The sequence below is a fragment of the Gorilla gorilla genome, chromosome 11, assembly GCF_029281585.2.
Source record: "Gorilla gorilla gorilla isolate KB3781 chromosome 11, NHGRI_mGorGor1-v2.1_pri, whole genome shotgun sequence".
NCBI classification, from domain to species: Eukaryota; Metazoa; Chordata; class Mammalia; order Primates; family Hominidae; genus Gorilla; species Gorilla gorilla.
Genome location: NC_073235.2, coordinates 59,457,912 through 59,530,000, shown reverse-complemented (window position 1 = coordinate 59,530,000; position 72,089 = coordinate 59,457,912). Strand labels below are relative to the sequence as shown.

Below are 72,089 nucleotides of genomic sequence, written 5' to 3'. Positions count from 1 at the left end.
ACTTTCAACCAATTCAACTGTTACAATATTAGGGTAACTATTTTAAGAAAATATATTTGAACCTGTGTTTGAATGAACTTGATTGCTCCTTGTATGAAATGACATCAAAAGCGAAATCTATTCTCTTTTTACACACAAATTATGCTCAAATTTGGTAATTTTTTTTCAGTTTGCTTCCTGAGGATTAATGGCATGTAGACATAACTTTGTGATTAGAAAATTAACCACACTGTTGTGTTCTTTGCTTTCCTTTTTATGTGGAGTAATGCTGTTTTGCATTGGTTCTTATATTGTTTATCATTGTATGAAACAAAGCTTACAAATTAGATTTCATCTCCTATAAATTAGTGTATTTATATTTTCCAGGCCAGGGACTGTGTTAGGTGCCAAGCCACAAAGGAGAACAAGACAGCTCCTGTTCTTAAGGAGCAGAGTCTAACAAATATGTATCCACCTTGAAAAATATTGTTGTATTTATACTAATATTATTACTATTATTCATTTTTAATGATTATTATACCTAGTTCTAGCAAAAACACTTATAACATTTTTTACAACAGTACATATTACTCAAAAAAGAAATGATATTCTCTAATATAAACAAGTTTTCTTTATAAAGGTAGAGAAATGTGTCAATTTTCTCCTTGAACTTCTGCCACCTTGTAATCAGGAACTAATTAATTAATTAGCTAATATTTTTAAAGTGCATTGAAAATGAGCTGTATCATAGAAATGCTAAGTATTTTAAAGCCTTGCGTTGCCTCATATATACCAAATAGGCTTTCTTAAAGTTTGTAAAGGACAATTTGAACAAATTACATTTGGTTAAAGGAAAAAGCTAAGCGTATATTGAAGACAGGTGTAGTCAGGAGTAGGAGAAGTTGGGATGGGAAAGTGCAAATGTAATCAAGAGAAGGAAAATGATTCTTTACTTTTATCTCCATTTATCATTATCAGAAAACAAAAGAGATGTATGTCTTATAAAATGCTAAAAATAGAATACAAATTTATCAAAATGAAATAGTACGATAATTGTTCTTATACTTACGAAGTTGTTAATAGAGTTAAGTCAGGACTTCCTATACAGGTGATTATTTTATAATGCTCTTGGAACTTAACTCCAAGGCCAAAACATCCCATTTGGAATATTGAGCTATATCTGCACTGCCTAATCATGGATAACAATCAGCCTCTTCCTTCTCCATGATTTTCATGTCCAAAGACTGTGCCAATGCCTGGGGAGGACAAAGGAAAGAAGAATCATGGCCAGTGCCCCCACACTGATAAATGTGGAAAACCAAGCCACAGCAGTCATGCTCCAATATGAGATTTCAAACCTAGAGAGTTCTCAAATGGGGCAAATTGCTCAAATACTTTTTTAGACCAAGACTTACTTTTGTGATTTTTAAACATGATCATGTGGAAATTCAACTTTGCTAGAAATTATATTTGTTTCAGTTTAGTGGCGGTGGTGTTGTGCAATCTTTCCACACTTCTCTTTCTTTAAAGCCAATGAGAGAGATGGCCCAGAACATAGAAACAGAAGGCAACCGCAAAACATTATTATGGTACTATTTTCACTCCTCAGGTATTATTTGCAGCATTTGCAGATCACTGCTGGTGTTCTCTCTTGTGAATGTATGAGGAATAGACCTGACCCACAGAGTTAACTTGGCTAAGTGAGGTTCACTTGGCTAACTTGAGTTTGGCCTCAACTTGACATCATCACTGTGGGCTCAGCAAAGTGATTGCTCACAAGTAGACTGTGCAATATGCCCTTTTACCTCCTCCGAGGCCATAAATTATCACCCCAATAGTATACGATCATATCTTTTTCTATGTCACTTTAAGGCAGATTAAATGGCGTCATCCAGTCTTTCTTACCTTTACAATTCTCTTAAGCCATTTGGCCGATGTAGAAACTGAGATGTAGAGAGACTGAATAGTTTCTCCAACCTCCTATATGTAGCAAAAACTTGGAGTTGAACATAGATGTCTAATGCCAGAGCCAGAGTCCTTAACCAATATACCATACTCTCTACCCATAATAATGATAATTACTAACACTTATCTAGAACCAGTGCTTTTCCAGTTAATTAAATTACTTGACTAATTTTATCTTCACAACAACCATATAATGTAGCTATTATTACTGTACCACTTGTATGTATGAAAAAACTGAGATGTAGAGAGGTTGTATAATTAAAGTTTGATCAATAGTAAGTGGCAGAGCAGGGATCTGAATAGGACATACTGACTTTAGGATTTTATTTCCCATATAAATATCATGTAGAAATATAGTATGCTTCATGACAAATCTTAGTGAGATACTGGATTTTTTCTCCTTTATATGACCGTAAGAGCTTCATAAGTCCTCATTTGTATGAAAATTTGTTCCTAACCATTGTTTGGATTAAGACAGTAACATTAAAAAATTATTTATCCCTTAGAAGAGCAATACACTGTCATGTAAGCATTTATGAATGCATTAGTACAGATGTTTATCTGATTAGCTAGCTGTCATTGTGCAGAGTTAAACTCTAAGTAAAGGAATCTGTTGTAAGTCTTTGATAGAGATGAGTTTTAGAAAAGGTCCAAGTACTCCATGAAGAAATCATACCTGATAGGGAGAGAAACTACAGAAGGTCCTGAATAAACAGGATACCACACTGTATCCTGAGAAGAAAATACATCAAATAAGTAGAGAAATGCTCTTTGCCTCAGATTTGAACCTATAAACTAGCTTGACACATACAAACACCAAATATGAAATGACCAAGGAAATTTGACTTCTTCACAGAAATCTCAGAAACCTCTGCTTGAACTCCACACCAAGCATGCACTCAGCCTGTTATTTCTCTTTCCTCTGTGTTTCTACAATTTAGAGTAGAAATTTGAACTTCAGTTTTCTTGCCGTGGTGCTCCGTGTACTTGGTTTGGGCTCCTCACTTGTTCTAGTGCTCTATGCCCTAGTTGTAGTCTCCGTGATCTAAATCAGGCTGTAATTGTTGATTAACACCTTGAAAGGGACCAGCCAAGGCCCATGACGAAAGTTCAAAGGCCCTGAAGTTAGATGTGTATTTTGCTGGCTTGAAGTCTTGATTGGCTCCATTGACTGTGGCTATGGTGAAAGTTGTAAGAAAAGCAAAAAGCAATAGTGCTCCCCTCCCGCCACACCCCTTACCACCCATACCAATCTTAACTATTTAGGCTTGTCCTCTACACAACTGTCTTGAAAAATTCTTTGACAAATTTTGTGGATCCTCTGCCATTCATTCAGTTTGACAGCTATGTGCTTTTTTTTAATAGGAAAAAGATAAAATAGACATATGTAACTATTAGGCAAGTTGCATCAAAATTTGGGAGTGCTAATTAACAGAGAACTTACCTTTACACAAATCCTGTAAATTGCTGTCTATTTTTCCAGAAATTATGCTTATTTACTGTTTTCTGTTTCTGAGAAAGAATGTTTTAAAAACCCAACCCAACTCAATTCTATATTAATAATATAAAGAAAGACCATATAAAATGGATTATGAGAATTATGTTAGATTAGACATGTAAATGATATTATACATGGTTAATATTAAGGATCATTTTTCTAATTTCCTATTTTCCTTTCTTTCCTATATTTCTTTTCAGAGTTATGTCATGTTCTATTAATATCTGGATAAAAGATATTGCCATGTTCATGTTATAAATATCCAGATTGAGGACAGAGTTTTGAGTAATATGGTAACACCAAGTATTATTATGTGTAGAGCATTTTATAAACTCTCCATCTTAAGGGGTTTTCCACAATTAAAAAAAGATGATTAAAGAAGCTATTGCTAACTAATTGTAGATTAGTGTTGGTTGTAAAGTAAGGTTTCTCAGGTAGAGATTTATTCCCATTTGTAGAGCTTGCATATTTTTGGAAAGCTTAGGCATCAGAGCCCTGTAGCCTGTTTTTCAGCAGCTCACAGTAAATGTGATTACACTCAATCATCATCTTGAAGTTCTCTATGCAAATGCAGGAGGTTCTTGCCTTGAGAAAAATCTTTAAAAGTTGCACAGCTCCCCAGAAGCAGAGGTTGGGAGGGAGGCATGCTTTGTGTCATACACATTAATTCAGTTGGCACATTACAATGTTAAACTAAATGACATTATTACAAAGCTGTGCTAAGAAGTGTTGACAGGTCCATATGGTAATTTTACAATGTATAATGAACACACAGACTCCTTTCTTGCAGAAATTTATAGTTCAAATCTATACCCAGGATATCCAGTTTTATTTCCAGAAACTTAAATTGACTTATTACAATGTAGTGAATGTATAAATTAGTTCCAGTAGTTAAACTGAAACATTTCCCTACAGACTCAATTAGATTCATTAATCTGCTGTGTAGACCTGTAAACGGCCCATTGTTCTTTTCCCCCCAAAATGTCAAAAACTATTTCTCTAACTATAAAATATTTCCTACAAAAACTGTTTTAAATGGTCAGAATTATTGTATATTAGAAACCCAGAACTGCAAATTATCTTATTGCCCTGGCACCTTTTTTCCAAAGAAAAATAGGGTCCAGCCCTTGCCAAGTAATTTAATGGGGTTAGTGACTGAATTCAGTGCTCTATCACACTGAAAATGCACTGAAATTAAGAAAAGATCATCTTTTCTCCTTTCCTACTGCATAAATCAGCTGGCATGGGGCATATTGTGTATGTTCCTAGCCCCACAGCTTTTTCATTTTAAAACTTTTGTTTATGTGCCTCCCTCTGCCTGAAGTGTGGCAGCTTATCAGTCCATTGTGATGTTCCATGGAGGCAGAGTAAAATAATACAACCTGTTAATATCCATTTCAAACGATGCACACCTGTGTCTTACCTTTTTCAAAATACCACCCTCCTTGTGGGAACTAGGGAGGCCACTGCTCAGCAGAGCTTTAAACACAAATCTTTTTTTTTAAGCTACTGTTGTAGAATTTTTAAAAACCATCTTGTTTTATTGATTGATGAAGGTGGCTGTTTTTACTTACTGCACAATATTTTTTGCTTCTGTGATTTATTAAACATTATTTTTTGAAAAACCTTTGCAACTGTTACCTTTGACTTTTTTTTTAATGGTTCTGCTCTAATAATCTTTAGAGGGTTGCATTTGAGGCTAACTTTGATTAGGTTTTTAATCCTGGGTAGACCTGGAACTGTTCCATTTTAAAGATGAGAGGGGGCTGCTGTGGTCATTTTCAGACAGACTGAAACTGATGTGATCTGAAATGGAAATACTTAAGACTTGTTTAATTTTGTTTAACAGAAAACAATTTCACTTCTCTTTGGGGGGAAAGATACATATTTAAGAGTATGGGGGTGTCTCATAAGGCAAGTAATGGAAAACAAATAATCTTTAGAAATGATTTGCAACCAAGGATTCAAATATTCTCTCCCTCTCTCTCTCCATCTTTCTTCTCTCATTATAGCTACTTCATTCTTACTCATTATTACTTCAATTCTGGTTTAGCTTTCTCTGCTTCTCTGGTTCATAGTGTGAAAAGTTTGGCTAAACGGAATCTCCCAATTCTTACACGGCAGAGCAAATCTTCTCCCATCTCAATCCCAATTTTAGAAAATTATATTCTTATTGGTCTAATTGCTTCAGTTCCTGCTTCTTTCCTACTTTGAGGACAATCAAATGTGACTAGAGAGTGGACTGACACTGGTTAATGGTAGCAAAGAGGGGATGCTCCACTTTGGGCAGGAGTAAAAATCTGCTACTCTAGCTGAAATGGAGAGAAAGTTAAAAAGAGGGAGCTCCCAGGAAATGTTGGTGATGGTAAATGGGGGTTAGTGTTGGGCTGAATACACACATGGAACAAGTATCTATCTATCCTATTTTAAAAACCCTTCATCATTATCTTCAGTCCAATATTATGTAGAAAGTTAGAGCCGTAGGTGCTCCAAAAGTAGAGATGTTGGACTTTTCCTTCAGGATGATATTTCCAGTGAGAAATATAATGTGTTGGAATAATCAGCTTCCTGTTCACAGTCCCATGTTCATCTGCTCGCAGGACACGCACAATTTTCCTGCCAATGTAGAGCATAACATTTCCTTCCCCCACCCTTTCCATTTCATTAATATGGAGGTGGGGAAGGGGTGTGCCAGATTCTTCTTAACAACATATTTCTCCCTAATTTTTCAACTTATCACCTCCCTTCTTGGAATCCTAGCTTTTCATGACAAATTGAAGAGTTCTTGCTTGTGCAAATCTGCTCAATGCTAATATCTGCACCTGTACTCCGGGGTTGTGGCAAAGCAGCCACACATGCACAATGAGTATGAATCTCCCACATCTAGAAAAGACAGGAGGACTGATATCAGCAAAACCAGCTCAAGTACTTCCTTGTCCTATGGAATTGGTAACTGCTGTGTTTGGAAAGCCTTTCCTATGGCTCAGCACTTTGCATTTCAACACAGATATTTATTAAAGAACTCCTATGTGCCAGGCACTGTGTTGTGTACTTATAGAGAGGCAAAATAAGTAAGATACTGTTTCTGCCTTCAAGGAGAGTGCCATGTTGATGGGGTGACAAGATAGTGTCTCACCAATAATTATGGTATAAGGGACAATGTGGATATACTGAATAAAGCTGATGGGAGTAATCATAGAAAACTTCTTGGAAATGAGCTTAAAAGATGACTAGAAGTCTAATAAAAGGAGATATGGAACATATTAGGTTTACTGGCATTCTCCTATTTAAGAGTCCTTTCAAAAGAGAATAGTCTTAAATAGAATGAAAATACAGAAGACTTGCAGGGAAGTTTAGAATAGGATTGGAATGAGGGAAATTTGAGCTCACCTCTATTGTCAATGCAAAGAGAAATGAGGGAAGATATGAGGGAGGAGAAAGAAGGACAGGATAAGCAGGAATAGAGCCTCCTGGTGAACAGGAGCCCCAGTGTGGAATTCCTTGTTTTACATGCACTTTCAAGTAATGTTTCTAGTGGGCCTATCATTTGGCAGAAACTATCACATAATATCTGTGTTGTCCATTGTATTTATTGGTAAATTGTCTCAAACAGGATTAGCTTAAGGTAACAAAGTTAGTAGGTAATGCAGCTGGGAATTGAACCCAGTGTGCTGAATTCAAAAGATGGAAACATTCATCAGGAGAATTAAAGGAAGAGATGGGCAAGTACTCATGAACTTGCTTCTTTGTTAGCATCCTTGATCCTCCTCTCTCTTCTCTATTGTCCTTGCCCTTTTAAGCAACTCTAGTTACCAGATTGTAATTAAAGGCGCCTCAGCAACAGAAATTTGTTGATGTGTCCTGTAGGTTCATCATTATATAAGTGTGACTTAGTTACCTTCTCTTTCTGCTTCTCCCTAGTCACCTTTTAGGTTCTGCTCCCATAGCTAGGTATTCCTGTTCAGGCCACTACCAGACAATCTCTTTTTTCACATCTTCATTCAGACTTTCTTAAGAGAGACTATATGATTGGCCTAAGTCATTATTGTCATTGCTATGGAATAAGCCTTTGAGCCAGACCTCTTCTAGACTGTGACCAGCCTTTACGTAGGATGCCATGGGTCAGAGGCTCACTTCAGTCTAAAAAATTGTCTTCAAGATGGTTGGGTCATGCAACTTGGCTGCTGATTCCCCTATTTAAAAAAATCTCTTAAAATGGGCTCTATTTGGGCATATAAGGAGAGAAAGCTAAGAGACATTACAATTTCAGGCACTAAAATCAATGCAACATTGATCCTGACCTGCCTAAAGCAAACCAAAAAATGTGTTACCCTTTTCAAAATGAGAGTATATTTCTTAAGCTAAGTACCATTGCATATCATATTTATTTTTGTCTTCCATTAAAGTAACTGATCCATAGTTGTGCTTGATTATAGAACAAAGTGACTAAGAACGTAAACTTTGGAACCAGACATAGGTTCAGTTCCTACCTTGGCTGTCTGTTGTCTCAATGACTTTAGTAAGTTATCCAAATTTTCTATGCCTCTTTTTCTTTATTTGTTGAATAGCTGTCAGTATCTAATGAGGTGTATACAAAGATCAAATGAGGTAATATTTGTAAAATGCAAGCACGTAACAAATAATAGACTAATTTTTAAAATAAATGAATATTGCCTTAAAATTAGTAGATGCCCATGTAAAAATGTTACGAGAAGGAAATTAATAAACAGAAAAAATTATTTGCAGAGTGATCAACTTCAAAGACCTTGGATTCATTGTAGATTTTGGTTTATAAACATTTTGGTTTATAAACAAAAACACACACACAAAAACCTTTTTTGTTGTTGTTGTTGTTTGTTTTTTGTTTTTTTTGAGACGGAGTCTTACTCTGTCACCCAGGCTGGAGTGCAGTGGCACGAACTCAGCTCACTGCAACCTCTGCCTCCCAGGTTCATGCCATTCTCCTGCCTCAGCCTCCCGAGTAGCTGGGACTACAGGTGCACACCACCACACCCAGCTAATTCTTGTGTTTTTAGTAGAGACAGGGTTTCACCATGTTGGCCAGGATGGTCTTGATCTCTTGACCTCGTGATCCGTCCGCCTCAGCCCCCTAAAGTGCTGGGATTACAGGCATGAGCCACCGCGCCCGGCCAAACCTTTGTTTTTATACAACCATAGAACCATGGGCTAAGAAACATAATTCTATTTAGTATCCTATACATAGTTTGCAAAAGAATATTCTCAATCTATACTCTTTGAGTAAGTGTGCCTTTCCCATAAAAATATCTAAAGGAGATTCTATGATTCTTAAAACTTAATGTGCTAATGGCCACATGTAAAGATGAAACCAAATGTTAATGTCATAGTTGATTGAGCCAAGATTTTATGCATAAATACATGAGAGTGGCACATTTTTAAAATGTGAACAAACATTAAAGTATAAGGTTTATAAAACAAATTAGTCATAGTTTACTTTTTAGTGTATTTAAAATGTGTCATTGATGACCTTTTAGTAGTAAAGACAAGAAAAAGCAGTAACACTTGAATTTTAGGAGAAAAACACATTCAAAATTATCCTTTTTAATATATTAGTACATTTCCATATCTAAAGCCAGCTTCTCAACAGGGCTGTGTTTTTTTTGTGAATGATCAACTCTTTAATTAGCCAATTATCATTGCAAAGAGCAAAAGGGACAAAAATCACAAACTGTTAGTAACTTAAAATAGTTATCTACATCACTACATATGAGCGGAGAGTGTAAGTAGAATAAAAGGTTGGGGATCAGAATGAAACTGTTTCTAACCCTTTGCCGAGATAAAAATAACATTTTACAATATGGTGTCACTTTTCTCTGTTTGAATAATGAGAGTAATTTTTTACATCTGCATGACTATTAAGAAGCAGTGTGTGTCCCATTTGTAAAATAATACAAAGCAGCTTTGAAATGTTTCATAACCTTTATTAAGAATAACTCCAAAGTATCCAGACACTATTTATGGTTATAATTACTACTCTTAACTCTCTGTATTTACTACAGTCAATATATCTGTATCTCTAAATGACAAATGAGGCACAACTCCAAAATTTTGACACCTGCTGGAAATATCACCCTCTGAAACTGTAGCTAGTAAGAAACTACAGAAAATTAATACAATAAGCCATCTGCAGAGTTAACCCACAATAGGAGAAGTTTTATAAACAAAACTAGGGTGTTACCAAATATCACCAGGCAGATGCCAATCAAAAATAAAACTAATATGCAATAGACTGAAACCCTGGAAATTATTCTATGCTGATGGCAGTCACAAACACAAATATAGTGTTTTGTGTGAGCGTAGAAAGTATGTTTATGAATAAGAATTTGTCAGTATTCCATTGTACTACTCTAAAGCAAGGATTTAGGGTCCTTCTCTGTCTATTCAGTGTATGTATTGTCTACTAAGACAATTGTCACTTCAGCAAGTATACAACTGAGTCCAGGGAATGAGTAGTCTTAAAATGACTCCCTGGGTACTAGCTCTCCCTATTAAAAAGTTTTGCCCTGTTTATACAACCAGTTATCTGATTAGACAGACTTCCCAAGGTAAATGAAAACGTGACCTTCTGGTGTACACATTTGTTTGTTAAGTGTTGCTTAGTATAACTTAGACCTTGGGACATGTTAATTCCTCAGTGAACTGACAAAATTAAGTGCCTCAATGCGCATAACTCAGATCTGGACTCTGGAATAGGAGAGTTCTACTAAATTACAGTTAATCTACAAACTCAACATCCAGCAATAGTTCAGTTGTCTTAAGGGAAGCATGCAACTGGCAATAGATAAACAGAGATTTATTTACTTCATGGCAAATGCTTCTTGCAATGTAAATACTAAGAGTATTGCTAATTAAACATATTAGGCAACTAATTGAACAACATGAAATTTAGAGTTCCATAAATGCTTTTCTACTTTTGTTATCACTTTTTTACATTACAGATGTGGCACTAACCATATACTTCCTTCAACTGTAGTATTTAGATACAAGTCTTATTTTTGCCTCTAAGTTGCGATTTATTTTAGGACAGGTGTCAATGTCTCCCCTCACAGCCTAGGGTAGTCCCTTGCATATTGTAATTATGTACTAACAAATATTTATCAAATGAACAACATATCTTATTTCTATGTCTTATTGTGACAGATAGTCTCTTCTTTCCCATATTACAGCAGTTGGAAGCTTTGAAACTATATTTCCAAGAATCCCTATTACCAGCAGAGTGCTGGTCACACTTCATCCGTAAAAGGCACTTACTCAATAGTTGGGAAGAGAAACAGAAGTAGAAACCATCATTGCTCTTGTGGCAGCAATGGGCAGGTGTGAAAGTTTCTGAGCATCCTACTAAAAATTACCCAGTTTGGTTCTACTATGATCATTAACAGTGGATTCCTGCAGTTCCTTCAGTTCTTCCACTTCCCAGTGTTTTAGAAATTTTTTTTTTAGGAAATCCAGCAGGTGCTTTCCCTGAACACTATCACAGTCTTTCCAACAATTCCATAGGCTCTAATTCCCTGTATTGAATTCCTTTCTGTTTAAAATTTCTGACGTATTTTCTGTTTTCCTAAAATACTGACTGACAGACTTGAAATTATGCTTTCCATTTGCTTGTCATTCCTATTCTGTCTCTATTATGAAAAAAAAAACTAAAGTTTTGAACATTCTTCCAAGATTTTAATTGTATTAGCAGTGGAGGAAATGCCACAGCTTCAAATTCCAATTATGCATTAGATTTATGGCCATAATAGATGGAAATGGCATAACTGATCTATCTCTATAAGCATCATAGCATGCTCTGAGTCACAATCCAGATAGTATTGGAATTTTGATACTTGATAGCTGCAATTAAGAAGCTGCTAGAACCTATCTTTAGTTTTAAGGTTATTTGCATTTACGTGTGAAATTTAAGTATCACCATAACAATGTCTATAAAGGAACTATAGGAAAAGATATTGACTGTGACTTTTTTTGAAATCTACATATTAGTTTAAGAACAATTGAAATTCTAACAATGTATTTTTTAATTCATTGTTTGCCTCTTTATTTCTTTTTTATTTTCTCAGGTAGGTTTTGTAGTTTTCAGTGTATAGGTCTTGTACATCTCATTACTAAAAGTTATTTCTAAATATTTGATGTTTTGAGGTGAATATTTTTTAAATGTTAAATTATTATTGAAAATATTAAATAATATTTTAAAACTTTACATCCAGTTGTTTCATATTTCAATTATTTTTTGCTTAAAGATAGAATTATAATTTGATTTTGTAGTTTGACTTTGCATTTTGAAATTGTGATAAATTATTCATTCCAGTAGCTTTATGTATATTACTTAGAATATTCTATACACATATTCTATTGCTTGAAAATAAGGAGAATTTTATTTTGCCTCTTTCAATCTGTATACCTTATATTTTCTTGCCTTATTCTGCTGGAGCTAGGACCTCCAGAAAAATGTTGAAAAGAAGTGGAAAGCTGACATTCTTGTTTTTTCTTAATCCTAAACAACCTTCCACTGCTATGTTAGCTATGGATGTTTCATGTATGCACTTTATCATTTAGAGGAAGTTTCCTTCTATTTCTAGAAGGAATATTTAGTTATTTATTTAGATATATATAAATATTAGAAGAAATATATATATAAGATATATAAATAAATATTAGAAGGAATATTTATTTATTTTTGAGTTGAGCTCTTGCCTGTCACCCAGGCTGGAGTGCAGTGGTGCAATGTCCAGTCACTCCAACCTCTGCCTCCTGGGCTTTCCAGCTTTTGCCATTAAGTTCAACAACTTATATGAAAGGAACAAATTCTGTGCAATCAAAAATTATGAGAATCAATGAGATTAAATGTTTATACTATTATCTTATTATGCTTTTGCTGTCTGTAAAACTTGTAGTGGTATTCCCTCTTCCATTCCTGATATTGGTAATTCATGTATTTTCTCTCTTGTTTTTTCCTTGATCAGTCTATCTAGACTTTATCAACTTTATTGATCTTTTCAGAAATCCAGCATTTAGTTTTATTTACCTTTTATCTGAGACAGAGTTTCACTCTGCCACCCAGGCTGGAGTGCAGTGGTGCGATCTTGGCCCACTGCAACCTCCGCCTCCCCGATCAAGCAATTCTCCTGCCTCGGCCTCCTGAGTAGCTGGGATTACAGGCATGTACCACCATGCCCAGCTTTTTTTGTATTTTTAGTAGAGATGGGGTTTCACTATGTTGGTCAGGCTGGTCTTGAACTCCTGATCTCATGATCCGCTTGCCTCAGCCTCCCAAAGTGCTGAGATTACAGGCATTTCATTGACTTTTACATTGTTCATCTGTTTTTTATTTCATTGCCATTATTTCTATTTCTGGTCCAAGTCATTATTTTGCGTATATCCAACTTGTCCTCTGACATCATTTTCTTTCAGTCTAAAAAAGTTCATTTTTGTAATTTCATGTAATGAATGTCTTATGGCCAAAAATTCACTAGGCTTTTGTTCATCAGAAATTTGTCTTTGATTCTATTTTTTAACTTTTCATTTTTAAAATAATTTCAGACTTACAAAAAATTTCAAAAATAGTGTAAATAAAATTCTATACACCATTCAGAATCCCTAAACAATACAACTTTACCATATTTGTTTTATAATTCAATCCTTCTCTTCATATATATGGAGTATATGTGTATGTGTGCATGTGCACAAATATATGCATATGTTGTTATAGAAATATAAATACATTTGCATATATACACATATATGTATTTGTGTGTGTCTGTGTGTGTGTGTACCCACACACAGACACACACACAAATCTTAACCATCACTTTAAATATTGTCACTAGATGTAGAATTCTAGGTTGATAATTGTATTTCAGCAATTCAAAGATGTCATCGTATTGTCTTCTGGAATTCACTATTTCTAATGAGAAGTCAGTGGTCATTTTTATCTTTGTCATATCTTTGTCATTATCTTTGTTTGTATGTCATATTTGCTTCTACTCTGCTACCTTCAAGATTTCCTTTTTATTGTTGGTTATGGAAATACATTATAATGGGCCTTAGTATAGTTTTCTTTATGTTTATCCTGCTTGAGTTGTGTTGGGTTTCTCAGATATGAGAGTTTATAATTTTTATGAAGTTTGCAAAAATGTGGCATTTATTCTTTTAACTTTTTTTTGTTCTGCTCTTCTGATCCTCCAGTTATATACATAATAAATTGCCAAACATTTTCCTACAGGTTCCTGAAGATCTGTTTATTTTTGTTTCAATCTTTTGCTGCCCATGTTTTATTCTGGATTTTTTTTCCCTTTGCCACATCTATCTATTCTTTATTTCTCAGTGAATTTTTCTTTACAGATAATATATGTTTTATTTATCTATTTTTCCATTTCTGTCTTTATTAATCTTCTAGGTTCTCTTGACTATATTAATAGTTTCCTCTAAATCCTTTAAGATATTTATATTAGTTATTTTAAAATTAATATCTTCCAATTCCACTCTCTCTGTCATTTCTGGTTTTTTTCTACCAGTTGATTGTTCTCTTTGTTCTGAATCATATTTTCTGCTTTCTCACATGTCTAGTAATATTTTTATGAAATCCTAGGCATTGCAATATTATGATTTATGATTTTTCTTTAAAGAGTATTGAGTATTGTTTTTGGTAATTAAGTCACTTGTGAATCATCTCATTTTTCCTCCATTTTTCAAGTTATGTTAGGATATAACCTGAGTACCCTTTTTCTAGATCACTCCAGCTCTACTAAAAAAAGTTACCTTTTTGAAGCTTCCATTGAATACCCCAGGAGTTCAACAGAGTATCGCCATTCCTATTAGTCAAAACCCATATGTCTTCTAGCTCTCAGAAATCTAGAATGAATATCTCCTTATTAGTCATTCTTTCCATTGTGATTATTTTCTGCTTAGCCTCCTTATAGAGCCTTACCCTATAAATGTACAAAGACTCATAGGCACCCTGGTGCAGATTTATGGAGCTTTTTCTCTGCGTAGCTCTGTCCTTTTTTACTCTGCCCCAAAATTCTAGTAGTCTCAGCCTCTCCAAACTCAGAAACGATTTCCCTAATTCAGAGAGAGTACCATTCTCTGCTTGGGATTTCTTTTCCATATTGTGGTCTGGAAAATGTCTCCAGGTAGAAAGCCAAGGTTATTTTAGGGATCATATCATTTGCTTCCCTTACCTCAGAATCACACACCTGTACTGTCTGTTGTCCAATCTCTGAAAACAATTGTTTTATATATTTTGTTTGGTTTCCTACTTGTTTACTATGGGAGAGCAAGTCTAGTCAGATTCATTCTGTCATGGACAGGAGTGGGAGTCCATAGTTTACTTTTTGAAAAAAACTAAATTGTCTTTGGGAAAAATCTCAATCTCTCGCTCACTCTCTCTCGCTCTCTCTCTCTCTCTCTCTCTCTCTCTCTCCCGACCCCTTGCTCCATCTTTAATGAGCAAATGTGTTCTGTTATGTGAAAATCAAAATCCTAGTTTATTGTGGGTTGGAGGGGTTTGTGATAAGAAACTAATGTGTTCAATGTGTTAATATAGAAACTTGTTACCACAGGAATAGAATGGTTACTGTATAGTGAAGAAGTACCATCAAAAATCAGCTGAGATAATGATTGAGGGGTGTACTATTGATTTTACTCTTCCTGGGCCCTAGAGAAAGTTGATTGGTCTCAGAAAGCCATTGTGCAACAATATGGCAACAATAGCCTTTCAGAGGAAAAGTAAATCATAAATATTTTTGGCATGGACAAATCCTATAGACTCCAGAAGCTGTGATGTCCAGTATCTAGTTGAAATACAGCAGAAGGGCTTTCTTCGAGGAGTTAGATAATGAAATTTTCTAAACATTTATTTCACAAATTTTAAGCTCCTGGTGCCATAAAGATCTATTTTTTAATCTGTTGACTGTAGTGAGCAGAGTAAGATATCTGTTGATATTTATATAAGGCTGCCCTATTCCCTGAGTTTTCATTTACACTCAGCAGATTGTATTTATTCTAATACAATGCAACTTGACCCAAGGACAAGTCAAGCCTCCAGGTAATTTGCAATAGGTTTATTAGCCTGATTTGATTTTCTCTAATTTTCATGGTACTTATTCTGCTTAATTTGAATTATTGGTATAAACTTTCTTAAAGTACATGCATAAAAAGAAATAATTTTTTCCTTTAATTAAAACATGGATAAAAGGACCTTGAAAAGCTGGAATATTTCTGAAAGAATAAAAGTCCTGAAGAGTGTACCGTTTATGTAGGGATGTCAGGAAGGACACATAGCACATCATTATTTCTTCTGCTTGTACTCAGAGTGATTTTTCAAAAGAGAAAAAATCTTGAATACACTCATAGAAACTTTGAGTCATCAGACATTTTTTACTGTGACTGCCTACTTAATCCAGGAAGAAAGTGAACATTCATGAGTCAGAGCCCTTAGCTTTGACGAGTTCACTTAAAAATGACAATGGAATATTGTAGAAAAGGAATTTGCACCAAATAATCTGGAAAATATTTGCAATAAATGAGCACTTGGTCAGTTCTATTCACCCTCCCTGTGGATGTGCAAGAAACAGGGTTGTCTCAGGAAATGTGATGAAATGAGCCCACTATTGCGGGAAACTGCAAAGCCTCTCAAAGTCCCTGAAGAGAGGGCTTGACATGATCAATGGTAGGACAATTTAGACTCAATATAATAGTGGTTCCTCAGTGAGATGATGCGCTTCTACATAAAGGGAATGGGTAGATTTTTTATGAAAGTTGTTTGTATTTATTTAACCTTTGATTGTAAGGTAGAATTAGTTACAGAATTTACATATTAATTTAATGCTACAAATATTTATTTATAATAAAAAAAGTCCTACCGTCATCAAATTATAGTCTAAAAGAAGAAACAGACATTAATTAAGTATTCACACAAAATAACTGAGCGACGTGCTCTTAGGAAAAAGAATACGATACTACAAAAATGACTACAAAAAGGAATCGTATCTAGACTTGAGGTTGGGTGGGCTTCTGTGAGGAAGTGGCTAAAGTATTAGTGAGAGATACTAAGTGAATATGTGTGCATAGGCCTCTTTCCATAAACTGAGAGATGGTTCAAATAGAAACAATAAGATGGTAAACATAAACTCCAACAGATTAATAATTATACTAAACATAACTAGGCTAAGTAATAAAAAGATAGACTATATAGTATAATTATATACTCCTTGTATATATATATAGTATATATAATCTATATAGTATAATTATATACTCCTATATAGTATAAGTATATGCTTGCAATTGACACACCTTTAATATAAGGACACAAGGAGGTTAAAAATAACGGTAGACTTAAAGATAGCATTATTAGAAATAAATAGGAAATTTTAAAGTGATAAAAGGCCAATGATCTAGTAAGGTCAAACAAGTTTAAATTTCTATATTCCTAATAAACTTGAAAATGGGCAAAAGTAATCGAATTAATAGGAGAAATAGACAAACCCAAATTCATAGAGAAAAATTTTACCACATTTCTCCTAATAACAGATAGAACAAGAAAAAATATTTAGTAGAGATTTAGGAAATCCAAACATCTTTAACACATATAACCTAATTGTATAAATATAACTCTACACCCAATAATAACAGAATATACATTTTTTTCCCTTTTTGAGATGGAGTCTCGCTCTGTCGCCCAGGCTGGAGGGCGATGGTGTGATCTCAGCTCACTGCAACTTCTGCCTCCAGGGTTCAGCAATTCTTCTATCTCAGCCTCCTGAGTAGCTGGGAATACTGCCACAATGCCTGGCTGATTTTTGTATTTTTAGTAGAGAAGAGGTTTCACCATGCTGGCTAGGCTGATCTTGAACTCCTGACCTCAAATGATCCTCCCGCCTTGGCCTCCCAAAATGCTGGGATTACAGACGTGAGTCACTGCACCTGCCCAACAGAATATACGTTTATTTCAAAAGCACAGAAAATATTTACTACAATTGACCATATACTGAAACATGAGGCAAGATTTCAATAAATTGCTAGAAAACGAGAGGCTGATTTTTATGCGAAGCAGAATTCCATATAATTCTTCACTGATGGAATTTACTATCTAGAGTATAAATGAAGATTGTAAAAGAGATTTTCTATGCGTGATTAATAATCTGAGAACTCTTTACAACATGAAATACCCAGTATATAAACGAGCTTACCGTTTTTGGGTTTGTGAGCCACTGTTGTCCTGAAAAATGAAAGTTAGTCATATATGCCTTCTGACTATGTGAATAGTGAGATATAAAAGCTGAGTGATCCGAAAACTAAACAGGCCCAATTAACTCATTGATCACATTAAGTTAGTGCTTGTCATTTAGAATCTAAACAATATCCTGATTTGGAAAAGTTGTTTCAGGGAGCTGTATTTAATGGATTGGGGTCTCCTAGCTATCGATGTGGCATTTGCTGTGACTCTATCTTGTATTCTTTGCTAATTACTTGTAAAGCTTCGTGCTGGGTGAGACGCAAGTTTTGAGTAAGTCTGATAATTTGGGCATTTGTGAGAAAGCAAAAATTAAACTGAATTCAACACAATAAGAAGTCAATACAGCTTTAAATAACGCTTGGATAAAATCAGAAATTTTAATAGAATTTATATATGTTAAATTCAGTGATAAAAATATGACATATTAAAACTTGTGGAATACTGTTTAGAGAAACAGTAATAACATTAAATCATACATTAGAAAAGAGGGGAGGAAGTCAAAGTTCAATGCTCTAAATGTGCATCTCAAGAAGAGAAAAAAAATCAGCAAATAAAGCCTTGTAAAAGTAGACAAGAGGCAAATAAAGCCTTTAAAAAGTAGATAAGTGTAGAAGTTAAAAAATTAGAAATCAGGCTGGGCGTGGTGGCTCACACCTGTAATCCCAGCACGTTGGGAGGCCAAGGTGGGTGGATCACGAGGTCAGGAGTTGGAGACCAGCCTGGCCAACATAGTGAAACCCCCTCTCTATTAAAAATAAAAAAATTAGCTGGACATGGTGGCAGGAACCTGTAATCTCAGCTACTTGGGAGGTTGAGGCAGGAGAATCGCTTGAACCCAGAGGTGGAGGTTGCAGTGAGCCGAGATCGCACCATTGCACTCCAGCCTGGGCGACAGTGTGAGACTCCATCTCAAAATAAATAAATAAGAAATCAAAGACATAATAGAGAAAAACAACAAAGCCAAAACTTGGCATTATGGATTGAATTGTGCCATGCAAAATTATATGTTTAAATCTGAAATTCTGACATCTCAGAATGTGTTTATTTGAAAACAGGGTTGTTGCAGCTGCAGTTAGTAGTTATCTTAGTCCAGTTGTGCTGTTATAACAATACCACAGACTGGGTAATTTACAAAGAAGAGGAATTTGTTTCATACAGTTCTGGAGGCTAGGTAAGTGCCGGCAGGTTCGGTGGTCTGGTAAGGACTGCTCTGCTGTGCTCACATGGTAGAAGAATGGAAAAGCAGGCTAGTCAGCTAGCCTAAAGCTGTGTGAAACTCTCTTTTGAGGACCTTAATCCCACGGATGAGGAAAGAGATCTTACGACTTACCCATGTCTTAAAGGCCTCACTTCCTAATACTACAGGTTGAATATCCGTTATCCAAAATGCTTAGGACCAAAAGTGTTTTCGATATCAGATTTTTTTTCAGATTTTGGAATACTTGCATATTCATGATGAGATATCTTGGGAATGGTACCCGAGTCTAAACATGAAATTCATTTTTGCTTCATATACACCTTGTACACATAACCAGAAGGTAATTTTATACAATATATTTAATAATTTTGTGCACGGAACAAAATTTGACTGAATTTTTGACTGTGAACCATTGCATGGGTTCAGATGTCGAACTTTTTACCTGGAAGTTTTAGAATTTGGAGCATTTTTTTATTATTATTATACTTTAAGTTCTGGGATACATGTGCAGAATGTGCAGGTTTGTTACATAGGTATACATGTGCCATTGTGGTTCGCTGCACCCATCGACCCATCATCTACATTAGATATTTCTCCCAATGCTATCCCTCCCCCACCCACCCCCTGACAGGCCCTGATGTGTGATGTTCCCCTCCCTGTGTCCACGTGTTCTCATTGTTCAACTCCCACTTATGAGAGAGAACATGTGGTGTTTGGATTTCTGTTCCTGTGTTAGTTTGCTGAGAATGATGGCTTCCAGCCTCATCCATGTCCTGGCAAAGGACATGAACTCATTCTTTTTATGGCTGCATAGTATTCTATGGTGTATATGTGCCACATTTTCTTTATTCAGACTATCATTTATGGGCATTTGGGTTGTTTCAAAGTCTTTGATATTGTAAATAGTGCTGCAATAAACATACATGTGCATGCATCTTTATAGTAGCATGATTTATAATCCTTTGGGTATATACCCAGTAATGGGATTGCTGGGTCAAATGGTATTTTTGGAGCATTTTAAATTTTGTATTTTTGAACTTTGGATGCTCAACCTGTGTCACATTGGCAGTACTTGAATTTGGGAAGGAATTGACTTTCCTTTTTTCTCTTTCAACTTTTATTTTAAATTCAGGGGATACATATGCAGGTTTGTTACCTGGTATATTCCATGATACTGAGGTTTGGAGTACAGATGATCCTGTCACCCATGTACTGAGCATAGTACCCAACAGTTGTTTTGTTGTTGTTGTTGTTGTTTGTTTGTTTATTTTTTCATTTTTTTTATTTTTTTGAGACAGAGTTTCACTCTTGTCACCCAGGCTGGAGTGCAATGGCACGATCTTGGCTCACTGCAACCTCTCCTGCCTCAGGCTCATGAGTAGCTGGGATTACAGGTGCCTGCCACCACACCCAGCTAATTTTTGTATTTTTTTTTTTTAGTTGATATCGGGGTTTCACCATGTTGGCCAGGTTGGTCTTGAACTCCAAACCTCAGGTGATCCACCCGCCTCGGCCTCCCAAAGTGCTGAGATTACAGACATCAGCCACCACGCCTGGCCAGTACCCAACAGTTTTTTAAACTTTGTCCCCCTCCCTACTTCCTCCCTCTACTAGTCCCTAGTGTCTACTGTTGTCATCTTTATGTACATGAGTATCCAGTGTTTAGCTCCCACTTATAAGTGAGAACATGCAGTATTTGGTTTTCAGTTTATGCATTAATTTGCTTAGGATAATGGCCTGTACCTGCATCTGGGTTGGGGCAAAGAATACGATTTCATTCTTTTTTATTGCTGCATAGTATCCCATGGTGCATATTTATCACACTTTCTTTATCCAGTCCACTACTGATGGGCATCTAAGTTAATTCCATTTCTTTGCTATTGTGAATAGTGCTGCAATGAACATATGCTTATAATAGAATGATTTATATTCCTTTGGGTATATATCCAGTAATGGGATTGCTGGGTTGAGTGGTAATTCTGTTTTGAGTTATTTGAGAAGTTTCCACACTGCTTTCCACAGTGATTGAATCCATTTATATTCCGACCCACAGTGTATTGACGTTCCCTTTTCTCCACCGCCTCATCAACATCTGTTCTTTTTTGACTGTTGTAATAGGCATTCTGACCAGTGTGAGATGGCCTCTTATTGTGGTTTTAATTTGCATTTCTCTGATGATTAGTGAAGATTCTCAATTTTTTTATTTTTAATTTTTGTGGGTACATAATAGTTGTATATACTTATCAGCTACATGAGAAATTGTGATACAGGTATACAACGTGTAATAATCCCATCAGGGTAAATGAGGCACTCATTACCTCAAGCATTTATCTTTTGTGTCACAAACAATCCAATTACACTCTTTTGGTTATTTTTAAATGTGCTGATATTACAGACATGTAATCGTTTAACGATTAAATTATTACTGACTGTAGTCATCCCATTGTGCTATCATATACTATATCTTATTCATTCTTTCTATTTTTTTGTACCCATTAACCATCTACACTTCCCACCCACCCCCCTACTACCCTTCCCAGACTCTGGTAACTATCATTCTTCTGTCTCCATGAGTTCAATTGTTTTAATTTTTAGCTCCTACAAATAAGTGAGAACAGGCAAAGTTTGTCTTTCTGTGCCTGGCTTATTTCACTTAATGGCCTCCAGTTCTATCCATGCTGTTGCAAATGATAGGATCTCCTTCATTTTTATGGCTGAATAGTACTCCATTGCGCATATGTATCATGTTTTCTTTATCCATTCATCTGTTGATGACACTTAAGTTGCTTCCAAATCTTGGCTATTGCGAATAGTACTACAATAAACATGGAAGTGAAGCTATCTCTTAAATACACTAATTTCTTTCTTTTGGGTATATACCTAGGAGTGGGATTGCTGGATCATATGGTAGCTCTATTTTTAGTTTTTTGAGGAACATCCAAACTGTTCTCCATAGTGGTTGTACTAATTTACATTCCCATCACCAGTGTGCATGTATTCCTTTTTCTCCACATCCTCGCCAACATTTGTTATGGCCCGTCTTTTGGATAAGATTCATTTTAATTGGGGTGAGATGATATCTCATTGTAGTTTTGATTTGCCCTTCTCTGATGATCAGTGATGTTGAGCACCTCTTCATATATCTGTTTGTCGTGGTCTTCTTTTGAGAAATATCTACTCAGGTATTTTGCCCATTTTAAAATCACATTATTAGATTATTTTCCCATAGAGTTGTTCAAGCTCCTTATATATTCTAGTTATTAATCTCTTGTCATATGGGTACTTTGCATTATGGGTAGTTTCTGTATATTAAAACAAATCCTCCAGATATTAAAAACAACACCACATAATATAATACACAATTTCATGCAAATAAATGAAATGGAAAAACTAAAGAATGATGATTAAACATAGGATAGTTGTTCTGATAGTTCTGGGTGACCGTGACAGGTCAGTGGCATGCTTTAGGGGTACTAATAATACTCAATTGTTTTTTAATCTGAGTGCTATCTATATAGGTGTGGTTATCTGTTGAAAATCTCTTAAGCTGAACATTCATATTTTTGTACAAATTTATATTTTAATAAGATTTACTTGAAAATGAAAAATATAAGCCATTCAAACACATTAGTTTTCTTCATTGTTTAATTACTGGACTCTCATTGTTGATATTGATTATTTAAATTCAGGAATATGTAATACTTCAGGAGTTAGCAATCTGAACTGAACTGTCAAAATAAACACAGGTAGCTGAGCCTTTGTGTGTATAAAAGATGTCCGTATAACGGAATTCTGTGAATTAACTTCCATGCAAAATACAATTTATATCAAAGGATTAGTGATTACAACATGCTAAAAAGTCTGGGGGGCTGACAGCAGCCAAGTCATGGTCTAGGAGTAATCATTCTTTTCAGATACCTGAAAGCCAGATACATGTATCCTGATTTCTTAGATTATGAGATTTTCCTAATTTAAAACTCAGCATTGGAGAAGAGAATATGAATGTTATTTCTATTCTGTCCCTTTCTTCAACATCAACCAAATAAATGTTAAGGCCTATTTTTTTATTTTAAAAATATTTGTCATTGAATATCCAATTTAATTGAAACATGTTGGCCAGAAAGAATTGGGATAAAATTTTTGAAAATTGCTCAAGCTAGTTCAGAATCCTTATGTAAATGGACAAAACGTCAAGAAGTGAATAGTTATCCATGCCCTTGCTGTTCATAGAGCATATATACAGAGATGAGTGGGCATGGAGTGATGGTGATAGAACAATACAATGGGGAATAAAAGGGGCTCTGATCCCTTGATCCTTCTCTAGTAAATTTGCAGAAGGAGAGAACAGGCTGGTAGATATCATTTAGGGAGGTATATTAGTCCATTTTTACACCACTGATACAGACCTACTTGCGACTGGAAAGAAAAAGAGGTTTAATGCACTCACAGTTCCACATGGCTGGCAAGGTCTCACAATCATGGCAGAAGGCAAGGAGAAGCAAGTCACGTCTTACATGGATGGTGGCAGGCAAAGAGAGAAAACTTGTGGAGGGAAACTCCTCTTTATAAAACCATCAGATCTCATGGGACTTACTTACTATCACAAGAACAGCATGGGAAAGTCTTGCCCCCATGATTCAATTACCTCCCACCTGATCCCTCCTACAATGTGGGAATTCAACATGTGATTTGGGTGAGGACAGAGACAAACCACATCATTCCATCCCGGCCCCTCCTAAATCTCATGTTCTCACATTTCAAAACAAATCGTGCCTTCCCAACAGTCCTCCAGAGTCTTAACTCATTTCACCATTAACTCAAAAGTCCACAGTCCAAAGTCTCATCCGAGACAAGCCAAGTCCCTTCTGCCTATGAGCCTGTAAAATCAAGAGCAAGTTAGATAGTTACTTCCTAGATACAATGTGGGTACAGGCATTAGGTAAATACAGCCATTCCAAATGGGAGGAGTTGGCCAAAACAAAGGGGCTACAGGCCCCATGAGAGTCCAAAATCCAGTGAGGCAGTCAAATCTGAAAGCTCCAAAATGATCTCCTTTGACTCTATGTCTTGCATCGGATCATGCTGATTCAAGAGGTGGGTTCCCATGGTCTTGGGCAGCTCTACCCCTGTGGCTTTGAAGGGTATGGTCTCCCTCCCAGTTGCCTTCACAGGCTGGTGTTGAGCGTCTGTGGCTTTTTCAGGTGCACGGTGCAAGCTGTCAGTGGATCTACCATTCTGGTGTCTGGAGGATGGTGGCCCTCTTCTCACAGCTCCATTAGGTGGTGCCCCAGCAGAGACTCTATGTGAGGGCTCCAACCCCACATTTCCCTCTGTACTGCCCTTGCAGAGTTTCTCCATGAGAGCCCCACCACTGCAGCAAACTTCTGCCTGGGCATCCAGGCATTTCCTACATCTTCTGGAATCTAGGTGGAGGTTCCCAAACCCTAATTCTTGACTTCTGTGCACTCACAGGCTCAACACCGTGTGGAAGCTGCCAAGGCTTGGGGCTTGTGTCCTCTGAAAACACAGCCCAAGCTCTATGTTGGCCCCTTTCAGCCACAGCTGGAATGGCTGGGATGCAGGGCACCAAGTCCCTAGGCTGCACACAGCACAGGGACCCTGGGCCTGCCCACAAAACCACTTTTTCCTCCTAGACTTCTGGGCCTGTGATGGGAGGGGCTTCTAGGAAGACCTCTGACATTTCCCCTGGAGACATTTTCTGCATTGTCTCATTGTCTTGGAGATTAACATTCAGCTCCTTGTTACTTATGCAAATTTCTGCAGCTGGCTTGAATTTCTCATCAGAAAGTAGGGTTTTCTTTTCTATTTCATTGTCAGGCTGCAAATTTTCCAAACTTTTATGATCTGCTTCCCTTTTAAAACCGAATGCCTTTAACCCAAATCACCTCTTGAATGCTTTGCTGCTTAGAAATTTCTTCCGCCAGATACCCTAAATCATCTCTCTTAAGTTCAAAGTTCTACAAATCTCTAGGGCACAGGTAAAATGCTGCCAGTCTCTTTGCTAAAACATAACAAGAGTCACTTTTGCTCTAGTTCCCAAAAAGTTCCTCATTTCCATATGCATCACCTCAGCCTGGACTTTATTGTCCATATCACTATCAGCATTATGAGCAAAGCCATTCAACAGTCTCTAGAAAATTCCAAACTTTCTCACATTTTCCTGTCTTCTCCTGAGACCTCCAAACTGTTCCAACCTCTGCCTGTTACCCAGTTCCAAAGTCACTTCCATATTTTGGGGTATCTTTTCAGCAGCACTCCACTCTACTGGTACCAATTTACTGTATTAGTCAGTTTTCCCACTGCTAATAAAGACATACCCGAGACTGGGCAATTTACAAAAGAAAGAGGTTTAATGGCCTCACAGTTCCACATGGCTGGGGAGGCCTCACAATCATGGCAGAAGGCAGGAAGGAGCAAGTCATGTCTTACGTGGATGGCAGCAGGCAAAGAGAGAAAACTTAATGCAGGGGAACTCCTTTTTATAAAATGATCAGATCTCGTGAGACTTATTCACTATCATGAGAACAGCATGGGAAAGACTTGCCCCCATGATTCAATTACCTCCCACTGGGTCCCTCCCACAACACGTGGGAATTCAAGATGACCTCTGGGTGGGGACACAGCCAAACTATATCAGGAGGGATTTGAGAAAAACCTGAATTTCTCTTAAGCTGAGGCATAGAAGGATAGATCAAAGAAAAGGTAGAGCATGTGAAAGATTTTATTAAAAAAAAATGTACTGGGGGTGGGTGAGTCCCATTAAACAAGGGACTGTGTCCATATTGGCCTTTCAGAGATCAAAAGAACTACACAGCAGGAAGATATGGGCAAGGTGGTAAAAATCAGAAGAGGGGAAAGTAAAGCTTTAACCACCTTGTGCCTAGTTCAATAAAAGTTGTTACTGGAGGTAAGAAAAGCAACAAGTCAAAGTAATCTGGAAGCATATACTGGCAGTGAGAGGAGAACAATAAGTGAATAGAATTTTATTATAGGAGTAGAACATAGCATAGTAAAAAGGTAATTGGTTGTGTGAATCACAAAATATTAATTGCAAAACTGGAATCATTTGCTTGTAGGCCTTTGGCCTTTATACTGCATTTGGCTCCTGGTTTCTAAATTTTATGAGAACAGAAACCTAATCCTCCATCTTAACCTCTTTCAGTACCTACCATGTTGCTTTGCGTATATTGGAGAGGCAGTAAATTGTAACAGAGCATAGGTTTTACCCTAAATTATAACAGAACATAGATTAAATCCTAAATATCTGTGTCTGAATCCAAAATTTGTTACTAGCAATGATGGTTAATTTTATGTGTCAACTTGACTGGGCTATGGGGTGCCCAGATAACTGCTAAAACATTATTTCTGGGTGTGTCTGTGAGGATGTTTCTGGAAAAGATGAGCCTTTGAGTTGGTAGTCTGGGGGAAAAAAATCTTCCTCATCAATTTAGGTGGGCATCATCCAATCACTGAGGGCCTGAGAAGAGCAAGAAGGCAAAGGGGAGCAAATTCACTTTCTTTGCTTGAGCTTGGATATCCATCTTTTTCTTGCCCTTGGGCACTGGACATTGGTGCTCCTAGTTCTTGGGCCTATGGACTCAGATGAGGACTTATACAATTGGCTTTCCTTGTTCTCAGGGATTTAGACTCAGACTGAATTATAGCACTTACTTTTCTGGTTCACCAGGTCACAGATGGCAGATTGTGGAACTCCTTGGCCTCTACAATCATGTAAGCCAATTTGCCAATTTTAATAACTCTCTCTCATCTTTGATTGAATTGCAATTGTAATGCATTGGATTACAATTTAAGGATTCTTTGTACTTTAAATCTTTTGTTTGTTTGTTTGTTTGTTTGTTTGTTTTTGAGATGGAGTCTCACTCTTTAACCCAGGCTGGAGTGCAGTGGCACAACTTTGTCTCCCAGGTTCAAGAAATTCTCCTGCCTCAGCCTCCTGAGTAGTTGGGATTACAGGTACCACCATGCCCGGCTAATGTTTGTATTTTTGGTCGAGACGGGGTTTCACCACATTGGCCAGGCTGGTGTCGAACTCCTGACCTCAACTGATCTGCCCACCTCAGCCCCAAAGTGTTGTAATCCCAAAGTACTGGGATTATAGGCATGAGCCCCTGCGCCCAGCTTAATCATTTTCATTTTTAACCAATTATTTCTCTTTTCATAATAATATATACCTTTTTAAGACTTTTAACAGGGAAGCTCATCTTACATTTAAAAAATTTTCCTAAGTTGAACTTACTACTCTGTCTTGAAATTCATTATATTTAAAATATCATCCTTATCATCACATGCTCAAATTTCTAAAATTACCTCTCAATTTCTTTGAAATGCCTACATTCTTAAACTAAGCCCAGAAAAGAAGTTAAAGATTAATTCTGACTACATAAAAATGCAATGTCTCATTGTTTCTAGTTTCTAATGTATCAGGCATCATTGGCTTGTTTGGAACATTACAACACTAACTCAATTATGAGAGCATCCTATATCCAAATGTGTTTCTCTTTCTGTCACTACGCGCTATGTGGGGTGGACATAAGACAGGCCGGAGATAAGGAGGTCGCAAAACAATCCTTCGTTGTGACACACACACACACACACACACACAAAACCACTGGGCAAATTCCAGCTAAAATTAATTCAGTCCATGACTAGAAGAGACTAGAAGGAATAAAACACTCACAATAAACAATAACATCACTTGGCATTCATTGAAAAAAACTGCCCCTATTAATTTACATAATCATATTATGACATTTTTGCAAATATGTTTCTGAGTTACATTATGAGATGGAAAATTAAGGTGAGTAAAAACAAGCAGTTTCAGAAAACAAAGAATTACTGATTCCTTAACTCTCTCAGTCTAGTTAGTCCTCAGAAAAGACAGCTAAAAACAGAAAACTAGAGGACATGTTCTCAAAGTTATGCTTACTTTTCTAAGAGAAATGCCTTTATGTGCAGTTGATCTCTGTGTTGATTAAACTGCCCTCTGCACTATGACCTCAATTAGAGCAGAACAGCAATAACCCATGTTGGTCTAGCGTCATACATCAGAGATTTTTTCTCGTTAGTAGAACAAAATAAAAAGAATAAGGTAAAATAATTGGGATGGGTAAAGAAGTATCAAGAATCTTCCTATGTTATCTTAAAGGTGTTTCATGTATTTAGATAGAAACAATTGAGGGAAGTCTTGAGAGACCACAATGTTAGAAATAGAAACACCACGAAACTAAACACTGTTGTGGAACATGAGGTATTACAGTTGAGCAGAAGAAAATGTGGTAAGTTTTTGTTCAGTATGCTCCAATACTACTTATCAGGTTTTTCTTAGTAGTTGGCATTGTATTAATTTTATATATCTGGCATATACCAAATTACTATAAACTTAGAGGCTTAGAAAATGCCACAAATCTATTATTTTCCACCTCTGGAGGGCAGAAGTCCAACACTGGTCTCATCGAGCTAAAACCTATGTATTGGCAAACCTGCGTTTTCTTTCTGGAGGCTCTGGGGGAGAACTTTATTTCCTGCCTCTCCAGCTTCTAGAGGCTCCCCACATTCCACAGTTTGTGATCCCCTTCCTGAATCTTCACTGCCAGTGGTGCCACCTGTTTCTGACTCTTCTGTCATCACAACTCTCTCTAATTCGGCTGGGAAGATTCTCCACCTTTAAGGAACTGTGTTATTAGATTGGACTCACTCATGTAATCCAGAATAATCTCCCCTTTTTAAGGCCTTTACCCTACTCACATCTGAGAAGTTGATTTGCCCTATGTAGTCACTAACGTCTTAGAGTTTGGTAGAAAGTTGAAGAGAGGTCTCACATGGAACAGGATGACAAAAATAGATGGTGCTGCTATCCAGAGCTCTTTATTTGCTTCTCCCAAGATAATGTATTAAACCATTCATGAGGGGAAAGCCCTCATTACCTAATCACCTCTTAAGGCCCCACCTCTCAATATTGTTACATTGGCAATTAAATTGCAACATGAATTTTGGAGAGGACATTTCAACTATAGCAATTTACATATCTAACGCAAATTTTTGAAACCTGTATTAAAGAAACCTTCATAAATGAAGTCAGAAAAGAAAAAGTACCACATACAGACACAAAGGTAAGAATGACAGCAAACTCTTATTGGAAACAATGTAAGCAAAGACTGTGGAGCAACTCCTTAAAGTGAACCAAAAAATTGTCAATCTAGAATTCTATATATAGCATATGTATTTTTCAAATAAAAATAAAATAAAGGTATATGAAAGCTGAAAACATTTATCATTAGTGGACCTGCATTAAAAACGATGTTAAAGAAATTCCTTTAGATATGGAGAAAAATAATATCAGATTTATATGTGGATCTACAAAGGAATGAAGAACACATGAAAATAATTGTGTGGATAAATATATAAGATATTTCTCTTATTAACATCTTTTAAAAGATTATTGACTAAACAAAAATTAAAACCACATGTGCTGGAGATTCTAACACAAACTGGGTAGGGGTAAAATGTTTGATAACATTACCGCAAAAGCTATGAGTGGAGAAATATATACTATAGTAAGGTTTTTATAAGTGTAAGTGAAGTGATATAAAGTTACTTAAAGGTAGACTTTCATAAAGTTAATGATGTGTGCTAGAAATCTTAAAAGACAACCACTAAAATAACAGCCATGATAAGAGTGATACTGTTAGATAATATAGATGGTAACAGAGCTATAGATAATGAGACAAAAAAGGATATAATATAATTTTAAAAAGCAAATCCAAAAGAAGGCAGAAAAAGAAGAAAGTATGAACATAGCATATGGATTATCAGACATTATATAGGTAGTTGATTTCTTATTTAATCTTCTTTGAGTTAAACTTACAAACAAATGGAAAACAAACAGCAAGATGGTAGATTTAACCCAATCATATCAATAATCTATATATTCCAGTTAAAAGTCAGAAATTTTTGTATTGGATGAAAAAGCAAGACTCCATTATATGCTGTCTAGATGAAATCCACTTCAAAAATGATCACACAAATGAATTAAAAGTAAAAAGATGAAAAAAAGATATAACATGACAATGCTAATCAAAAGAAAATTGGAGTGGATATATTAATGATAGATAAAGTAGATTTCAGAGCAAAGGATATTACCAAGGATAAAGAGGGATATTCAGTAATAATGAAGAGATTAAATTCACCAAAAGGATATAATAATGTACATTTCCAGACATGTCTTGTTCATGGTCACAAATAAAGCTAGTCTCCCCAACTAAACTACACACCCCTTAGCAGCTTCAGGGGGAGAACATTGAAAGAAAGAAACAAACAAACAGATGCCCCCCACCCCCCACACCCATCATCAGGAAGAAGGTTAATTATTATAGGAGTTTGGCCCTCTTTTTCTCTCTGGCCCACACGCTCACTTCTGCCTTCCACCCTAATCCAATGGGATTGCCCTTGCCAGAGGCCAGCACCATGCTCTTGGACTTCCCAGTCTCCAGAACTATGAGAAATAAATTTCTTTTTAAAATTAGTTACCCAGTCCATGGTATTCTGTTATAGCAACATAAAGTAGACTAAGACAGAAAAATAGTACCAAGAAGTGAGGCTGTTACTATAACAAATACCTAAAAATGTGGAAGCAGATTTGGAACTGGGCAATGGGTAGAGGTAGAAAGAATTTGGAGAAATAAGCTAGGAACAGGCTAGATTGCCATAAGTGAAGTATTAAGGGAGGTTCCAGTGAGTGCTCAGAAGAAGAAAAGGGGTGTAGAGGAAGTCTGGTTTCAAGTGATAGACCCATTTTGCCATTTTACTTTTTTTACTTTGCTTGCTTCAAGACTGACTTGAAGTTAAAATATTAGTATAAAACTTCTGTAAAACAATGTGACCAACATCCAAATCCCAAAGTCGCCCTAATAAGCAGTTTCCTCAGGTCCCAGGTTAGGTACTACTTTTATTTTTTTTTTTGGTAGCCAGTTGTGAGATTACAGTATACTGCCAGGTCTACATCAGATTCCTAACTGACAAGATAAAGCAGATCTACCAATAACTGAATAATGGGTCAATTATTTCAGATTTTAAAAAATTCTAGGAAAGAGACAGGAGGCAAATGCAGTATGTGAAGTTGATTCAGTAAGAATCAACTGGCTGACTGAAAACAGAGATTTCCTGCCTGAATATGAGTCCCTGAAAATTTTGATCTATTAGGTCTGGAGTGGTGAGTAGGAACTTGCATTTATAACAAGTGATTTGTATGGCCAGGAGAGTTTGAGGAAAGATTGATACTGTGAAACTGAACAGCATAAAACTGTTGATTACTTACTATCCCCTTCCTTCGTATTTCATCCATGAACATACTTAACTTGTTCACTTATTCATTCACTGACACCTTTTGAACATTTGCCGTGTTCCAGTCATATATGTGGATACTAGTAAATAATAATGGACAAGTCACAGGGCCTACCCTTTAGTGCTTACAATTTATGTTAAGGGTATGGTAGACATGGGCTGCTGACGTGCAGTCATAGAAATACAGTACTGACTATGCTGGTATATATTGATTGTGAAGGCATCATTGGTCTTGCTTTTAAATTTCTTACTCTACCATTTTTAAAATAATTTGGCCATAAAAGAAGCTGAAAGTTGCCTATTTTTCTTTTCTTCACATCACAGCAATCAATAGTTTAATTACACAGGTTTTTTTCTAAGTCTCCAATCCAGATAGCAAATCTCTAGCCTAGACTGATTTTTTTCTATACCTTCAATTAGAACCTAGTATCATTTTTCTAAATAAGTTAGTTTCCAAGTAAGCACTCAGCTTCTTTTGAAAGGGAAAATCATTTCACAATCTTTTAAGCTGGTTTATAAACCTCATCTTGATACTTTATGCTTATAATTTTTCTTTCATAAAATAAATTTTAGGTTTCACTACTTTAAATAAAATGACTCAAATGGAATACTTCCCTTAAATTAAAAATTGAAAGAAAAATTTAGAGGGAAATATTTTAGTGGTTATTTTTATGTATGCAGAATACCTGATATTCACAGCTGATATTGAAGAAAGACACACAACCTGAGAAGATAAGTAGCTTAAACATTCAGATTCACTCAAGTCCTTCTGCTAAAACACATAACTTTGTTTTTCCCCCTAAAGTATTAGGGTAAAATTTTGCAAGACAAGGGATATCTCTTTGTGTTATGCTGCGAAGTATTCTGCACATATTTAAACAACACTGTGTTTTCCATCTTTTTGTTCTCCACTAACTAAAAAAGGTAGGAACTTCAGAGGGACTCTCTTGTGCGTAGGATGTTCTATGCTTTAGAAATTATTAAAGCTGAGAACATCAATGACAAAGATAAACAAGGTTAGATGCTAATATTTCAGAGCAAGAGCATGGCAAGGGGAAATGAGACAGCCTCAGCATGACTTTTGAAAATTCAAAGTTCCTGACTAGTTTTGAGACAGATTTATAAAGAAATGTGCTTTTTGACATTAAGAAGCAAACCAGAGGTAATCCTAGCTTTGGGTTTCATATTATTATTCCAATTTACTTAAGGTTAGCTTTAACTGTCTTAATAGAACAGTCCTGTTTAACTGGGTTATAGCTTGTTGGCACTGGACATGACCAGGGGTTTGGTACAAGTGTAATCGTGTGACGAGCAGAAATGCTACTGCAACATTATCTTCCCTTTTTATCTGCACTCCTGTTCTGCAAAAGCATGTGAGTGATACAAAAAGTGACTAGTGCCACATGTGCAATGCTGGGCAAACAGTCAACTGTGATCGTCTGATGTTGGACTTTTGATTCTAGGAGGGCAAAAATTTTCAAAACTGTGGGTGATAATTAAGCAAGGTTACAGAAGAGTATTAGCTTGGTGCAAAAGTGATTGCAGTTTTTGCCATAACTTTCAGCAGCAAAACCGCAATTACTTTTGCACCAGCCCAATAGTTGTTGAAACTGAGGTTGTAATAAAAAGCAACAAAAAAAGAAATAAGATATCAGAAATTTTATTTTATTTCGGCGATGTTCATTATTTGCATCTACTTCTCTGGGCTAAAGAGATAAATAAATTAAAAAATATGAAAAGTTTGGTTTAGTTGAAATGTATTCACTAATTAGAAAACAATAATAAAGTAGTATTTAAGTTCTATAATATGGGCTATGAACACACATATTGAAGGGATATGTGCAAAATACAATTATAACAGGGTGGTGTGAAGATGGAAATGTTCATATGGGAAGTGGATTTTGAACTTTTCAATGTCACTTTGAAGTAAACGGTGTGAATTTCTGGAAAGCAGTAACAAAGATATTATAGATTTGTTTGTTTGGTTGTTGTTTGTTTGTTTGGCTGTGTCACCCAAGCAGGAGTGCAGTGGCGCAATCTCGGCTCACTGCAACCTCCACCTCCCGGGCTCAAGTGATTCTCCTGCCTCAGCCTCCCAAGTAGCTGGGACTATAGGTGCCTGCAACCACACCTGGCTAATTTTTGTATTTTTAGTAGAGACGGGGTTTCACCATGTTAGCCAGGCTGGTCTCAAACTCCCAACCTCGGGTGATTCGCCTGCCTCAGCTTCCCAAAGTGCTGGGATTACAGGTGTGAGCCACTGCACCTGGCTTGGTTGTCTTTTAGTAAGGCTTCTGGTTGGCCTCGTTCTGTGAGAAAGTCTGATATTTATTTGAAGGTCTTCTTAGGTTTCTTAGTGTTTTCCTTTAATAAATTACATATATATTTATAAAATTACGCATTTCTCAAAGGTAAGAATACTATTCTTGTAACACACTATGCATAGTGCCTAGACCAACTTCACTCTAGGATAGAAAATACATGCTCTATAGCTTAAAAGAGTCAGCTAGATGAGAGGCATGTAAGAAAGCTAGAGGTCTCTCTATTGCTTGGGACTGACCCAGCAGATGGGCATCAAAGGAAATGTTAACATCTTAATAGGACATTGCTCCTCAAACCATGACCATTTGAGTTATAATTTTGTGTTTTGCCATTCTTCATACCATCTATATAAGTACTTACTTAATATTTTTCTTTGATCAATTTAATCATGTTACTTATATACCTTCAAAGCAGTATAACCAGTGTCACTTGCCATGAATCAAAGTAACCATGAAAACAAACACAATACAAAACAATGTGATTAATTTGAAAATAAAATATAAAATAGAATTAATAATGATATAATCATCTTCTCAACTAAAGATAAGTTTGTCACTAAAAATAACGAAGTTATCAATTATATAATAGCATAAAGTGTCACTTGACTAGATGACACTTAATTTAAGAAGAACCTGGGCTCTATACTAGGAAAATGATTGCATAATTTTGAGGCTAATCAGTAATGAAAATTCCATCTCTGGGAATTTTCCCAGGTCATTAAAGTATTTTAATAATTTACACAGTAATTCATCCTATGCACATACCGTCATTATTTCATTCCACCTCTACAATTGGACATTTTGTTTGTATATAATTTTTCATCATAATAAACAATTATTTGAAGGTCAAGAAAAGAAAAAGAAAATCCCATATCACACATGTATCTCCTGAGAAAGAGCAATATATTTTATTTATGTTCTCTGGCAGGTTTGGGAACTAAGAACCAATTTTCTAACCATATTGATACGTGATTATTTTTCAGTACAATTGTATTCCAAGAAACCTTATGAAGAAATTCCCTAAACCTGAATTCTGTCTGAATTCTTCTGAATCTGTCCTATTCACGAATTTCTGCAAACAAGCATGTGTTATCCATTTATTTTTATCATTTGGTTTGGGAAAATATGCATGACATCTTTTTCTATTATTTAAAAAAATCCTCATTAAATACATCATATTTCCAACTTTGAAGTCAACACTGAACTAACTGTCTGTCTCTCTCTCTGGCTGTCTGTCTGTCAGCCCTATTTCACTTACAGTATACACCAAAATCCTTATAATGGTCTACAAAGCCCCATAGAATCTTATTTAAATATTTTTCTCTCTTCCTTCTCTCCCATTCTCAATACAAAGTTCCTGAAGACCAGATAATTTTGTGTTCATTGCTTTATCGCCTCAGCCTAAACCTGTTTTAGTATGTGTACAATAAATATTGATTGAATGTTTGAATGTATGAGTACATTTTCAGTGAGCTCTTATATGAATTCCTACCAAGGTTCCACAGTCAACAGAGTCCAACACCTTATAGCTTCAGTGTTACCATCATTTCATTCACGTGATTCATATGCTTTTTAACAGAATACTACTGCAAACATCATGCCTTGTAAGAATAAATTTTTATCATTCAAATAAACATGTCGATGTGCAAGATATATTCTCATTTTAGTCCTAAATAGATGTGTGATTTTTCAGGTTAGAAGTTTTATTTGGAAAACCCTGAAGTCGTCTCACACTACATGTAATTGAAAGATGAAACATCAACATAAAAGCTTATATTCACTTTCTACTCTTCACGAAACTGAGAAAAAAAGATGAGAACCCAGTGACTTGAACCTAAAGACACTGACAAATAGAACCCTTTTACCAGCTACTTCTAAATCTTGAAGCACATCTAAAATAATTTAAGATTTTCCTGTAATTAAACAAGTAGGTTTTATTTTCTAAATTTAGAGATATGCATTGAAAGAGTACAGAAATAAGAGAACTTCAAGATACCAGCAATTGGAATCATTTGCGTAATTAGTACTATTTCTGAACAGTTCATAAAGGAGGGTTTGTGGCATTGATAACTCCTGGGTTTGTGTAAACAGCATTATCATGATGCTACATACTTCATCATCTCAAAGCAATACTATGTATGAAAAAATGTCAGTTCTATTTTTTTGTAATACATTAAAATATATGCATAGGCAGGGCGCGGAGGCTCACACCTGTAATCCCAGCACTTCGGTAGGCTGAGGCGGGTGGATCACCTGAGGTTAGGAGTTCAAGACCAGCCTGGCCAACACGTTGAAACCCCATCTCTACTAAAAAATACAGAAGTTAGCTGGGCATGGTGGCACGCACCTGTAGTCTCAGCTACTCGAGAGGCTGAGGCAGGGAGAATCGCTTGAACCCAGGAGACGGAGGTTGCAGTGAGCCAAGACTGCACCACTACACTCCACCCTGGGCAACAGAGCGAGACTCCATCTAAGAAAAGTTAATAAAATAAAATATATGTATAACGATTAAAAATTTAAAAAAAATCCCTTTATCAGCTAAACTTGCCCCAGTGGCCACCAGTTCCAACTGTGTCATTTCTAGGGCACTAGACACTAGATACGAGACATTAGACACTAGGCACTAGACACTAGGCACTGTCTAGGGCAGTACTATTCAACAGACATATATTATAAGCCACGAATGTGAGTCAGATATATAATATTAAAGTATTAGTATCCACATGCAGAAAAACAAAAAATAAAATGGGCAATATTAATTTCAATAATATATTTTATGTAATCTAATATCAAAAATACCATTTCAACATACAATTAATATAAATATTATAAATGAGATTTTACATTTCTTGGTACTAAATCTTTGAAATCTGGTGTGTATTTTCTACTTATAGCACATCTTTATTTCCTATCATGAAATACTTAACAAATCTTGGAGATTCTTTGATTAAAATTTAATATCAGTGTCCTAAATGTAATCAGATTATGGTTACAAATAACAAAATTGGACACTCATATCTGTATTTTTAATAATAAAGTTATTTTATTAATTATTTGTGGGGAAATACCGTCCTAGGGTGTTTTCTTTTCCTTTGTTTTCTTATTTATTTCTGATTGTAGTGAGACATTTAACATGAGATATACCCTTTTAACAAACTTTTATGTGTGCAATATATTATTGTTGGCTGTAGGTGCAAGGTTGCACAGTAGATCTCTAAAGTTTATTCATCTTGCTTGACTGACACTTTATGTCTATTTTTTAGTAACTCCTCATTTTCCCCTCCCTCAGCCACTAGCAATCACCATTTCACTCTGGTTCTATGAGTTTGGCTATTTTAGAGTACCTCATGTAAGAGGAATCATGCAATATGTCTTTATGCAACTAGTTTATTTCACTTAGCATAATGTCCTCAATGTTCATCCATCCATGTTGTAGAATATCCCAGAATTTTCTTTTTCGTGCTAAATTGTACTCCATTTTATCTATATACCACATTTTTCTGTCCATGGATGTTAAGGTTGTTTCTACTTCTTGGCTATTGTAAATAGTGCTGCAATAAACATAGGAATGCTAGTATCTCTTTAAGATCCTGAATTCAAATCTTTTAGATAAACACTCAAAAGTGGAATTGCTGGATCATAAGGCAATTCTAGTTTTAATTTTTTGAGAAATCTCCCTACTGTTTTTCATAACATCTGTACCATTTTGTCCATTCTCACTAACAGTGTTCAAGAGTTCCAGTTTTTCCACATTCTTGCCAACATTTGTCTTTTGTTTCTTTGCTAATAGCCATCCTCACGGGGGTGAGATGATATTGCATTGTGGTTTTGATTTGCATTTTTCTGGTGAATATTGACACTGAGCATTTTTTATATAGCTGTTGGCCATTTGCTTGTCTTCTTTGGAGAAATGTCTATTCACGATCTTAGCTTATTTTTTAATTGGATTTTTTAAAATATTGAGTTATAAGAGTTTCTTATATGTTTTGCACATTACCCCCTTATCAGGTTTATTGTTTTCAAGTATTTTCTGCCATTCCATAGATTGTATTTTCACTCTGTTTATTGTTTCCTCTGCCATGCAAAAGCTTTTTAGTTTGATGTAGTTACACTTTTATATTTTTGTTACCTGTGATTCTTTTGTCATATTCATGAAATTATTGCAAAGATCAATGCCATGAAGCTTTCCCTTGTGTTTTCTTCTAGTAGTTTTATATATGAAAAGTCCACAGCTAACATAATATGTAATGGTCAAAAACTGAAATTTTTTCCTCTAAGATCAGAAACAAAGCAAGGATGCCCATACTTGCCACTTCTATTCAACATAGTCCTAGAAGTACTAACCAAAGCAATTAGGCAAAATAAATAAATATAATATAAATATAAATAAACAACTAAAAATAGAAGGCATCCAAATCAGAAAGGAAGAAGTAAAACTGTCCCTGTTTGCAGATGCCATGATCTTTTATTGAGTCCTAAAGTCTCCATAAAAAAACTATTAGAGTAAATAAATTAAGTAAAGTTGCAGGATACAAAATTAACATGCAAAAATCCCTTGAATTTTGAAACATTAACAATGACCACTTTGAAAAGGGAATTAATAAAACAATCCCATTTATAATAGTACCAAAAAAGAATAAAATACCTAGGAATAAATTTACCTAACGTGAAAAACCTGTCTATGGAAAACTATGAAATATTAAGGAAAAATTTAAATAAGGCACAAATAAACAGAAAAACATCCCATGTTTATGAATTGGAATACTTCATAATGTTAACATGTTTATGTATTAGTCTGTTTTATAAAGAATTACTTGAGACTGGATAATTTATAAAGAAAAGAGCTTTAATTGGCTCCCAGTTCTGCATGGCTGGGGAGGCCTCAGGAAACTTACAATCATGGCGGAAGGCACAGGGGAAGCAAGCACCTTCTTCACAAGTTGGCAGGAAAGAGAGAAAGTGCAGGGGAAACTGCCACTTTTAAACCATCAGATATCATGAGAACATCATGGGGGAAACCACCCCCATGAAACAATCACCTCCCACCAGGTCTCTCCCTTGGCACATGAGGATTACAATTCAAGATGAGATTTGAGTGGGTACACAGAGCCAAACCATATCAGATTATAATACTTAAAGTGACCTACAGATTTAGTGCAATCTCTATCAAAATCCAAATGGCATTTTTTGTATAAAGAAAAAAAAATTCCTAAATTCATATGGAATCACAAAAGAACAATCTTGAGAAAGAGAACAAAGCTGGAAGCATCACACTTCCCGATTCCAAAAACATTATAGACCTACAGTAATTGAAACAGTATGGTACTGGCATAAAGATAGACATATAAACCAATGGAACAGAATAGAGATGTGAGAAATAAATCCACACATACGTGGTTGACTAATCTCTGACAAGGGTGCCAAAATTACACAATGGGAAAAGGATAGTATGTTCAACAACTGATGTCAGGGAAACTGGATATCCACACGCCAAAAAAAAAAAAAAAAGAAAGAAAGAAATTGTAATTTTATCTTACACCACACATGAAAATCAACTCAAAATGTAATAACGATGTACATGTGAGACTCAAAGTTTTTTGTTGGCTTATTAGCCATGCACTGGCATCAAGTCTCCTGGGAATATTCAGAACATGTATCACATGTATTTAGAAACAAATCTTATATTTGCTTCAACTCTCTGGCTTCCTCAGCAATGCCTGTTGCCAAGTCACTTGGGGACAACATATATTGGGACTATTTTACTTCTCTCCTGGGTGCCATCATCTCACTGCTCAAATAAGTTGGGCAGTTCTTGGCATGTCAAGCATATTGCTGTGGCCAGGGACACAGTATAGTGTGCAGGATGGCCCTCTCTCCTAACCCAGACCCGAAACACACTGGGTGTTCCAAGAGCCTCACTAAGACTCCCAAGAAAACAACTCTTCAATTTTTTATTCTAACCTTTATCCTAAGGGAAACTTGGAGCCAGCTTCTGGGGTCTGTGGATGCAACATAACCTCATTCCCCATCATACTCTAACTTCTTTTATTTTTCATTCAAAAGACAAACTTCTAAAAATAATTTCCGTAGATGAGTGGTCATTTGCAAGCTTGACCACGTTTCTGCCAGGGATTAACTCAGATCACACAGTTTGGAAATCTCTCTCACTTTGGTACCATCTTTTTAATTCACAAATCTAGCAATTCATCACCTCATATTGAGCTAGTTGCAAATAGTTAATTGCAAATAACAACCTAGTTAGTCTCTGCACTGCTAGAGTACTTAATATAATTTTGTATATGAAATTTAACATCTATCAATAAAATCTGCAGATTTGTATCTATTGATAAAAATAGAAGTCAAAGAGGATTTTTATAAATAGGTCAATTGGTAGGAAAAAAGGCATTGTGGTTTTATCTAAACAGAGAGACTTTTTGCTTCCAACAAGTTTGAAAATCTAAAATAATGCTTTGAATTGTTGCTATTCTGTCCTGATCTCAAATGATATTTGGTTATTCTATATCCCAGAGGAAGTAAATTATCCTACTTTCTTTCATTGCATTAATTAAATATTGGAAATACAAGTTCAACATTTCCTTTTAGGTTGGCTGTCCATTGGCACCACCAGAAATAGGCATTGCTAATGGTAACATAGGATTGAGAAAGTATTTTTTCCTTCTTTGTCATTATTTTAAGAGACATTTTAGTTGATAATACTACACTGATCTGGCTTTATTATCATTTAAATACTCACGTATCAGATGTTGTATGTTAGTGATTACGTATTGCAAGAAAGTTCATTTCTCAAGGAAATTATTAGCCAAAAGTACAACATATTTTTATGTACACAACTAGTTTAGTTACACCTTGATTGTGAATTTATGCTAATACAAAATGCCTCTCATGAGTGAGTCTCTGGAATTATAGCTTAGAGCATGAACTCTGGAGTCAAACTGGCTGAGTTTAAACCTAACTACGCTGATTACTAACTGCTAGACCTTGTACTGTTTCCACATCTGTAAAATGGAATAATAAAAGAAGCATCTCAAAATCACTTTCAAAAATGAAAATTAAATGAGGAGATTTTAAATTGATATTGGTATGATGAGAAAGAGGAAATCTACCTCAGCACTGAGAATTTTAAGTTAAAACACATAGATGTTAGGTAAAGTAGAATAGTGTGAAGAGATCACTTAAAATTAGTATATCTGGAGAATGTATGTAGTGCCCAGCACTTTAGTGCTCTATAAAGTGACTAAAACACTTGGCATTTTGTTGGGACCTAATACATTTGTTTTGTAATTTGTTACAGGAAAAATACTGGAGAAGACATTTCAAACAATTCCTTGTCAATGTTTTGAGGCATCGCAAATCTAGTTTTTAGAGCTTGAATCTGGAAAAATTATTTACAATAGCTGGATGATAGACTTTGGCTACAATACATTCGTTATCAGGAAAGAAAAAATTAGGAATTTATGAAACCCTTGTGGAAATGTTTGCAAGCCAAAGTACTATGAATCTAGCTACTAATATCCATCATATTCTCTAACCAAGACATTTTCTGTTTTATCTCTTTGCCTCAACCACCTCATCCACTTTCATTATAACAGTGCTTCATGAAAGAATGTTTTGTCATAATAATTTTAAATGTTTTATATCTCTATCAGTGATTTTAATGAACTTTTTGCAATTTTACAATAGTTGTATGAGTTTCAGAGCCTCAAATTAGATCACATTTACCTTCTTTGCAAGATCAAGTTATCTGTCTATTTGTCCATCATCTATCACAAAGCATAAAGTTGGTCACAATTTACTTGAATGTACCCCTTTGTGCCAGGGAGATGTGGGACAATTTCTTGGTAGAACAGTTCTCTTGTTAACATATATCCTTTAGGAAAAAAGACCACAGATTCTGCCATTTATAAGAAGTACATTAGAAGAAGAGAGGAATCACTCACAGCCAGAAGCTGAACTCCACAGTTCAGTTCTTTAATATAGCAAATGCAAGCCTTCTTTTGTACATGAGTACCATGAAAACATCTTCCAGGAATCACCTTGTGTGCAACAGAGAGTGTAGTGGGCTGGAGGCTCTCAGGAATAAAAGAGAAGACCCCTAGAACCCTGATAAGAAGTGGAACTCTCATGACATTCAGTAAGGGTAAGGAAGGTTAGACCTCTTTGAAGTTTACTAATTTACTTAATTGGTAAACTTATTTTAAACTAATAAACTTAATTTAATTTTAAACTAATAAACTTAATTATTAACTGTAATCAAAAGAGATAGAATAATTTATTCAATAAAACAACTGGGATCCTCACAAGACTCACAGAATTTGTTCAGGGAACAAGAACTTTGAAGATGTCCAAAGATCTATAAAGTCTCAATTTTTGTCAAGGGGAACAAAACATTAAGAATCTTTTTGTATTTGGATTTTAAGCTTTGGAATATGTGGCATGAATTTCTCTTGATGATAAAAACTGCTCTGATGTGAAATGCACATTCAATAATATATTGATGAGGAAAAATCTTCAGTAACACATAATTTTAATGAACATGTCCAATACCAGCTGATCCCACTATAAGGATTCCAGTCTACTTGTAATTTCCTAAAAGTAAATTTACTCTGGTACTGACGTCAAAAATACAGCTCTATCATCAATGTCACCTTTATGTCAGCAAACAGATTAAATGCTTCTAATATCCAGCATAATGACATTCTGTAGGGTCTAGATCACATTTGTGATAGTATATTTGATACAGTTGTAAACCTTGGAAGAATATGCCTGCCTAAGAGAATAGCTTTTTTTCTAGTCTTAAACACATTACAGTTGCCAGTGTAAATCACTTGTCAGTCTATGGCAAATGTAACAGTGTTTTAATCTGAAAAAAAGGGAGAAATAAAGTACAGATAATCTTTTTTGGCCATTTTCTTGGCACCATCGTACATCGGAGACTGACAGGTCCTTCACTTGAGTGACAGGTGTCCTTTGAAATGCCTGTGAATCAGTATCTGTACAGACTGTTGAAATGCATATTTCCATCCTTATCATAAAGGAATGGATGGGCAAGATAGGTGCTGTTAACATTGCAAATAGCTCCAGAATTATTCATTGTCAGCTCCAGGCAAAGAATAGGGGGAAAGTTTTATTATTCACCATGCACAATAGCAGGATGCTTAATGATTCTCGGTTACCTTGGCAGAATTGTCTGTCGACTTCAGGCACTAGCAGTGGGTGACACAGGTCTGGCCAAGTGTTAGAGCAAGATCATATATTCTGGTCCCATTTTAATTTCTAATACATTAATCTTTCCCTCCCAGATGCACAATGAATATTCCATAGACTCTTGTTTGTCAGAAGCTGTCTGGCTTTCATCTATTCAGGTGGTTTCATTGACTGTGAAACCATGCTTCAAAGGCCTGATCAGTCAATGACAACTGTCTCACAATAGCATTGAGTAATGCTTTCCTTTTTTCTTTTCAGGCATCTGATAGACAACTTTGACACCTGATCTCTGGGGACCTTATGGAGTCACTCAGAGTTCTTAAGAGACTTCCCTTACTTTATCATTCCAGAAAGAATTGTCACAGGTGAATGTATCGCACTTTCTCAGGAGCTGAACCTGACCCTTGAATCCATCTCATTTGCACTGCAGGTTTCACAATGAATTAAAATGGATTAAGTTGGCTTAATGCTGTTTTACAAGCAAGTGGAAAGCACTGCACCATTCATTTTTAATTTTAATCCTTTGTCTTAGCCTGCTAATTACTATTGTTTTAAGTTCATTATCCTGGCATGCACATTGTTACTAGTTGGATGCTAATGCTTGTAAGCAGTGTTCTTACTTTTGCAGGTACTGACCCTTCAATTATCAAATTAGTCCATGTCACTGCTGAACAGCTGCCTCTGTAATCTACAATTCTCTCTTTAAAATTTTATTCTTCTCTTGTCTCTAATTAATTAAGCAATAACCCTATTGAAACATCTTATGCACAGACTCAAGTTCAAAAGCATTAACAAGGAGAAAAGAAACTAAAATTGGATATGTGATTCCTCAAGTTTCTCTGACAACCTTGGGTCAGAGGAATTCTATGATGCCACATGTTTTGTCTGTAAAGCTTGCAAAATATGACCATAGAAAGTAATGTGAGTTACATTTTCTGTCTCATCACCACTTGTTTAAAAGCCTCCATTAATTACAACTCAGATGCTACAACACTACAATCAAGAGGAAAGCATAAGGAAGAAAAGATGGCATTGCTGAGAAATGATATGGAAAGATGAACCAGTCACAGAATTCAACAAACTCACTTCTTGTACAGATTGAAGTGTCAAATACGATGTCCTTTTTGATGCAAGGATTATCTCCACAATGTCTTCACAAAGCTCAGTCAGCTCTCTGGACATTTTCTGTGAAGGGAACTTCACAACTTCAAATTACAAAGTTTTGATCATTATGAAGTTTATTTTTATGAATTGCAATCTATCTTCCTTTAACTTCCACCTACTCATCATAGTTCTTTGTTTTGGAGCTGCACACACACACACACACACTCTCTCTCTCTCACAGAAAAGACTACTGCCTTTGCCACATGACTATATTTCAATTATTTGAAGCCTACTAATTCCCTAAGTAGCAAAATTTTAGACCCTTTCACACTCCAGTCAGTCTCTCCTGCATATGGATTCTCTTTAGTCCTCTTCAATGTAAACTTTCTTATCAGACATTTAAAATAATTTGGAAGATAAACCTATCTTTCATGAAGACCAACAAATCCAACCAAAACATAAATTCTCATCACCAGTTGTTTCAGCCTCCATGAATCTCAACTCACTGGCTTTGCTTTCCTTCCTTATCACAGTGGAAGAAGTCTCCCTGATCCCATAGACTCTAGATTGTCTCCCATCTTGTCTGTCCAAAGACTTTACACTTGCAGTTATCCTGACTCTCTCCTACATCAGCAATTTATCCCTTTCTATAAGATTAGTGTAGGCCAGGCATGGTGGCTCACGCCTGTAATCCCAGCACTTTGGGAGGCCAGGGGGGGCAGATCACCTGAGGTCAGGAGTTCGAGACCAGACTGGCCAACATGGTGAAACCCTGTTGCTACTAAAAATACAAAAATTAGCTGAGCTTGGTGGCTAACACTTGCAATCCCAGCTACTCAGGAGCCTGAGGCAGGAGAATCGCTTGAACCCAGGAGGTGGAGGTTGCAGTGAGCTGAAATCGCACCATTGCCCTCCAGCCTGGGTGACAAGAGTGAAACTTCTTCTCAAAAACAAAAAAAAAAGATAAAAGATGAGTGTAATAAGAAATCAACTATGTCACTTTCCATTTAAAAGTACTCCCCACTATGATCATAAATTCTCCTTTACCTACTGCTCCATCGTTATCTTCTTTTTCATGGAAAATAAGTAAGTCATTGTCATCACTCAGTGTTACCACCTCTATTACTCCTCAGGCTACTTCATTAAGGCTTTTGTCACAAAGCTCCCTGAAAATGGTCTTGTCATTGGGTTCCATATTGTCAATGATTTCTTCTTTGTTCTTTTTCTCATTTACTCAGTTTCTGAGGAGCATTTGGATGTCTTCCCCTCTTGAAACATTTATTCTCTTAACTTTAGTTGTGCCATGACATGTTGGTTTACTTCGAACATCACTGGCTTCCGTGTCCCTTCATGTTCAATTTCCTATGCTGGCTTCCTCTTCTCATTCTGACCTCTGTATTCTGGAGTTGCTGATCCTTGGCCTTTGGCCCTCTTCTCTATCTACATTCACATCTTAAGTGGTCAATGTCTCCCTAAATTATACCTCCAATACTGGACTCCCCTGAGAGCTTTCCCACTTAACCTCTCTCTTAAATTGTATAACAGACATTTAATCCCTTCATGTTCACAATGAAACATTTCACTTTGTTTCCTGTAATGATTGATTATGTAATTAAATCAATCTCTCCCCTTCCTCAATCCGAGATTTAGTTAAAAGAAGTAGATAAGATATATTAATATTTCATGTCCTCTGAAAAGTGACAGAAATCTGATGAGACAATATGAGATTATTGGGTCAAAAGTGGAGATAAATTTGAAATTGAGAGAGGCAAAGGGGCATGCTAGTTGGTGCAAAACAAGAATAGCAATCAAAACTCAAGACCCATAAAAATTTGGGAGTGTAATGAGAGATTTTCTCAACAATGGTCTAGGGTACCAAAGAATTTCATTCCTTGGGGAGAGGATAAAATAGAAGGAAACAAGCCCTCACATGACTGAGTTATCTGGAGGGAACTTCTGGCCATACATTTAGTTTAAGTTGATCTTTGATTTCTATTACTTCCAGGATCCTGGCAGAATAAATCATAAATTCTCTCTAGAGGCATTAGCATCCACTCTAAGCCTCAAATTATAGTTACCAATATATTTTTGTCACACAGCTTAAGATAACCAGGAGCACAAGGAAATAAAATACCATGAAGGAAAAACACCAAAACAAACAAACAAGCAAATAAAACTATACATACTTTATGTAATGAACGTGCCATAGACAGATTATAAAACAATTTAAAAAGAGGAGCTTGAGCTTGAGCTTATCTACAGGTAAAACTTTAAAAATTGCAAAGCAAATTAAAAAAAAATACGTAGGATTACTAGAAATGAAAGAAGCAAAATTTACATTAAACTTACAGAATTAAATCTCAATTATCTCCTTCCTCTTAAATCCCCCTCTCCACCCAAATCTGTTCCATTTTAGATAATAATAATATCCTTCATTCACTCAGATGACATTTCCCTCATCCCTAACATTCAGTTCATCGACAGTGCTATTGATGATACCTCCAGAATTTGTAATAATCTGATAATTTTTCAGCATTTTTATTGCTATATCTCAGTCCAAGCTACTATAGTCTGACACCTGAACTTTTGAAATACCCTATTAAATGATCTCCTTGATTCTATCTTTGTTCTCTTCTAATTTTTCTCCATATAGCGTCCAGAGAGATCTTTGAAAAATATAGATCCTATAGATCCTCCTTTGCAAAACCCAGTGGCTTCTTCCTGCTGCAGAGGCTTACAAAGTCCTATATGATCTGATTCCTAAAATGTTTTCCTTCAGGATCTTGCTCCTAAAATATATTCCTTATACCATACGCTCAGCTGGCTTTCTTGAGCATACATGGTTAACTTTGCCCCCGACCTTTTCCACTTACTGATGTACCCTTCTGTCATACAGGGTTTAGCTCAAATGTCATCTCCACATCTAAGACTATCTTAACCACTCTATCCAACCTTCCCACTTCTTTAATCATAAGTTTGTCCACTTGTTTTATTTTTGTTATGGCATTCACCACTATCTGAAAATATCTTATTAATCATTCATTTACTTATACGAATATATCTGTCTGGTTCACTGTTACATTTCCAGAGCCTAGAACAGTGTCTGGTAAATAGTAGGGGCACAAAAATATTTGCAGAATAATGAAATGTATTTACTTTTATCTTATTATTGACATAACTGACAAATTTCTTTTAAACAAACATTTGTGTAAAAGTCTATAATTGGAAAACCACAAACTTTCACTAAAACTCTAATAAGCTGGAGGGAAGGAGCATTTACAGTATATTCAAAAGGCCTTGAGTTTGTTTGCATCATAATAAGGCCAAAATTATGAAAATGTCTACAGCTTAAGTATTGAATATACAACTGCTTGTAGGTATACATTCAAAAATAAACTGGTTTATTGACCAATAAAGTATCTTTCTGATGAAATTTGCACATGTTATAGAAATTTTAAAATGGCTAAATAAATGACCAACATAGGAGTTCAATAAAGAAAGCACTTGGATTTTAGGAAAAGATTGAAATGGGTCATCAAAGAAGACAACTGATGAATGACCAGAGAGAAGGGGAGAGGGTACTTGGAAGAAAAGAGGGAAAAATTTAGGACAGGAAAAAGGCTTTCTTACTTGGGAATAGAGAAATCTGAATTATATGGAGACTTGTGCCGTGGGGAAGGATAAACTAGAACGGTATTTGAAAGACAAGACAAACTCACCTGAGAGTTAAAGATATTCCTTTAAAGGAAAAGTGGAACGCATTTGGAAATGGGTACCAAGGAAACAAAGGAATCATATTAATTGACAATTGCTAGCACATGGAAAGTGCTTCCTCCATGTCCAGCTCAGTTGGAAGTCCTTCCTGCGTGCCCATGTTCAAATTTCATAAGAGCCCTAGACATAGAAACTGTGCTTAATCCCCATTTTAAAACTGAGGAAGTATAAGCTTAGAAAGTTAAAGAACTTGTGCACGTAACCAATCATTTCATGATGGAAACAAGACTTTGACTCTCATCTCTCTGATTCTAAAATCCATTTTCTAGCTCGTTATATCTTACTGAACATTGTAATACTTTCTCTTCAGTCTAATTCTAGGGTGTGGAAGTTCCCCAGCAAAACCATAAAGGTTTTCTTTTACAAATCCTTTTTAGAGACTTGCCATTGCTTCCTCATGTGTGTGCGTACATGTGTGTGTGCACACACATGTGCACCAGTGATTCTATTTGTAATAACATGTTTAATTTACAGGGCCTGAGGTTTTCTTGGCAGGCAGCCATCTATTCTCACCTTCTCAAGCTTGCGGCTACAACAGTTGACATTCTGTTTTCCTGCCTGCTCCTTTTAGATATTTCTTCCATCTGATTAGTCATTTAAAATCTTCCTGCAGTGTTTGTTGATCTTCACCTGTTTGTTGCTTTTCCTGTGTTTAGAGGTTAAAATGCTGTGTTGGTGCAAGCTTACTAAAGCTTAACAAGAGATGAATCCACACAACCATTTGAACTAAGCAGATCTCAAAGTGTAGTTTGAAGGTTGAATAGCTTAATGGGGTGCCTGCCTTAAAAGAAGGAGAAAATTTTAATGGGTTTAATCTATAGAATAAGAGACTCAACATAAAAAAGTCAAAGGCCAGTTATACTAGTTGTTTAATAATGGTTTCAATAAAAAATTTCTTTTAATTTGCTAGCAGCAACCCCTGTGTATAATTGAATTTTATCAAGTCTCAGAATAAATTTGATTATTACTGCTAGCAATAACATTTTTAAACAGTGTATCTGAAAGTCTTGGGAATGCAGCCTACTTGTAACTTCTAAATATATAATGGGATAAACCAGGCCACCTGGATCCCCTAAACTCTGAGAATCAACAATCTGAATCAAAAACTGCATGGACTAAATTTTAGGCTGTTCTATTTATTGAAACTACCCAAGAATGATTAGTAAGTTTTCAGTAGATATTACACTCATGCACCGCATAATGACATTTTGGTCAATGACAGATCATATATATCATGGTGGTCCCATAAGAGTATAATGAAGCTAAAAATTCCCTATCACCTAGTGATACTGTAGCATTTGTAACATCATAGTGTCATGCATTATTCACATGTTTGTGGTGATGCTGGTGTAAACAAACCCATTGTGCTGCCAGTCCTATAAAAGTCTAGCACAATTATGTATACAATTATGTATAGTACATAATACCTGATAATGATAATAAATATGTAACTGGTTTATGTATTTACTATACTATACTTTTTATCCTTATTTTAGAGTGCACTCCAGTGACTTATAAAAAAAATAAAGTTAACTATACAGCAGACTCACTTGGGTCCTTCAGGAGGTATTCCAGAAGAAGGCATTGTTATATTATCATAGGCAATGACAGGCTCCTTGAGTGTTACTGCCCCTGAAGACCTTCCAGTGAGACAAGAGATGGAGGTGAAAGACAGTGATATTGATGATTCTGACCCTGTGTAGGTCTGGGCTAATATGTATGTTTGTATACAGTGTTTATAAAGCCTAAAGCAGCATGCAGTAATGTCCTAGGGCTTCACATTTACTCATCATTCACTCACTGACGCACCAGAGCAACTTGCAGTCCTCAAGCTCCATTCACAATAAGTGCCATGAAAAATGGTGCAGGTGTACCATTTTTTATCTTTTATACCAGGTTTTTACTGAACCTTTTCTATGCTTAAATATGTTCAAATATACAAATACTTACCATTGTGTTACAATTGCCTGCAGCGGTCAGTACAGTAACATACTGTACAGGTTTGTACCCTAAGAGCAATAGGCTATATCATATAGCTTACACATATAGTTGGTTGTACCACCTAAATTTGGGTAAGTACACTCTATGATGTTCACACAATGACAAAATTGCCTAAAGACATATTTTTCAGAACATATCCCCATCATTAAGCAATGAATGACTGTAATAGAATGAAGGAAATTCTAACCTCTTTGAAGTGAAAGTAATCAACAATGCCCCTAATAGCTTTATTGGATAGAGACAAATTTTACTTTAAAGAGTACAGCTGCTATGGTTTGAATGTAAACTCCCAAAAGCATGTGTTGAAAACTTAATGCCCAATGCAACAATGTTGGGAGGTGGGGCCTAATGGTAGGTGTTTAGGTCATGAGGGTTCTGGCTTCATGAATGGATTAATGCCAATTATAAAGGACTTGAGGCTGCAAGTTCAATCTCTTGCTCACCCTTGCGCTCTCTTTGCCCTTTCACCATGAGGCGATGCAAGAAGGCCCTTACAAGATGCTGGCCCCTCAGTCTTGGACTTTGCAGCCTCCAAAATCATGAGTCAGTAAATTTCTGGTTATTATAAATTACCCAGTCTGTGGTATTCTGCTATAGCAGCATAAAACAGAATAAGACAATAAATAGTTTGTTGCTTGTTTTACACTAATTGGTATCCTCTTAGATCACCATTTCTTTTTTTTAACAAATCATTAAACACATCATAGGGCCTTCTTTCTTCCTGCATAGCTTACCAAAGTGTGGCTATAAAACTAAGTTGTGGCCCCTATTTCAACCCTCATTACTAAAAATTCCTCTTCATTCACAGCATGCCTACCCTTGGCCAGGAACATAGGGCCAGCGATGTTCTAGTTCTTTCTTTGTGCTGCCATCTTTTCTTTCCCGTAAGACCACTCTTTATCATTTACTTACTTTATTTTTGGCTTCCCACATACTTTGGTAACTTTGGTATCGGCATTAACATATTTTACATTAGAGTTTTCCCCATCATTTTAGGAGACTTCAAAAATACTTGTGAAGCTACCACTTTAGAATCACAATCCTTCATCTTTTCAGCTCAAATATCATTTTTTTTTCTATTCCACTTTGACAATTTGCATTCATGGCTACCTTAAAGAGAACATGCTTATTTCTGAAATCTTAAACTCATCCATCTTAGCTCTGTCTCTCACACCCACTGCATCCTTCATTTATCTTGACTTCCTCCTCATTTCCTCTCTAAGTCATTTCTCTTTTTGTTTCATTGGTCTTTTATTTTTAATTTTTATACTTTTTTTATTATTATACTTTAGAGTACATGTGCACAATGTGCAGGTTAGTTACATATGTATACATGTGCCATGCTGGTGCGCTGCACCCACTAACTCATCATCTAGCATTAGGTATATCTCCCAATGCTATCCCTCCCCCCTCCCCCCACCCCACAACAGTCCCCAGAGTGTGATGTTCCCCTTCCTGTGTCCACGTGTTCTCATTGTTCAATTCCTACCTATGAGTGAGAATATGCGGTGTTTGGTTTTTTGTTCTTGCGATAGTTTACTGAGAATAATGATTTCCAATTTCATCCATGTCCCTACAAAGGACATGAACTCATCATTTTTTATGGCTGCATAGTATTCCATGGTGTATATGTGCCACGTTTTCTTAATCCAGTCTATCATTGGTGGACATTTGAGTTGGTTCCAAGTCTTTGCTATTGTGAATAGTGCCGCAGTAAACATACGTGTGCATATGTCTTTATAGCAGCATGATTTATAGTCCTTTGGGTATATACCCAGTAATGGGATGGCTGGGTCAAATGGTATTTCTAGTTCTAGATCCCTGAGGAATCGCCACACTGACTTCCACAATGGTTGAACTAGTTTACAGTCCCACCAACAGTGTAAAAGTGTTCCTATTTCTCCACATCCTCTCCAGCACCTGTTGTTTCCTGACTTTTTAATGATTGCCATTCTAACTGGTGTGAGATGGTATCTCATTGTGGTTTTGATTTGCATTTCTCTGATGGACAGTGATGGTGAGCATTTTTTCATGTGTTTTTTGGCTGCATTAATGTCTTCTTTTGAGAAGTGTCTGTTCATATCCTTCGCCCACTTTTTGATGGGGTTGTTTGTTTTTTTCTTGTAAATTTGTTTGAGTTCATTATAGATTCTGGATATTAGCCCTTTGTCAGATGAGTAGGTTGTGAAAATTTTCTCCCATTTTGTGGGTTGCCTGTTCACTCTGATGGTAGTTTGTTTTGCTGTGCAGAAACTCTTTAGTTTAATTAGATCCCATTTGTCAATTTTGGCTTTTGTTGCCATTGCTTTTGGTGTTTTAGACATGAAGTCCTTGCCCATGCCTATGTCCTGAATGGTAATGCCTAGGTTTTCTTCTAGGGTTTTTATGGTTTTAAGTCTAACGTTTAAGTCTTTAATCCATCTTGAATTGATTTTTCTATAAGCTGTAAGGAAGGGATCCAGTTTCAGCTTTCTCCATATGGCTAGCCAGTTTTCCCAGCACCATTTATTAAATAGGGAATCCTTTCCCCGTTGCTTGCTTTTCTCAGGTTTGTCAAAGATCAGATGGTTGTAGATATGCGGCGTTATTTCTGAGGGCTCTGTTCTGTTCCATTGATCTATATCTCTGTTTTGGTACTAGTACGATGCTGTTTTGGTTACTGTAGCCTTGTAGTATAGTTTGAAGTCAGGTAGTGTGATGCCTCCAGCTTTGTTCTTTTGGCTTAGGATTGACTTGGCCATGTGGGCTCTTTTTTGGTTCCATATGAACTTTAAAGTAGTTTTTTCCAATTCTGTGAGGAAAGTCATTGGTAGTTTGATGGGGATGGCATTGAATCTATGAATTACCTTGGGCAGTATGGCCATTTTCATGATATTGATTCTTCCTACCCATGAGCATGGAATGTTCTTCCATTTCTTTGTATCCTCTTTTACTTCATTGAGCAGTGGTTTGTAGTTCTCCTTGAAGAGGTCCTTCGCGTCCCTTGTAAGTTGGATTCCTAGGTATTTTATTCTCTTTGAAGCAACTGTGAATGGGAGTTCACTCATGATTTGGCTCTCTGTTTGTCTGTTGTTGGTGTATAAGAATGCTTGTGATTTTTGTACATTGATTTTGTATCCTGAGACTTTGCTGAAGTTGCTTATCAGCTTAAGGAGATTTTGGGCTGAGACAATGGGGTTTTCTAGATATACAATCATGTCATCTGCAAACAGGGACAATTTGACTTCCTCTTTTCCTAATTGAATACCCTTTATTTCCTTCTCCTGCCTAATGGCCCTGGCCAGAACTTCCAACACTATGTTGAATAGGAGTGGTGAGAGAGGGCATCCCTGTCTTGTGCCAGTTTTCAAAGGGAATGCTTCCAGTTTTTGCCCATTCAGTATGATATTGGCTGTGGGTTTGTCATAGATAGCTCTTATTATTTTGAGATACGTCCCATCGATACCTAATTTATTGAGAGTTTTTAGCATGAAGGGTTGTTGAATTTTGTCAAAGCCAAAATTGACACCCTAACATCACAATTAAAAGAACTAGAAAAGCAAGAGCAAACACATTCAAAAGCTAGCAGAAGGCAAGAAATAACTAAAATCAGAGCAGAAATGAAGGAAATAGAGACACAAAAAACCCTTCAAAAAATTAATGAATCCAGGAGCTGCTTTTTTGAAAGGATCAACAAAATTGATAGACTGCTAGCATGACTAATAAAGAAAAAAAGAGAGAAGAATCAAATAGACGCAACAAAAAATGATAAAGGGGATATCACCACCGATCCCACAGAAATACAAACTACCATCAGAGAATACTACAAACACCTCTACGCAAATAAACTAGAAAATCTAGAAGAAATGGATAAATTCCTCGACACATACACTCTCCCAAGACTAAACCAGGAAGAAGTTGAATCTCTGAATAGACCAATAACAGGAGCTGAAATTGTGGCAATAATCAATAGCTTACCAACCAAAAAGAGTCCAGGACCAGATGGACTCACAGCCGAATTCTACCAGAGGTACAAGGAGGAACTGGTACCATTCCTTCTGAAACTGTTCCAATCAATAGAAAAAGAGGGAATCCTCCCTAACTCATTTTATGAGGCCAGCAGCATCCTGATACCAAAGCCTGTCAGAGACACAACCAAAAAAGATAATTTTAGACCAATATCCTTGATGAACATTGATGCAAAAATCCTCAACAAAATACTGGCAAACCGAATCCAGCAGCACATCAAAAAGCTTATCCACCATGATCAGGTGGGCTTCATCCTTGGGATGCAAGGCTGGTTCAATATACGCAAATCAATAAATGTAATCCAGCATATAAACAGAACCAAAGACAAAAACCACATGATTATCTCAATAGATGCAGAGAAGGCCTTTGTTTCATTGGTCTTAACAAAACTGTCTGCTTCTTATTTTCAGATAAATGTTTTAGTAAATTTAAAAGAAAGAACTTCTCTTATAAGAAATCCTAGAGAATATCTGCTGCCTCTCTCATTTCTCTCATAGTTTTTTCCAGAAAGTGTGGGAAAATTCTGTAGTCATAATTTATTATTTAATACATTAACTTTATTTTTAGAAATCTATATTATTTTTATCTTCCAACATTTTGAAACTCCCTGTTCATTCTTTTGTGCACCATAGGCTGATTTCTGCTACTCCTACTCTGCTGAAACCCATCTCTCCAAAGTCACCAATGACATACTCAACATGAGCTTTATGTTGTTAGACTTCAGTCTAGATATTTAATGCAATTAATCACTCTTTCTATCTTGGATTTTTTCACAATTTTAACTTCCATAATGCCACTCTTTCCACATGTCTGTGCTACCTCCTTTGCCTTTATCTTTCTTGTTCCTTGACACACTTATTTTCACAATTTTAACTTCCATAATGCCACTCTTTCCACATGTCTGTGCTACCTCCTTTGCCTTTATCTTTGTTGTTCCTTGACACACTTAGTTTGTTTAATTTCCCTTTAAATATTGGTTTTCCAAGCAGCATGCCCTTGGCACTCCCTTCTTCTCACTCTACACACTCTTCTTATGAGGTTTGCTCTAAATCTTTTACTGAATCCTAACTATTACTATTTATATGCTAAAGATCCTCCCACATCTCTGACTTCTTTCTTGAAGACACATCTACACAAACGCCTACTGAATATCTGTTCTGTATGTTTTAGAGGCATCTTATACTTAATGTGTAAAATCATTGTCTACACACTCCCCTCTCCTGCCTGTAATAAACCCCTAAATCTGCTCCTTTTCCCATATTCACCAATTTGGAGATTAGTATTACCACCTGCTCAGAATGGAAGACATCCCAGAAAACTCCCTCTCTACTTGACACCTTGTCACCACATTCTCTCCTTTCTTCCTTTTACACATCTTCTCTACCTTTCTCCACTGTCATTGGTTTTCTCAAGTTCCGTTTATTTTTTTATGTGAACTACAGCAGTGGCTTCCTGTAGCTTGTCTCATTCTTGCTAACCTGCCCTCTACACGGCTGCTATCTAATTGTGTTACTCCTATGATTAAAATCCTCTAATGCTTTTCTGCTGCTTGGATAAAGACCAAGACAATATATAATGCCTTCAAAAATCTGCAACTTTCCCTTCACTTACTTCCACGTTAATCTACCAAACTGATATTCAAGCCACATTAGCTCCAATTGTTTCTTTTTTGTATGATGTTCTCTCACCACCTTCAAGTTTCTCCCATCTTTCTTTTCTTTTCTACCAAGAAATCTTCTACTCATTTTCAAAGTTTCACTAAAGTTATGTCTTTTTGAGTAAGCTGCTGTTTGCTGTTGTAACTTTGTGTACTTACCTACCTCTAGCATAATTCCTGTCATTATAACTGCCCTTTTTAATGTACTGTATTTTTCTTGCAGCCTCCATGTCAGTCATATAATTTCAAATGATGCATAGCAAATATGTGCTCAGTTAATATTTATTGAATATACAGCTAGATAAAATTATAAAAGTCAGGTGAACTTAGTTTATGCCATTTATCCCTTTAAACTATATTTAGATACAATCTTAGTCTACTGCCTTTACTGGGGAAAAGTGTAGGTCAAAAACTGACAAATTATCCAGTATAAGAATATTCCTTTTAGAAATTAACATAAATGAAAATGAAAATCTGGTAGAAAAAAAAAATAGGCCCTCAAACTTGAACAGGAAACAATTTATCTAAACACCTTTATCTAGAGTAGGTTATCACACTGGTTCTTTTGTGAAAAATATGATAAGGCTCAAAAAAGACTGGCTTATTAGTTAACGCAGATCCCATTCACATTCCCTAAAGTTTATTCTGATGATATCTACTGATATTGTCGAAACTCTTTTTCTTTCATTACAGTCAGCAGGGCCTGCCAGTGAACAATTTCAGGAAGTACATTTAAATCTTCAAACCATCTATATTATAGTCCTCAACCTCGTTTTCATAGGAGAGTTTTCTTTTCTTCTTTTTTTTTGACGGAGTCTTGCTCTGCCCCCAGGCTGGAAGGCAGTGGCAGGATCTCGGCTCACCGCAAGCTCCGCCTCCCAGGTTCACGCCATTCTCCTGCTTCAGCCTCCTGAGTAGCTGGGACTACAGGCGCCCGCCACCACGCCCGGCTAATTTTTTGTATTTTTAGTAAAGACGGGGTTTCACCGTGTTAGCCAGGATGGTCTCGATTTCCTGACCTTGTGATCCACCTGCCTCGGCCTCCCAAAGTGCTGGGATTACAGGCGTGAGCCACCGTGCCCGGCCTTCATAGGAGAGTTCTAACAGAAGTACATCATTTTAGTGTCTTTTATTTTGAGATCGTGTGTGCCAATGAAGGGCACAGGCAACCTTTTTACAAAGTGATGTTGACACACATCTGCTCAAATACATTAACGTTTCCATTCCAACTGACTCAGTTGGCAGGAAATAGCTCACTCCTCTTTGTGAATAAAGAACTAGGGAGGGGGCACTGGAAAGGGGATAGGCATTTTACAATTTGTCAAGATATGTATTCCAGCACTTATTTAAAAAAAAATTAGTACTGAGTCCAACTTGAGCTAATAAGCTAATGACTGCTTATCCTTTACTATTAAGCTTCAAAGGAGCTCCTAACTAAATGAGCCAATTGTTATATTGCCATGTATTTTTTATTCCTTCCTGTTAAATCATGCATTTGGTGTTATATAGAAGTTTTATGCTTATTAGAAAATAACCAGTATGTATGAGCTTATGAAAGGAAACCTCACTCAGATTTTTAAAAAGCAAATGAAAACCTTCAAAACTAACTGGTGCCATATGGTACACTCAGAAACACTTGTAAAAGGAAAGTTAAACCTTGAATATATTAATGATTTCTTACTGAAAGAAAAAAAAAGCCTCTATTCCATCTTTGCATGTAAAAAGACTTCTGAATAAGGCATTAGATAACACTTTTCTTTACAAAAAAGTAAATTCAGTAACATAAACCTTGTCTTGGTTTTATCATTATTATTATCTTATAAATAGTGCATGGTTTTGAACAAAACAAAACATTAACATTGTGTCTTAATACTGCCCTAGAGGCTTAAAAGATCTCATAGGTGATTTTCCACTTATATTTTTTCATTGTATTTCACAAAAACTTTTTTTTCTTTTTTTTTTTAGATGAAGGCTTGCTCTGTTGCCCAGGCTGGAGTGCAGTGGTGCGATGTCTGCTCACTGCAACCTCTGCCTCCTTGGTTCAAGTGATTGTCCTGCCTCAGCCTTGTGAGTAGCTGGGACTACAGGCATGTGCCACCAGGTCGGGCTGATTTTTGTATTTTTATGAATAGTAGGATGGGGTTTTAACATGTTGGTCAGGCTGGTCTCGAACTCCTGACCTCAAGTTATCCGTCCACCTCGCCCTCCCAAAGAGTTGGGATTACAGGCATGAGCCACCGCCCTGGCCCTCAAAAAAACGCTTTCATCTGACCTTGATATAAAGATATGTGCACAACAAGCCAACCAGCCACTTGTGATACACACTAATGTGCCTTTAGAGGAGGGAGTCTTAATTCCCCGGCCACTCATTTTTTGCCTCCACATGAGTCTCTTTCTCTAATTTATACTAATATGTAAATCATCTACTGAAGAGTCTGGTTTGATTCTTTTCCTTCTCTTAAAATGCAAATGTCAACCATGCAGAAAGTGATGAAAGCAAAGAATCATTAGGTTAATGGAGAACACCTGTACCTCTACACCCTTTTCTCCATATCAAATTGTCAGTGTTAAGCTGTCCTATCACTTAATAAAATCAGGATAGTCCTTTAATTTTCAGTGTATTGAATACTGTATGCACTAATATACATACCTTCTTATTCTTATATATTAACACAGCTCATTTGTTGAGATGGGACTGTATTTTTCTATAAAACGAAGAAAAACCTATGAGACTGGATTATTTTTTCTTGACCTACTGTACACTGAGAGTTTGTTTTGCTGTGGAACATAGCCTTCACTGTGGGACAGAATCAAACTCTGGCAAAGGGTCTCAGCATAAACAGCCACTCACCATTCCATTTCACTTTAAGCTGCATGTGCAATAAAATGATACTTTCTTCCATTTTTCCTAGGAACTTCTCTTTTATTCATGATGCATGGAAAAATGTGTGTTTTCCAAAACTATTGGGTATTTTTCCCAGGTCTTTTAGGCAATGATTGTTTTCTGAAGAGGCAATCAACACGTTCAACACACTTAAATTGCTCTGAACATCTCAGTGAGTTTCTACTGTTCCTTACATTGGGAATCAAATATTTGACTTGATATTTCTTTAGTTAGCAACATGACTTGACTTTCAAGGAGTTGCTTTATATTTTAACACTTATTTTCAGATATCAAGAAGATGTAGATTTTTAAGGTGATAAACCAGATGGCATTTAAAAATATGTTTAATTTATTTCTAAACAACAATTGTTAAGTATCAGCAGTAGAAGTTAAGTAGCAAAGGATTCATTTAATTTATTTGATCATCTGTGTGCCTCCAGAGTGAGACTCTATAATTTTTTGCATGTATGCATGGTTTAATGAACCTAAAAATTGAATAAAAATGACAATTGACAAAAGTAAAGTGGTCGTGAAATATATTACATAGTATGAGAACTATTAAAAAGGTACCAATTATACTGCTTATTTTGATGAAAAAAATAAAATTATATTTCTAAAATCAGAATGTGATTTAATTACCTAGGTATAAACTGAAATCTAATTATGTCTGCAAAAATAAGAATTATTCAATTTTTAGTCATTTGGTAGTTTATAGGGTTTCCTCACAGGTCCACAAAGAGAGATATTGAGAGGTTAAATCTATTCTCCTGGTAAAGGTCTGGAACCCTTCTAATTCAAATTGTGACCTAAAACTTAGCTTATATTGCAAAAAATTCAAAGTAATACATAACTATGTAAAAAAGACAATAAAAAGGAATACTTGCAGCAAATACATACTAACAATAGCTAAACTTTGCAGAAAAGTGCCTGGCAGCAAGTTCTGGGTTTTACCTGGGGACAGACTGCAGGGTAAGAGAAGAAGATCAAGGATACGGAAGAGTCAATTGCTTATGGAACATTCTCTGGATTGTCATTCAGATCCCACTTCATCATTAATCAAACATTAAAACAGAGCAAGAGTATAGGGGTTTCATATGGGAGAGGCAAGAACTCATAGGAGAAGAGACTGGTAAGCCTTGGGTGATCAGATGAGATTTTTGAGTTCATGAGAAGTTTTTTCAGGCTCGCAGCTCTCTATGTAGCTTCACATTATGAGTGGACAAATCAGAAAACTTAGAACTGGACTCTTTCTATAGCAGGAATGTGACTATAAATCCTTGAAAATAAAAATCTTGCTTAAATTTTCTGGAATATTACTAATGACTAAAAGGTGCTCCTTTCTCACCATTGTTATCAGAAAAATAACAAAGGAGGAAGAAAGAAGAACACTAAAATGGAAACACATTTAAGAGGAAAGCAAAACAGAGCAGTAATAGGCTCATTCTAGTACAACAAAAGTCATTTGACAGGAGTTTGGCAATGAGTTTACCTGTGATTATAGAGAAAGCATATTTTGCCATTACCAAATAGAATTCCTAGGGGTGAGATGAATTTCTACTTTCTCTTTGCCTGCACAGGAGGCTTTACTCTTTCTTTATATATAAATTCATACTGAAATATGTGTACAGAAATTTTGTGGCTGTTCAAAATTCCACTTGTTTCTGATGTTCAACTTACATATTAAAAGCTCATAAAACTTACATATTAAGTTGAACATCAGATATCACAAGCATATTTGGACATAAATTTAAAGTTGGTTGCAATAGATAAAAGTCTAATTCTCTAGATACTAAACAAACAGTTTTGTATCTTTTGGCCCCAGGATATTTCATGTTCTTGTTACAGGATGCGCAGTGGACCAGATGACTTTGGAAGGTATCAAAAGTTCTTATTTCAAATCATGCTTTGTGAAACACAATCACATTAGCATTTGATGTATCCTCTAGTATTTTTGTAATTGTCTCATTTTATTACCAAGTTGAATATTTAATTTTGCACTCCACTTTTTTTCACTTGCTAAAGCACAAATGTTTCCACGACATTACATATTCTTGGTCATCAGGATTTTTAACGACTAAGCAACGTTGCATTTTGTGGATTTGTTATAATTAACAGGTGTTTTATAATTACATATTTAAATTATTTTTAATTTTTCAAAACTAAAATATTTCCCTGAGGTATTTATATGCATGATACTTTTTTTTGGTCAGCTAGAGTGAGAATAATTAAAGAATATTTTCAGTAATGGAATTATTGGGTCAAAGGTTATGACTTGCATCTAATTTTTAATTACTTTTAAAAATTACACGAGTAATATAGGAAATTCAGAAACAAAGCAGTATGAAAGTACTGAAAGTGAATGTGATGTTCTCTTTTTGTTTTCTGTTTCATGTCTCCCCTTTCACTGATCATCTTAATTTTGTGTCATTCTTTCCATTTTCAATGCTTTTACATGTGCATATGTACACAAGAAGGTAAAGTTTTTGTTACACAAATAAAATTATATACATTATTATATAACTTATTGTATCTTACTTTACATTGTATCTTTAAAAAATTTTTAAAGTACCCTAAATCTTCTCATCCAAATATTTCTGTATTAATGAATTTTTATGTTATAGATACAGGAAGTAAGAATTCTAACGTTATAAAGTGTAAGCAGTCTCCTCCAGTTATCATCCCTCCTTCCTTCCCTATTCCTCTCTTCAAAGGTACTGCTCTTAAAAAATGTTATGTGATTCTTCCAATTAAAAAAGCATTAATTGTATTTTAACTTTTTTATAGCTAATTATCAACAATACCTTGATTATTACTCCAAGTTTCAATATTATTATACTAAGAAATAAATTGTAAATCAGATAGATGCTGATTTTCTAAGTGGTTTATAAGGTTATGAAGGGTGAGACTTTCTCCCAATTATGACAGATTGGGCTAAGATTCGAATTATTAATATGGTCCCTTTATTTTGCAGAGAAGCAGGCAACGTGGCTCCCAGGAAAATGGCCTGAACAGAACCATGAGAGGAAGGCTGTCAGTTCATGGAAGGGTTATTCATGGTGAGACCTGCTTGAGAGATTAATCCCATGCAGGATGCCCCTAGTGTTGCCTTCAATTAGATTAGAAGCCATAAAGCAGCTTGGGAGTGTGGTTTTCACCAGAGTGAATGTAAAGGACAAAGGGTAAAGGGTAATTAGCTCCTGACCTGAAAGAGCTCATAAAAGAAGGAAATTCCAGTAAAACAGTTTACTTTGGCCATTTCAGTAGTGTGTATGTGTGTGAAGCAGTATGTATTCATCAGTAATAGGAGTCTATTTTGATTAGAATACACCATGGCAGGTAACACACTCAAATGGCCACATGGGCAGGCAGTCACACAAATGAGTGAAGTAGGCCTGGGCTGGTGAACGTGGGAATACATGCGCCACCCAAAGGTCCAAGTGTGGCTCTACTCCTGTCATTTGGGGCAAGGACAGAACGTGGGCTGAAGGTTACTTTATCATATGATGCCTTAAGAGATCCAAAAATAGGAATGTTCTTCTGAAATCTGTGAAATAAATGTTGGCAAGTATTCAATTTTGAAACAATATATAAGCCAATCAATATGCTTCTACGTAACAAGCCAAGTGCAAGAACTTCCAGGTTGTTACCTCTCCCTAAAATATTTAGTCCGTGCTACTTATGTCAAGTCTTTTAACCATAAAAATCATATAAGAAAACCTAGGCAATACCATTCAGGACAGATGCATAAGCAAAGACTTCATGACTAAAACACCAAAATCAATAGCAACAAAAGCGAAAACAGACAAATGGGATCTAATTAAACTAAAGAGCTTCTGCACAGCAAAAGAAACTACCATCAGAGTGAACAGGAAACCTGCAGAATGGGAGAAAATTTTTGCAATCTACCCATCTGGCAAAGGGCTAATATCCAGAATCTACAAAAAACTCAAACAAATTTACAAGAAAAAAACAACCCCATCAAGAAGTGGGCAAAGGATATGAACAGATACTTCTCAAAAGAAGACATTTTTGCAGCCAACAGTCACATGAAAAAATATTCATTATCACTGGTCATCAGAGAAATGCAAATCAAAACCACAAGAGATATCATCTCATGCCAGTTAGAATGGTGATCATTAAAAAGTCAGGAAACAACAGATGCTGGAGAGGCTGTGGAGAAATAGGAACGCTTTTACACTGTTGATGGGAATGTAGATTAGTTCAACCATTGTGGAAGACAGTGTGGCGATTCCTCAAAGATCTAGAACCAGAAATACCATCTGACCCAGCACACCCATTACTGTGTATATACCCAAAGAAATATAAATCATTCTACTATAAAGATAAATGCACATGTATGTTCACTGCAGCACTATTCACAATTCCAAAGACATGGATTCAACCCAAATGCCCCTCAGTAATATACTGGATAAAGAAAGTGTGGTACATATATACCATGGAATACTATGCAGCCATAAAAATACTGAGATCATGTCCTTCGCAGGGACATGATTGGAGCTGAAAGCCATTATCCTCAGCAAACTAATGCAGAAATAGAAAACCAAACACTGCATGTTCTTATAAATGTGAGCTGAACAATTAGAACACAGGGACACCGGGAGGAGAACAACACACACTGGGGCCTGTCAGGGGGACAGAGGGAGGGAGAGCATCAGGATAAATAGCTAGTGCATGTGAGGCTTAATACCTAGGTGATATTAAAATATTAGCTAATTATTTATAAGACAAATAATAAGATTTTGGAGGGTCTGAGTCTGGCCTTGGCATAGGTAAACAAGGGGTCACTCATAAGTTTCCTCTTAATCACATAAGAAAGGGTAGTTCTTTGCAGAAAGCTGTTTCTTAGGACACAAAATGTTAGGGGTAATTTCTTAATCACCACTTGTGGTGGTTCATATTAGGTGTCAACTTGACTGGATTGAGGGGGATGCCTAGATGGCCGATGAAGCGTTGTTTCAGGGTGTGTCTGTGAGGGTGCTGCCAGAGGAGACTGACATTTGAATTAGTGAGCTGGGAGAGAAAGACCCACGCTTATCATGGGTGGGCACCATCCAATTGGCTGCCAGTATAGCTAGAACAAAGCAGGCAGAAAAGGGTTAAGTAGCCTGTTTGCTGAATCTGCTCTCTGCTCCCTCCTCCCCTTCCTTCTCCTCCCCCCTCCCCTCTCCCCCCTCCCCCCTCCACCTCCTCCCTCCCTCCCTCCTGCCTCCTCCTCCTCCTCCTCCTCCCTTGGACATCGAACTCCAGGTTCTTCAGCCTTTAGTCTCTGGGACTTAAACCAGCAACCTTGTTGGGGCTCAAGGGCCTTTGACCTCAGACTGAGGGCTGCACTGTCAGCTTCCCTGGTTTTGAGGCTTTTGGACTTAAATTGAGCGACTAACAGTTTCTTTCTTTCCCAAATTTGCAGATGGCCTATCGTGGAGCTTCACCTGGTGAGCTAATTCTCCCTAATAAATTCCTTTATGTATATATAAAGGTTCTGTCTCTCTGGAGAACCCTGACTTATACGTCACTGTTCTCCAGGAGCACAGTGGTCAGGTAAATTTTAACATTGTCAGGAGCATTTCAACCTGACCATTCCTTTCAGGGAACAGCAAACTTCAAGTTTTTAAAATATATTTCAAAAGTCAGTAATTAATTCTGAAAATTAATAACCCTGTTGAGAAACTAGAATATTTTAGTGTATCATATTTAAGTAACTGAAAAGCTGAAATGCAAAAGACTAGATAACATCGTCGTGATAATAAAAGAAAATTTGACTCCCATTTGTTTTCTCCATAAATTTATATTGCCTCTCAATTTCTTAGATGATGACTTTCCTCTTCTCCACCTGTCTCTTTTGTTACCTCTCTGAGGTTATCTCTTTGAGCCTCTTTGGATACCACTCTGGCTCTTCCATCCTTAGGTATTTGTAATTTTTAATCTCAGTCCCAAATAAGCCATTTAATAATGCCAAGAGGACCATTTTCAATGGAATGTTACTATGATTTACTCGGTCTGCAAATGTATTATTTAGGTAAGGGAAAGAGGATTTTCTTGTACATCACACAGAAGTTGGCCCCGTGCACTTAATAAAAGCTCATTATGGAAAGATTATAAGCGTATAACAATACATTTTAAGTGAGATGCAATGATCCATAAAATTGGCGTGGCTAATTAGCAGATCAAATCTCTGTAAGAATTGGATGTCTTTAATATCCTGCAGTTGCTTAATTCTATAGGTATTTTATTATCCACAAATGTTTAGGAAAATTAAATAATAGTATAAATGTTCAGTGGGATGAAAGCAACTGTAAAATGAAACCAAACAAAATGAGTTTATTTTGTTAATAGAATAAAGAGAATCCCGGTGTTAATATAACATTACACAAAATCTAGAGCAAACATCCTCTGAATCCCAGCTTCATTTCACATGTAATTAACCTTTCTCAATCAAGCTAAGCATCCCTCACACCTCCTTCTCAACTGCTGTACATCCACATCTCTTCTTTCACATGAATAAAAGGCAGGCATCAATTTAGATTAGTAATACTGCCTTATACTGTGCCTCCAGAGCAACGTCATCCCAAGAATATTTTGAATTCCAATTATTTCTCCCAGTTCATATGTATATTTTACAAATCTTGTTTCTTCTTGAGGAAGTAGGAGACATTTGATGCTAACGGATAATCTGTTTTAATAGTAAAATCTCAACTATTAGTCACAACTCAGGTGGATGTGTCTTATATATTGGTCTTCTAGCAGCCACCAACTGCTTTTTGGTAAATGTTAACAATGTGAGGGTAGTAATCCACTCCTTTGGGTTGGATTCCATCCAGCGTATACACAGATAGAATATATTACCTAGGCTTAGGTTAATCATCGCAGTTATCCTGGCCTCAGTGATTTGTAAACAAATGGGCGTAAGACTCAAGTTGCACCAGTCAGGGTGATTATAATGGTAAGTGTTAAGAGCTACTGGGAAGGGAATCTTTCTTTTTCTCTTTGGACCTAAAGTTGAGAGAATGTGAGGCTATCACTGCTGTAGCAATTCTATGACTACAGATCCAGAGATTAAAGCCAGCACATGGAGGAGAGCTCAACCAGGAGCAGGGAGAAACCACATCCTGCTAATTTTTGAGTGTATATAGAGCCATTTCTGAAGCCCATTTTACCCCGAGTTTTTCCAGTTACATGAGTCAACAATTTTTCTTCTTTTAGTTTGTACAGTGTTTTTTATCATAACCAAAAGAGTTCCAAATTCTACAACATTAGGCCAATGTGTGGTAGTAATATAGCTAAAATTGTAGGCTGAGAAATCATACAAACTTGGGTTTTAATTCCAGTTCAGCTACTAACTTCCTGAATTTTCTTTGGCAAATAGCTTAAGCTAAGGATATGATACAGTTCTTCCAGTGTTTGTCTATGAAAGCTTTGTTGTAACTATTAAATTACATGTACATGAATTTTGCATAAAAGTCATGTGAGTACTCAATAAATAGTAGTTATAATTTTTATAAAATTGCTTTTGCAGAGATTTTATTAAAAACTAAGAGCTATGAAAGTGTTCTTACTTCAGTAAAACTCAGTCTTATTCTAGATTATTGATTAAGTTTACCTGTATACTAAAGTATTTCTGGTTCTGGAAATGTGTCTAGCCTTGCAATTTAGAGGCTTGGGAGGGTCAGGAAGATAAAACAAAATTCTGTTCTGAAAAACAGAAAAAGTCATAAGCTTGAAATGGACACCTATTGTTCCCAGCATTGCCCAACTGTTTAGAAGTGAAGTGAAGTTGGCCGGGCGCAGTGGCTCACGCCTGTAATCCCAGCACTTTGGGAGGCTGAGGTGGGCAGATCATGAGATCAGGAGATCGAGACCATCCTGGCTAACATGGTGAAACTCCGTCTCTACTAAAAAACAAAAAATTAGCCTGGTGTGGTGGCGGGCACCTGTAATCCCAGCTACTGGGGAGGCTGAGGCAGAAGTATGACATGAACCCGGGAGGCGGAGCTGGCAGTGAGCCGAGATCATGCCACTGCACTCCAGCCTGGGTGACAGAGTGGGACTGTCTCAAAAATAAAGAAGTGAAGTGAAGTGAAGTGAAGTGAAATGAAGTAACTTACACTGGGTAGATCAATGGGATTTGCAAAAAGCATACACAAAATGATAGACAGGAACATCACTTCAAAAGGTCCAATGAGTTTATGTTTTAAGGCACATTTCTAGTCTACTCATAAGATTAAGCAATAAACTAAAAGATTAGACATAAGAGCACTGAGGTATGCATCTCTAAAGATCAGAAAAAGAAAAAATAATAATGATAAAGCTACAAGATTTGTGGGCTGCAGACCTAGAAGTATGTAAAAGCAGTCAGAGTTTGGCACCTATGGCTCAAAGAAGGCTGAAAAGTATTTCCCAGTAGATAAAGAACAAGAGTCAGACTCACTTTTTAAAATTAGTAACTATTGCTAAATTCCATTTGGATTCTGTCGTAGCAAGCTGGGCCTAGAGATGAGGGAACAAAGAGTGTCTCCTGACCAGAAATTGAACAAAGTAGTTCACTAGAATGATGATTGTATATATACCGTCTTTTACATTATACTAAAACAGAAATCCTTAAGTGTTGTTTCTGTACTAAGGGCATAGGAGCCTGGTGAGAAAACTTCAAAAACCACTGCTAAAAGAAATGTGAGCAGAGGAAGAGAAAAAACAAGCAAACAAAAATTTCATTCACAATAGCCTACTATCATAAGTTGATCTTAAGTAAATTTAATTTAATGTCACAATCTGAAAAATAATTTGAAGTAAAAATGTTGACTTGAGTGTGCTCAGAGATATAGTTATAACTTTCATTTTAATAAACAAAAAATTATAACACTAAAATAGGTGTTCTTGCAGCAAAAAGGAGTGGATATAAAAAATTAATTAGAGAATTTGGAATTGATATAGATGGTTATTAAGTTTTTAACTTGTCACAATAGACACTACAACTTTACATTAGATACAATTTTAAAAAGACATTGGAATTTTATGCTAAAAAACTTATCTGGATTGTAACACAGAAAAATAGAGGTAAAAGTTGAAAAAGCAGTTCTGAAAGCACATAGAGGAGCTCCAATATTAATTCCAGAATGAAATTTTGAAATTTGTAAAAGAATAATATTTAAAGAAATAACAGCTAAAACTTTCCAGAATTAAAAAAAAATAAAATTGTAAGACTTACCAAGTCCTGAGTAGGATGAACAAAAATAAAAGCATCCTTAGTCACATTTCAATGATGCTGCATTATCAAAGATCAAGGGAAAAAAATCTTAAAACGTTTAGAAAATATGTATTACTTACAATGGTATGAAAACAAAAATCTCAACAGCAAGAATAGATGCCAGTAGATAATACAGTAATATCTCTGAAGTGCCTAGGAAAAATTATTGTCAACCTGGAATTCCATATAAAGTTGATTACCATCAAAATGAGGAAGAAATAAACATTATTACATTCAGAAAAATAATCACTTACATATTTTTGCTGAAGGAACTAGTATTAATAGAATTATTTACTTAGGAAAAAATTACATGACTTCAAAGGGAAGAGGTGAGAAAAATAATAACGAACACAGAACTTCATTAAAATTATCAGTAAATGTAAAACAAGTAGAGCTTTTGTATCAATAGAAAAAAACATGAAAATGTCTAGGCAATGTTGACAAGATTGAGTGTTAATGAGATGCTCTGTGGAGAACTAAAATGTATTAAGGTCTCTGTCATGCTTAGGTGAATAAAATAATAAATAACTTTAGACTGCTATAAAGAAAAACCTACTTAGGTATTTATGTATTTTTTAAAATAGGTATAATAATTAAAAGAATGAAAAAAATTATAAAGCTTCCAAACTAATAAAATTAATATAGCAGAACTATTCAATTCTACTGAAGGTAGAAACAGAAAGGAATAAAATAGAAAATTAATAGCAAAGAAATTTAAATTAAAAATCAAGTAAAAATAAGTGCAAACATATCAGTAGACATATTAAATAAAATGCATTAAACTTACATATGAAAGGATTGAAGGGAGATGACATCTGAAAGATGGAATATAAATCCTCAGCCCTTGTTCTCTCACCAAAACACCAACTTAAAAATATATATTAAATAAAATACTTTTATGAGAATTCCAGAATCCAGTTAAGAGGCAGTACCTCAGGCAAACACAAAGCCAAGAACAGTCATAATAAAATAAGTAAGAAGAGCAATTTCATTTTACGCACATCAGCTCCTACCCCAAAGCAGTACAGCTCAGCACCAGGAGAGGACAGCTTAGTTTGGAAAGAGAAGGGTGGAAGGAGTGTCCAATGTTTGGCTTTTTGAAGGGCTGCCTGAGGGATTAATTTCTGTCTTGCTCCATTTGAAGTGCTGATGGAACTGGCATGTTTGGATGCCTGGAAGAAACTGAGAACAAAGAAGGGGGAAAAGTGATGGAAGAGGCTTACTGTGGCCAGCACAGTTGGGTTTAATTATTGCATAACTCAAGGCTTCCTCCTTAGAAAGCAGGGAGATGGGTAGAGACTGTATCTGACATGCCAGGTCTTTTGAGGGATGTCCAAAGAACTGATATCTGTTTTGTCTGACTTGGGACGCTGACAGGGAGCTGGCATAGTTTGGATGCCTGGAGGCCACTGAGAATAAGGGTGAGCAGTGAGGCTTGCTGCAGTAGAAGCATAGAATCTGCAGTGCCGTAGACAAATGCCAGAGGGATTGAAGGATCACGAACTACTGAAAAAGAAACCAGTTGTCTCTTTAATTGAGCAACTGTATGCACAGAACTAGAGAAGTTAGATCTCCCTAAAAATGTTTAGAGGCCCCAGAATCTCTAGCCAGACTGAATGGTGAGGTTTTTTTTTTTTTTCCTTTACAAATCCAGTCCATAAAGACTGGGAAAATATGTTCCACTAGTTCAAGAAAACCATGCATGACCAAAATTACACTATCAACAGAGAAAAAGGAATATAAAAGAGAACCGAGTAGATATTTTGGAGCTGAAGAACACAATAATTCACCAGAGTAGTTCAAAGAAGGCTTGATCAAGCAGAAGAAAGAATCAATCAATGAACTCAAATATGGGTCATTTGAAATTATCCAGCTAGAAGAACAAAAGGGAAAAATAATGGTAAGGAAGAATGAAGGCCTAAGGGACTTAAGGGGTACCATTGAGAGAACCAATATGTGCATTATGAAATATTCAGAAAGAAAAGAGAAAAAGAAAGGACAAGGAAGTTGATTTTTAAAAAATAATGGATGAAAACTTTTCAAATCTAAGGAAGGATTCGAGAAGCCAAACAAATTCTCTTACTGCAACTAACTCAGAGAATTCACAGACAGGAACATTATTATTACAAATGATCACAATGATTATTTTGTGAAAAGTCAAAGACAAAGAGATAATTTTCAAAACAGCAAGAGAAAAAAGCAACTCATCACATACAAGGGAAACTCTCCTCATTCTCCTCCATAAGATGATGAGTAGATTTCTCTGCAGAAATCTTTCACGGTAGAAAGAAATGGGATGACATATTCAAATCATTAAGAGAAAAAAAATACTGTCAATCAAGAATATTAAAGTCATCCAAACTATCTTTTGAAAATCAAGCAGAAATAAAGACTGCCAGATAAACAAAAGCAATGGAGTTCAACCACAGTAGACCTGCCTTATAGGAAATACTAAAGGGAGAACTTCAAGTTGAAACAAAAGGATACTAAATAGCAATATAAAAAATTGAAAATATAAAGTTTTCTGATAAAGGTAAATATATAGACAAATACAGAGTATTGTTATACTGTAATGGTGGCAAGTAAATCCTTTTTAGTTATAATATAGAAGTCAAAAAACAAAAAATAGGCCGGCTCAGTGGCTCATGCCTGTAATCCCAGCACTTTGGGAGGCCAAGGCAGGCGGATCACGAGGTTAGGAGATCGAGACCATCCTGGCTAACACGGTGAAACCCCGTCTCTACTAAAAACACAAAAATATTAGCCAGGCGTGGTGGCAGGCGCCTGTAGTCCCAGCTACTCAGGAGGCTGAGGCAGGAGAATGGCGTGAACCCAGGAGGCAGAGCTTGCAGTGAGCTGAGATCGCACCACTGCACTCCAGCCTGGGCGACAGAGCGAGACTCCGTCTCAAAAATAATAATAATAATAATAATAATAATTAAAAAAAGAAATATGCAACTCAAAAATACATTAGTGGTTACATAACATAAAAAAGATGTAATTTGTGACATCAGTAATAAAGTGTGTGTGTGAGAAGTAAAAGTGTAAAATACTTGCATGCAATTAAAGTTAAGTTCCTGTTATCTTAAAATGGATTGTTATAAATATAAGAAATTTTACATAATCCCCATGGTAAAAACAAAGATAATACCTATAGAAGATGCACAAAGGATATGAAAAAAGTATAAAAGCATGTCAGTACAAAAAAAATTAGTGAAACATAAAGAAAGACAGTAATAGAGAAAAAGAAGAACAAAAAACCTTATAAGATGAACAGAAAAACAACAACTAGTAAGTCTTTCTCTATCAATAATTACTTTAAGTATAAATGGATTAAGTTTCCTATTAAAAGGCATAGAGACAACATAGATTTTTTTAAAAATCCAACTATATGCTATCTACAAGAGACTCACTTTAAATTTAGGGACACATAAAGCCAGGCACAGTGGCTCATGCCTATAATCCCAGCAGTTTTGGAGGCCAAGGCAGGAGGATCTCTTGAGGTCAGAAGTTTGAGACAAGCCTGGCCAACATGGCGAAACCCCGTCTCTACCAAAAATATAAAAAATTAGCTGGGTGTGGTGGCTTGCACCTGTAATCCCAGCTACTTGGGAGGCTGAGACAGGAGAATTGCTTGAACCCAGGAGGCAGAGGTTGCAGTGAGCTGAGATTGCACCACTGCACTCCAGCCTCAGTGACAGAGCAAGATGCAGTCTCAAAAAAAATTAGTTAATTAATTAATTAATTTAAGGACACACATAGGCTGAAAGTGAAAGAACGGATATAGATATTCTACGCAAATGGCAACAAAAAGAGCAAGGGTGGCTGTGTTTATATAAAACAAAATAAACTTTAATTCAAAAAATGTCAAAAGAGACAAAGGAGGACATTATATAATAAAAGGATCAATTCTTTAAGGTATAACAATTATAAACATATATGCATACAAAATCAGACACCAAAATACATGAAACAAACATTGGGTGAACTGAATATAGAAATGGATGATGATACTTAATAATAAGGATTTCAATACTTCACCTTCAATAGAAGATAGAATATCTAGACAGAAGATCAATAAGGGATCAAAGATCAAAGAAATCAATACTATAGACCAAAGGGACCTAACAGAAATATACAGAACATTTTACACAATAGCAGCAAAATACCCATTCTTCCCAAGTGTACACATAACATTATTCAAGATAGATCATAACTGAGCTCAAAAATCAAGTCTTAACAAATTTTAAAAGATTGAAGTTATGTCAGATGTCTTTTCTGACCACAATGAAATGAAACGAGAGCTCAAAAAGCAAGTCTTAACAAATTTTAAAAGATTGAAAGTATATCAGATATCTTTTCTGACCGCAATGAAATGAAACTAGAATTAGTGGCAGAAGGAAAATTAGAAAAAATACTTCAAACTATACTACAAGGCTACAGTAACCAAAACAGCATGGTACTGGTACCAAAACAGAGATATAGATCAATGGAACAGAACAGAGCCCTCAGAAATAACGCCGCATACCTACAACTATCTGATCTTTGACAAACCTG

The 72,089-nt window shown here is 36.0% G+C and overlaps 1 long non-coding RNA gene across 1 annotated transcript; it reads left to right on the top strand.

Moving 5' to 3' along the window:
- Positions 1–43,104: 43,104 nt before the first annotated feature.
- On the top strand, positions 43,105–61,317 carry LOC134756644 (uncharacterized). Its single transcript, XR_010129584.1, has 3 exons — positions 43,105–43,207; positions 60,116–60,145; positions 61,242–61,317. It is a non-coding gene; the product is annotated as an uncharacterized lncRNA (long non-coding RNA).
- Positions 61,318–72,089: the final 10,772 nt, after the last annotated feature.